Source organism: Harpia harpyja, chromosome 9 (genome assembly GCF_026419915.1).
Source record: "Harpia harpyja isolate bHarHar1 chromosome 9, bHarHar1 primary haplotype, whole genome shotgun sequence".
In the NCBI taxonomy this organism is placed as follows: Eukaryota; Metazoa; Chordata; class Aves; order Accipitriformes; family Accipitridae; genus Harpia; species Harpia harpyja.
Window position 1 is genome coordinate 25,881,348 of NC_068948.1, and position 62,958 is coordinate 25,944,305.

Below are 62,958 nucleotides of genomic sequence, written 5' to 3' on the forward strand. Positions count from 1 at the left end.
GAGTAACTATTATTTAATAATGAAGCAGCTGACAAGAGCAGTAAGCTTTTAATAGAGTAATAACACACTATAAATACATAAAATAGTTATGAGTGGCTGAGAAGTGCTTTGAACTTCTCAGACTATCTAGCATGGAAAAAAGTGAAGACATTATATATTTCTGATTGGGAAAAGGACCACAAAGTAATGAATAAATTCAGTGATATTTTTTCCTTAAAAAGATGTCCCTTACTATGGGACTAACAGCTTGTTTGTATCTTGTGTGCTACAACACAAAGGTTTCCATCACAAGCTGTTGAACCTCTCACAAACCCTGTTTGCTAATCTGTATGCCATCCGATATATAACCCTGTAGCTTGAGCTTCATTATCAACATATCCCTGGCCAATGCGGAAAATCAGAAGAGCAAACTCATACAAACCAACCAAAAGCCAAGTTACTGATGCAATGTTGATTCTTTAATTGGGATGGAAAATGCAATAGGCAGTGACAGCAGGAAACAGAACAACACAAAACCAATGAATTGGAAATAGGAAAATCATAAGCTGCAGCAAGGCACAAGCCAGGGCTCCAGCCCAAAGGCACCCTCCCTTCCTATTGCGGGATGGGAATCTCAGAGCCAGGCAGAGCAGGAGAGACTCTCGTCCAAGGATGAGTACAAATTCTTTGTATCGCAGATAGAGGGGAGCTTTAGGAGGCAGTGTTGGAAATCCTAAAGGTGCCAGCTGAAGATCTGCAAGGTTACTCTGTGCAAATAAACAAGAACCATAAAGTTCAAGTAGCTGCTTTGCCACAGCCTAAATAGGGGCTGAAAGGTTTGATGTGCATGTGGTGGTAGAAGACAAGAGGGGCTACTTGTGGAGACGGATAACAGATACACCAATACAATCCATGGATATTTGGGGTTTAGCAGGGCCCACAATTGCCGTTGAGGTACCTGTGGCCTCGGCCCCAGCTGCCATATCCGCAACCCCCATAGCCCCTGTAGCCCCCATAACCTCTGTAGCCTCCATAGCCCCCAAGGCCTCCATAGCCCCAAGAGCCCCAAGAGCCTCCATAGCCCCCAAGGCCTCCAAAACCGCCACGGCCTCCAAAAGTGCCACCAAAGCCCCCTCCAACTCCGGGGGCTCCCGCCGAGCCAACAACGCTGTACTGCGGGAAGGAGCTGAGGATGGGCCCGGGGAAGGTGACCACCGAGGGCGGGGGCTGGATCACCACCGTGGAGTCGGGGCACTGCCGCACGCAGGGCTCGTTGCAGGTGTCAGCCAGCGGGGCCGGGGCGGCCACCCCGCAGGAAGGGGCGCACAGGCTGGAGCAGGACATCTTCCAGGCAGGCAAGGAGTGCTGGAAAAGGCACCAGGGATTAGGCCAGGGTGTGGGGAAGGGGCTGTATGGAGGGAGGCAGGCAGAGATCCCCAAGAGGCTTCCAAGAGCTGGACTTACCCGGTTGATTGGGAGAGTCAAGTGGAGGAAGATGGATAGAGGGCTGCAAAGGCCTCAGCTCTTTTATACGTGTCCCACACTGCCTGGGGCGTCGGCCAAGGGGGTGGTGGTGGAAACCCCACGTAGTCATGAAATCAAGTGAAAAAGCTTCATGACACAGATAATGAAGCGAGACAATTATAGCCCTCTTCACTGGGGACTTTGGTGTGCAAACGTGCCCTGAAGAGGATAGGGGCGATGGGAGGGACAGACCGTGACACGTCATTACATGAAAGACAAGGCGGTGCTGTAGTTGACCTCGTGCCACCAATAAACCCCGATCTGTCCCTGATCCCCCACTTTGCCTATGTAGAAGAGTCCCGGGCATCTTGCAGAAGTGCTTTGCAATCCTGGGCACAGCCATCACGCCTGTCATTAGCTCTCTTTTACAGGCTGGTAAACAGAGGCAGCGGGAGGTTGGGCAAAGGCAGAAGGCATTCCACACGCTCGGGGTGACTTCCAAATGCCCACCATCTCTGAATGCCGGCAACAGCTGCGCATCTCACGGTCTTGGGGTCCACAGGCATCTCTGCTAATTGCCCACCCCGAAGGCTCGGGCGGGCATTGGGATTTTTAGGTCCCGGTTTCACTTGACGGCCATGCAAAGAGTAGAGGAGACGGGTGCCACGTGTGGCAAAACCGCAAACGCACAGCGGCCTGGTAGAGACGCGATGGGCACGGCAGTGGGGTAGAGCACAGGAGACCTCTGAGACGGGGGACGTATATGGAGGAGCAGAAGGGCAGCAACGCGACCAGGTCACTGTCAGCTCCTTCAGCCTCGTGTCTGTGAGCGTGGTCCTCCCCGAGCCCCCTCTGGAGGGACTTGATTACTCACCTGGGCACTGAGGACTGTGCCCGGAGATGCTGGCCGAGCATCCACAGAGAGCCAGGCTGCATGTGGCCACGCTCCCTACGGGCACAGGCATGCTGGGCACCGATGGCTCTGGGTGCGTGGCTGGACTGCTGCTGAGTGCTGAGTGTGGCGTGGTTGGGCACAGCAATCTTCTGCAAGATGCCCAGGATTCTTCTACGTAAGCAAAGTGAGGGATTAGGGACAGGTCAGGGTTTATTGGTGCCGCGAGTTCAGCTACAGCAGCGCCTTGTCTTTCATGTAATGATGCGTCACACTCTGTCCCTCCCATCACCTCTTTCTTCTCCAGGGCACGTTTGCACGCCAATGTCCCCAGTGAGGAGGCACATAGTTGTCTCGCACCGCTATCTGTGTCAGGAAGCTTGTCCGCTTGAATTCATAATTACCTGGGGTTTTTGCAACCGCCCCCTTGGCCGATGGCCCGGGCAGTCTGGGACATGTATAAAAGAGCTGAGGGCTTTGCAGCCCTCTGTCCAGTTTCCTCCGCTTGACTCTCCTGATCACTGTGGTAAGTCCAAGTCTTACCTCCACCTTTCCTTCCTCAGCAGTGGCTTTCTCAAGGTGTCTTTTGCTGAGTGCTCCACCACACTTTCATAGCACATGGTTAGGATGTGATGGTGCTGTTTCAGAACTATGGAAAGGATGGAAATTTAAACTCGTAGGTACGATGCCCCGAGTATGCCAGTGCCCTCAAGTCCTTTGGGAGCTTGGTGATTTTCCATCTGCTTTGGATGAGGGAGTTTTGCCTCCCTCCCGTGGCCGAGTAAGAACCAGGGAGCATGAGGGCAGCAAGGGGTCTAAAGCAGCATTTCAACTCTGGAACGTGTTTTTGCTCTGACTGCCGAGATAATCCCGAGCACGCCCTGGGACACAGGTTCCAAGTGTGAGAGAGGCCGGAGGGACTTAGGATCAGGCCTTGCACTGAGCCAGAGCTCTGCCTTGTCTTGCAGCTTTACCTCCCGAACCCAAGGATGTCCTGCTCCAGCCTGTGCGCCCCTTCCTGCGGGGTGGCCGCCCCGGCCCCGCTGGCTGACACCTGCAACGAGCCCTGCGTGCGGCAGTGCCCCGACTCCACGGTGGTGATCCAGCCCCCGCCCTCGGTGGTCACCTTCCCCGGGCCCATCCTCAGCTCCTTCCCGCAGTACAGCGTTGTTGGCTCGGCGGGAGCCCCCGGAGTTGGAGGGGGCTTTGGTGGCACTTTTGGAGGCCGTGGCGGTTTTGGAGGCCTTGGGGGCTATGGAGGCTCTTGGGGCTCTTGGGGCTATGGAGGCCTTGGGGGCTACGGAGGCTACGGGGGCTACGGAGGCTATGGAGGCTACGGGGGCTACGGAGGCTATGGGGGTTGCGGATATGGCGGCTGGGGCCGAGGCCACAGGTACCTCAACGGCAACTGTGGGCCCTGCTAAGCCCCACACTGGCTCCGGCCACAGATGAAGGAGAGCTCCAGAAAAGCCCCTGGCACATCCCGACACGACGCTCTGTGGAAGGACGTGCCTTCGGCATTGCTGCTCTCCGGAGCTTGGGTGCCTCGTGCCTGCTTGGGGCCCAGCTGTGCCTTCCTCCTGCCCTACTTGAGCATCCCTTCAAGACTTGTTGCCCCCTGATGACAGAGACCTGCACTAGGTGCCTGCTCCTGTGGCACAGCTGATGCTCGCTGTCGCTCTGCCGGCTGCCAGGAGATGTGGGGCTGCCCTTGGCCGGGGCCCTGCTCTTCTCCCAACTGCCTCCTCCCCTCAAAGTGCAATAAAAGCTGTGTCGCATCGCAAGGTCGACCCATGGTTTTTCTTCATCCTTCCTTCTTCTTTCCCACTTCCCCCAAACCTCGGGGCGTGTTGGTGCGGGCTGCTTGAATCTGCCACGGTAGTGCCCTTGGAGCATTTGGGCAGTTTGCTCAGTGTCTTACAACTAGATGATGACAGTCCCAGCTGAGTCTTGTAGAGCACATCCCACTGAGCTTCCTCTGGTCTCCCACCAGCAATAAACACAATACATTCCCAAAGCCCACTTTGAATACGTGAAAGCGCCATAGGTGTCTTGCAGAAGCTCTTCCAAATCCCCTGCAAAACCAGCATGCCAGGCATTACCTCCTTTCATTGCCTTGTTAACGGCCACGTTTGGAGGTCCCGGGAAATGGAGAGACGACCACTGCATGTACAGGGCTGCTGGCCATGCCCCTGTGCCCAGCTAGAGGTGGGGGCCACCGGGAAGGAGTGAGATAGTCACAGCCAAGTCTTCCCAAATTTCCCCTCAGAGTCCTGAAGTGGCCACGGGTATCCAGTCAGGTGAAGCACAAAGCTCTCCGAGCAGGAGGTTGGACTGTCTACCCTCCTGAGGTGCCTCCCTTCTCCAAGTATCTTCTGATCTTGTGATCCCAGGACGGCAAAGTGGTCTTGGACAGAGACAGTTCCGGCCAGAGCCACCAGGAAGGGCAGCGTGGCAGCACGTTGGTCGCTGCTGGGGAGCTCAAGAAAAGATGTCTCATCCGCAGCTGTGAACACAGAGGATGGGATAGAAGGCAGCGAAATGGCAAGAGCAGGCGTTCCTTCCTTCCACTGCCTGAACTGAAGTTTGCACGTCTTCTCTTTCCCTTGAGGGTGTTTCAAGCTCTGCCCGTCCTCGCAGCTGGCCAGGTCCCCCTGCACTGACTCTCGGCCACCCACCAGGTCCTGGCTCACGTGGTGTCCCCTGTGTGTCTGCTGAGGGCACAGTGGTGGAAGGGGGTTCTGGTGACCCCGTCATGGCTGCTGTGGCTGGGTGCTTTGCGGGGGGTGTGGCAGCGTGGGCTACTTTGTGGGCTGGTGTGCAAACAAGGGCCAGCAGATCTGGTCCAGAGCACCGGGCTGTGGAAAGCTCTCCTGTCATTCTTTTCCTGGGCAGAGCCGTATCCCCAGGTGGCAGGTGGGTGACACAGGGAATCCCAGGAAGAGCTTCTGCTCCAGCAGTGGGGGCAAGACGGGGCCAAAAGTGCTGCAAGCAGCAGTGGAAGACGGAGGAAAAACAGGGTGAGGAGGTGGTGCAGGGGTGCAGGGATGTGGAGGGGATGGAGGCATGGCAGTTGGGGAGGTGCTGGGGGTTGCTCACCGTCTCCCCTATCGACCCATGGCCTCCCAAGTGGCTCTGACCTGGGCCTTTGCCGTTGGAGCGGCTCCGTTGGCATCCCAGTCCCCGCGGCCCCGAGGCTGCAGGCAGCCCGTGGGGAATGGCCAGAGCGGGCGGCAAACTCACTGTGGGGCCCAACAGCTCTTCTTGGGCTGTAGAGTGCAGGAGCCCAAAGTGGGGGGAAGACAGGGAAGGGAAAGAGGGAGAAGCTGTTGGTGAAGGAGACGAGCGTGATCCCTGCTGCATAAGACGGGCTGGTGGAGGGACGTGCTGCCAAGGGCAGGCAGGAGGAAGCACAGCAGCTCCTGCAGGTGCCCCTGACGAGGCCCCGGGTGGGAGCTGGCTGGGGCGGCCCAGGGAGCCAAGGCTGCCACTCGGGGTACTGGGTATGGAGGAAGGATGAAGAAAAACCATGGGTCGACCTTGCGATGCAACACAGCTTTTATTGCACTTTGAGGGGAGGAGGCAGTTGGGAGAAGAGCAGGGCCCCGGCCAAGGGCAGCCCCACATCTCCTGGCAGCCGGCAGAGCGACAGCGAGCATCAGCCGTGCCGCAGGAGCAGGCGCTTAGTGCGGGTCCCTGTCATCTGGAGTCAGCGAGCTTTGAAGGGGTGATCAGCAGGGCAGGAGGAAGGCAGAGCTGGGCCCCAAGCAGGCACGAGGCACCCAAGCTCCGGAGAGCAGCAATGCCGAAGGCACGTCCTTCCACAGAGCGTCGTGTCGGGATGTGCCAGGGGCTTTTCTGGAGCTCTCCTTCATCTGTGGCCGGAGCCAGTGTGGGGCTTAGCAGGGCCCACAGTTGCCGTTGAGGTACCTGTGGCCTCGGCCCCAGCCGCCATATCCGCAACCCCCATAGCCTCCGTAGCCCCCGTAGCCTCCATAGCCTCCGTAGCCCCCGTAGCCTCCGTAGCCCCCAAGGCCTCCATAGCCCCAAGAGCCCCAAGAGCCTCCATAGCCCCCAAGGCCTCCAAAACCGCCACGGCCTCCAAAAGTGCCACCAAAGCCCCCTCCAACTCCGGGGGCTCCCGCCGAGCCAACAACGCTGTACTGCGGGAAGGAGCTGAGGATGGGCCCGGGGAAGGTGACCACCGAGGGCGGGGGCTGGATCACCACCGTGGAGTCGGGGCACTGCCGCACGCAGGGCTCGTTGCAGGTGTCAGCCAGCGGGGCCGGGGCGGCCACCCCGCAGGAAGGGGCGCACAGGCTGGAGCAGGACATCTTCCAGGCAGGCAAGGAGTGCTGGAAAAGGCACCAGGGATTAGGCCAGGGTGTGGGGAAGGGGCTGTATGGAGGGAGGCAGGCAGAGATCCCCAAGAGGCTTCCAAGAGCTGGACTTACCCGGTTGATTGGGAGAGTCAAGTGGAGGAAGATGGATAGAGGGCTGCAAAGGCCTCAGCTCTTTTATACGTGTCCTACACTGCCTGGGGCGTCGGCCAAGGGGGTGGTGGTGGAAACCCCACGTAGTCATGAAATCAAGTGAAAAAGCTTCATGACACAGATAATGAAGCGAGACAATTATAGCCCTCTTCACTGGGGACTTTGGTGTGCAAACGTGCCCTGAAGAGGATAGGGGCGATGGGAGGGACAGACCGTGACACGTCATTACATGAAAGACAAGGCGGTGCTGTAGTTGACCTCGTGCCACCAATAAACCCCGATCTGTCCCTGATCCCCCACTTTGCCTATGTAGAAGAGTCCCGGGCATCTTGCAGAAGTGCTTTGCAATCCTGGGCACAGCCATCACGCCTGTCATTAGCTCTCTTTTACAGGCTGGTAAACAGAGGCAGCGGGAGGTTGGGCAAAGGCAGAAGGCATTCCACACGCTCGGGGTGACTTCCAAATGCCCACCATCTCTGAATGCCGGCAACAGCTGCGCATCTCACGGTCTTGGGGTCCACAGGCATCTCTGCTAATTGCCCACCCCGAAGGCTCGGGCGGGCATTGGGATTTTTAGGTCCCGGTTTCACTTGACGGCCATGCAAAGAGTAGAGGAGACGGGTGCCACGTGTGGCAAAACCGCAAACGCACAGCGGCCTGGTAGAGACGCGATGGGCACGGCAGTGGGGTAGAGCACAGGAGACCTCTGAGACGGGGGACGTATATGGAGGAGCAGAAGGGCAGCAACGCGACCAGGTCACTGTCAGCTCCTTCAGCCTCGTGTCTGTGAGCGTGGTCCTCCCCGAGCCCCCTCTGGAGGGACTTGATTACTCACCTGGGCACTGAGGACTGTGCCCGGAGATGCTGGCCGAGCATCCACAGAGAGCCAGGCTGCATGTGGCCACGCTCCCTACGGGCACAGGCATGCTGGGCACCGATGGCTCTGGGTGCGTGGCTGGACTGCTGCTGAGTGCTGAGTGTGGCGTGGTTGGGCACAGCAATCTTCTGCAAGATGCCCAGGATTCTTCTACGTAAGCAAAGTGAGGGATTAGGGACAGGTCAGGGTTTATTGGTGCCGCGAGTTCAGCTACAGCAGCGCCTTGTCTTTCATGTAATGATGCGTCACACTCTGTCCCTCCCATCACCTCTTTCTTCTCCAGGGCACGTTTGCACGCCAATGTCCCCAGTGAGGAGGCACATAGTTGTCTCGCACCGCTATCTGTGTCAGGAAGCTTGTCCGCTTGAATTCATAATTACCTGGGGTTTTTGCAACCGCCCCCTTGGCCGATGGCCCGGGCAGTCTGGGACATGTATAAAAGAGCTGAGGGCTTTGCAGCCCTCTGTCCAGTTTCCTCCGCTTGACTCTCCTGATCACTGTGGTAAGTCCAAGTCTTACCTCCACCTTTCCTTCCTCAGCAGTGGCTTTCTCAAGGTGTCTTTTGCTGAGTGCTCCACCACACTTTCATAGCACATGGTTAGGATGTGATGGTGCTGTTTCAGAACTATGGAAAGGATGGAAATTTAAACTCGTAGGTACGATGCCCCGAGTATGCCAGTGCCCTCAAGTCCTTTGGGAGCTTGGTGATTTTCCATCTGCTTTGGATGAGGGAGTTTTGCCTCCCTCCCGTGGCCGAGTAAGAACCAGGGAGCATGAGGGCAGCAAGGGGTCTAAAGCAGCATTTCAACTCTGGAACGTGTTTTTGCTCTGACTGCCGAGATAATCCCGAGCACGCCCTGGGACACAGGTTCCAAGTGTGAGAGAGGCCGGAGGGACTTAGGATCAGGCCTTGCACTGAGCCAGAGCTCTGCCTTGTCTTGCAGCTTTACCTCCCGAACCCAAGGATGTCCTGCTCCAGCCTGTGCGCCCCTTCCTGCGGGGTGGCCGCCCCGGCCCCGCTGGCTGACACCTGCAACGAGCCCTGCGTGCGGCAGTGCCCCGACTCCACGGTGGTGATCCAGCCCCCGCCCTCGGTGGTCACCTTCCCCGGGCCCATCCTCAGCTCCTTCCCGCAGTACAGCGTTGTTGGCTCGGCGGGAGCCCCCGGAGTTGGAGGGGGCTTTGGTGGCACTTTTGGAGGCCGTGGCGGTTTTGGAGGCCTTGGGGGCTATGGAGGCTCTTGGGGCTCTTGGGGCTATGGAGGCCTTGGGGGCTACGGAGGCTACGGGGGCTACGGAGGCTATGGAGGCTACGGGGGCTACGGAGGCTATGGGGGTTGCGGATATGGCGGCTGGGGCCGAGGCCACAGGTACCTCAACGGCAACTGTGGGCCCTGCTAAGCCCCACACTGGCTCCGGCCACAGATGAAGGAGAGCTCCAGAAAAGCCCCTGGCACATCCCGACACGACGCTCTGTGGGAGGACGTGCCTTCGGCATTGCTGCTCTCCGGAGCTTGGGTGCCTCGTGCCTGCTTGGGGCCCAGCTGTGCCTTCCTCCTGCCCTACTTGAGCATCCCTTCAAGACTTGTTGCCCCCTGATGACAGAGACCTGCACTAGGTGCCTGCTCCTGCGGCACAGCTGATGCTCGCTGTCGCTCTGCCGGCTGCCAGGAGATGTGGGGCTGCCCTTGGCCGGGGCCCTGCTCTTCTCCCAACTGCCTCCTCCCCTCAAAGTGCAATAAAAGCTGTGTCGCATCGCAAGGTCGACCCATGGTTTTTCTTCATCCTTCCTTCTTCTTTCCCACTTCCCCCAAACCTCGGGGCGTGTTGGTGCGGGCCGCTTGAATCTGCCACGGTAGTGCCCTTGGAGCATTTGGGCAGTTTGCTCAGTGTCTTACAACTAGATGATGACAGTCCCAGCTGAGTCTTGTAGAGCACATCCCACTGAGCTTCCTCTGGTCTCCCACCAGCAATAAACACAATACATTCCCAAAGCCCACTTTGAATACGTGAAAGCGCCATAGGTGTCTTGCAGAAGCTCTTCCAAATCCCCTGCAAAACCAGCATGCCAGGCATTACCTCCTTTCATTGCCTTGTTAACGGCCACGTTTGGAGGTCCCGGGAAATGGAGAGACGACCACTGCATGTACAGGGCTGCTGGCCATGCCCCTGTGCCCAGCTAGAGGTGGGGGCCACCGGGAAGGAGTGAGATAGTCACAGCCAAGTCTTCCCAAATTTCCCCTCAGAGGCCTGAAGTGGCCACGGGTATCCAGTCAGGTGAAGCACAAAGCTCTCCGAGCAGGAGGTTGGACTGTCTACCCTCCTGAGGTGCCTCCCTTCTCCAAGTATCTTCTGATCTTGTGATCCCAGGACGGCAAAGTGGTCTTGGACAGAGACAGTTCCGGCCAGAGCCACCAGGAAGGGCAGCGTGGCAGCACGTTGGTCGCTGCTGGGGAGCTCAAGAAAAGATGTCTCATCCGCAGCTGTGAACACAGAGGATGGGATAGAAGGCAGCGAAATGGCAAGAGCAGGCGTTCCTTCCTTCCACTGCCTGAACTGAAGTTTGCACGTCTTCTCTTTCCCTTGAGGGTGTTTCAAGCTCTGCCCGTCCTCGCAGCTGGCCAGGTCCCCCTGCACTGACTCTCGGCCACCCACCAGGTCCTGGCTCACGTGGTGTCCCCTGTGTGTCTGCTGAGGGCACAGTGGTGGAAGGGGGTTCTGGTGACCCCGTCATGGCTGCTGTGGCTGGGTGCTTTGCGGGGGGTGTGGCAGCGTGGGCTACTTTGTGGGCTGGTGTGCAAACAAGGGCCAGCAGATCTGGTCCAGAGCACCGGGCTGTGGAAAGCTCTCCTGTCATTCTTTTCCTGGGCAGAGCCGTATCCCCAGGTGGCAGGTGGGTGACACAGGGAATCCCAGGAAGAGCTTCTGCTCCAGCAGTGGGGGCAAGACGGGGCCAAAAGTGCTGCAAGCAGCAGTGGAAGACGGAGGAAAAACAGGGTGAGGAGGTGGTGCAGGGGTGCAGGGATGTGGAGGGGATGGAGGCATGGCAGTTGGGGAGGTGCTGGGGGTTGCTCACCGTCTCCCCTATCGACCCATGGCCTCCCAAGTGGCTCTGACCTGGGCCTTTGCCGTTGGAGCGGCTCCGTTGGCATCCCAGTCCCCGCGGCCCCGAGGCTGCAGGCAGCCCGTGGGGAATGGCCAGAGCGGGCGGCAAACTCACTGTGGGGCCCAACAGCTCTTCTTGGGCTGTAGAGTGCAGGAGCCCAAAGTGGGGGGAAGACAGGGAAGGGAAAGAGGGAGAAGCTGTTGGTGAAGGAGACGAGCGTGATCCCTGCTGCATAAGACTGGCTGGTGGAGGGACGTGCTGCCAAGGGCAGGCAGGAGGAAGCACAGCAGCTCCTGCAGGTGCCCCTGACGAGGCCCCGGGTGGGAGCTGGCTGGGGCGGCCCAGGGAGCCAAGGCTGCCACTCGGGGTACTGGGTATGGAGGAAGGATGAAGAAAAACCATGGGTCGACCTTGCGATGCGACACAGCTTTTATTGCACTTTGAGGGGAGGAGGCAGTTGGGAGAAGAGCAGGGCCCCGGCCAAGGGCAGCCCCACATCTCCTGGCAGCCGGCAGAGCGACAGCGAGCATCAGCCGTGCCGCAGGAGCAGGCGTTTAGTGCGGGTCCCTGTCATCTGGAGTCAGCGAGCTTTGAAGGGGTGATCAGCAGGGCAGGAGGAAGGCAGAGCTGGGCCCCAAGCAGGCACGAGGCACCCAAGCTCCGGAGAGCAGCAATGCCGAAGGCACGTCCTTCCACAGAGCGTCGTGTCGGGATGTGCCAGGGGCTTTTCTGGAGCTCTCCTTCATCTGTGGCCGGAGCCAGTGTGGGGCTTAGCAGGGCCCACAGTTGCCGTTGAGGTACCTGTGGCCTCGGCCCCAGCCGCCATATCCGCAACCCCCATAGCCTCCGTAGCCCCCGTAGCCTCCATAGCCTCCGTAGCCCCCGTAGCCTCCGTAGCCCCCAAGGCCTCCATAGCCCCAAGAGCCCCAAGAGCCTCCATAGCCCCCAAGGCCTCCAAAACCGCCACGGCCTCCAAAAGTGCCACCAAAGCCCCCTCCAACTCCGGGGGCTCCCGCCGAGCCAACAACGCTGTACTGCGGGAAGGAGCTGAGGATGGGCCCGGGGAAGGTGACCACCGAGGGCGGGGGCTGGATCACCACCGTGGAGTCGGGGCACTGCCGCACGCAGGGCTCGTTGCAGGTGTCAGCCAGTGGGGCCGGGGCGGCCACCCCGCAGGAAGGGGCGCACAGGCTGGAGCAGGACATCTTCCAGGCAGGCAAGGAGTGCTGGAAAAGGCACCAGGGATTAGGCCAGGGTGTGGGGAAGGGGCTGTATGGAGGGAGGCAGGCAGAGATCCCCAAGAGGCTTCCAAGAGCTGGACTTACCCGGTTGATTGGGAGAGCCAAGTGGAGGAAGATGGATAGAGGGCTGCAAAGGCCTCAGCTCTTTTATACGTGTCCCACACTGCCTGGGGCGTCGGCCAAGGGGGTGGTGGTGGAAACCCCACGTAGTCATGAAATCAAGTGAAAAAGCTTCATGACACAGATAATGAAGCGAGACAATTATAGCCCTCTTCACTGGGGACTTTGGTGTGCAAACGTGCCCTGAAGAGGATAGGGGCGATGGGAGGGACAGACCGTGACACGTCATTACATGAAAGACAAGGCGGTGCTGTAGTTGACCTCGTGCCACCAATAAACCCCGATCTGTCCCTGATCCCCCACTTTGCCTATGTAGAAGAGTCCCGGGCATCTTGCAGAAGTGCTTTGCAATCCTGGGCACAGCCATCACGCCTGTCATTAGCTCTCTTTTACAGGCTGGTAAACAGAGGCAGCGGGAGGTTGGGCAAAGGCAGAAGGCATTCCACACGCTCGGGGTGACTTCCAAATGCCCACCATCTCTGAATGCCGGCAACAGCTGCGCATCTCACGGTCTTGGGGTCCACAGGCATCTCTGCTAATTGCCCACCCCGAAGGCTCGGGCGGGCATTGGGATTTTTAGGTCCCGGTTTCACTTGACGGCCATGCAAAGAGTAGAGGAGACGGGTGCCACGTGTGGCAAAACCGCAAACGCACAGCGGCCTGGTAGAGACGCGATGGGCACGGCAGTGGGGTAGAGCACAGGAGACCTCTGAGACGGGGGACGTATATGGAGGAGCAGAAGGGCAGCAACGCGACCAGGTCACTGTCAGCTCCTTCAGCCTCGTGTCTGTGAGCGTGGTCCTCCCCGAGCCCCCTCTGGAGGGACTTGATTACTCACCTGGGCACTGAGGACTGTGCCCGGAGATGCTGGCCGAGCATCCACAGAGAGCCAGGCTGCATGTGGCCACGCTCCCTACGGGCACAGGCATGCTGGGCACCGATGGCTCTGGGTGCGTGGCTGGACTGCTGCTGAGTGCTGAGTGTGGCGTGGTTGGGCACAGCAATCTTCTGCAAGATGCCCAGGATTCTTCTACGTAAGCAAAGTGAGGGATTAGGGACAGGTCAGGGTTTATTGGTGCCGCGAGTTCAGCTACAGCAGCGCCTTGTCTTTCATGTAATGATGCGTCACACTCTGTCCCTCCCATCACCTCTTTCTTCTCCAGGGCACGTTTGCACGCCAATGTCCCCAGTGAGGAGGCACATAGTTGTCTCGCACCGCTATCTGTGTCAGGAAGCTTGTCCGCTTGAATTCATAATTACCTGGGGTTTTTGCAACCGCCCCCTTGGCCGATGGCCCGGGCAGTCTGGGACATGTATAAAAGAGCTGAGGGCTTTGCAGCCCTCTGTCCAGTTTCCTCCGCTTGACTCTCCTGATCACTGTGGTAAGTCCAAGTCTTACCTCCACCTTTCCTTCCTCAGCAGTGGCTTTCTCAAGGTGTCTTTTGCTGAGTGCTCCACCACACTTTCATAGCACATGGTTAGGATGTGATGGTGCTGTTTCAGAACTATGGAAAGGATGGAAATTTAAACTCGTAGGTACGATGCCCCGAGTATGCCAGTGCCCTCAAGTCCTTTGGGAGCTTGGTGATTTTCCATCTGCTTTGGATGAGGGAGTTTTGCCTCCCTCCCGTGGCCGAGTAAGAACCAGGGAGCATGAGGGCAGCAAGGGGTCTAAAGCAGCATTTCAACTCTGGAACGTGTTTTTGCTCTGACTGCCGAGATAATCCCGAGCACGCCCTGGGACACAGGTTCCAAGTGTGAGAGAGGCCGGAGGGACTTAGGATCAGGCCTTGCACTGAGCCAGAGCTCTGCCTTGTCTTGCAGCTTTACCTCCCGAACCCAAGGATGTCCTGCTCCAGCCTGTGCGCCCCTTCCTGCGGGGTGGCCGCCCCGGCCCCGCTGGCTGACACCTGCAACGAGCCCTGCGTGCGGCAGTGCCCCGACTCCACGGTGGTGATCCAGCCCCCGCCCTCGGTGGTCACCTTCCCCGGGCCCATCCTCAGCTCCTTCCCGCAGTACAGCGTTGTTGGCTCGGCGGGAGCCCCCGGAGTTGGAGGGGGCTTTGGTGGCACTTTTGGAGGCCGTGGCGGTTTTGGAGGCCTTGGGGGCTATGGAGGCTCTTGGGGCTCTTGGGGCTATGGAGGCCTTGGGGGCTACGGAGGCTACGGGGGCTACGGAGGCTATGGAGGCTACGGGGGCTACGGAGGCTATGGGGGTTGCGGATATGGCGGCTGGGGCCGAGGCCACAGGTACCTCAACGGCAACTGTGGGCCCTGCTAAGCCCCACACTGGCTCCGGCCACAGATGAAGGAGAGCTCCAGAAAAGCCCCTGGCACATCCCGACACGACGCTCTGTGGGAGGACGTGCCTTCGGCATTGCTGCTCTCCGGAGCTTGGGTGCCTCGTGCCTGCTTGGGGCCCAGCTGTGCCTTCCTCCTGCCCTACTTGAGCATCCCTTCAAGACTTGTTGCCCCCTGATGACAGAGACCTGCACTAGGTGCCTGCTCCTGCGGCACAGCTGATGCTCGCTGTCGCTCTGCCGGCTGCCAGGAGATGTGGGGCTGCCCTTGGCCGGGGCCCTGCTCTTCTCCCAACTGCCTCCTCCCCTCAAAGTGCAATAAAAGCTGTGTCGCATCGCAAGGTCGACCCATGGTTTTTCTTCATCCTTCCTTCTTCTTTCCCACTTCCCCCAAACCTCGGGGCGTGTTGGTGCGGGCCGCTTGAATCTGCCACGGTAGTGCCCTTGGAGCATTTGGGCAGTTTGCTCAGTGTCTTACAACTAGATGATGACAGTCCCAGCTGAGTCTTGTAGAGCACATCCCACTGAGCTTCCTCTGGTCTCCCACCAGCAATAAACACAATACATTCCCAAAGCCCACTTTGAATACGTGAAAGCGCCATAGGTGTCTTGCAGAAGCTCTTCCAAATCCCCTGCAAAACCAGCATGCCAGGCATTACCTCCTTTCATTGCCTTGTTAACGGCCACGTTTGGAGGTCCCGGGAAATGGAGAGACGACCACTGCATGTACAGGGCTGCTGGCCATGCCCCTGTGCCCAGCTAGAGGTGGGGGCCACCGGGAAGGAGTGAGATAGTCACAGCCAAGTCTTCCCAAATTTCCCCTCAGAGGCCTGAAGTGGCCACGGGTATCCAGTCAGGTGAAGCACAAAGCTCTCCGAGCAGGAGGTTGGACTGTCTACCCTCCTGAGGTGCCTCCCTTCTCCAAGTATCTTCTGATCTTGTGATCCCAGGACGGCAAAGTGGTCTTGGACAGAGACAGTTCCGGCCAGAGCCACCAGGAAGGGCAGCGTGGCAGCACGTTGGTCGCTGCTGGGGAGCTCAAGAAAAGATGTCTCATCCGCAGCTGTGAACACAGAGGATGGGATAGAAGGCAGCGAAATGGCAAGAGCAGGCGTTCCTTCCTTCCACTGCCTGAACTGAAGTTTGCACGTCTTCTCTTTCCCTTGAGGGTGTTTCAAGCTCTGCCCGTCCTCGCAGCTGGCCAGGTCCCCCTGCACTGACTCTCGGCCACCCACCAGGTCCTGGCTCACGTGGTGTCCCCTGTGTGTCTGCTGAGGGCACAGTGGTGGAAGGGGGTTCTGGTGACCCCGTCATGGCTGCTGTGGCTGGGTGCTTTGCGGGGGGTGTGGCAGCGTGGGCTACTTTGTGGGCTGGTGTGCAAACAAGGGCCAGCAGATCTGGTCCAGAGCACCGGGCTGTGGAAAGCTCTCCTGTCATTCTTTTCCTGGGCAGAGCCGTATCCCCAGGTGGCAGGTGGGTGACACAGGGAATCCCAGGAAGAGCTTCTGCTCCAGCAGTGGGGGCAAGACGGGGCCAAAAGTGCTGCAAGCAGCAGTGGAAGACGGAGGAAAAACAGGGTGAGGAGGTGGTGCAGGGGTGCAGGGATGTGGAGGGGATGGAGGCATGGCAGTTGGGGAGGTGCTGGGGGTTGCTCACCGTCTCCCCTATCGACCCATGGCCTCCCAAGTGGCTCTGACCTGGGCCTTTGCCGTTGGAGCGGCTCCGTTGGCATCCCAGTCCCCGCGGCCCCGAGGCTGCAGGCAGCCCGTGGGGAATGGCCAGAGCGGGCGGCAAACTCACTGTGGGGCCCAACAGCTCTTCTTGGGCTGTAGAGTGCAGGAGCCCAAAGTGGGGGGAAGACAGGGAAGGGAAAGAGGGAGAAGCTGTTGGTGAAGGAGACGAGCGTGATCCCTGCTGCATAAGACTGGCTGGTGGAGGGACGTGCTGCCAAGGGCAGGCAGGAGGAAGCACAGCAGCTCCTGCAGGTGCCCCTGACGAGGCCCCGGGTGGGAGCTGGCTGGGGCGGCCCAGGGAGCCAAGGCTGCCACTCGGGGTACTGGGTATGGAGGAAGGATGAAGAAAAACCATGGGTCGACCTTGCGATGCGACACAGCTTTTATTGCACTTTGAGGGGAGGAGGCAGTTGGGAGAAGAGCAGGGCCCCGGCCAAGGGCAGCCCCACATCTCCTGGCAGCCGGCAGAGCGACAGCGAGCATCAGCCGTGCCGCAGGAGCAGGCGTTTAGTGCGGGTCCCTGTCATCTGGAGTCAGCGAGCTTTGAAGGGGTGATCAGCAGGGCAGGAGGAAGGCAGAGCTGGGCCCCAAGCAGGCACGAGGCACCCAAGCTCCGGAGAGCAGCAATGCCGAAGGCACGTCCTTCCACAGAGCGTCGTGTCGGGATGTGCCAGGGGCTTTTCTGGAGCTCTCCTTCATCTGTGGCCGGAGCCAGTGTGGGGCTTAGCAGGGCCCACAGTTGCCGTTGAGGTACCTGTGGCCTCGGCCCCAGCTGCCATATCCGCAACCCCCATAGCCTCCGTAGCCCCCGTAGCCTCCATAGCCTCCGTAGCCCCCGTAGCCTCCGTAGCCCCCAAGGCCTCCATAGCCCCAAGAGCCCCAAGAGCCTCCATAGCCCCCAAGGCCTCCAAAACCGCCACGGCCTCCAAAAGTGCCACCAAAGCCCCCTCCAACTCCGGGGGCTCCCGCCGAGCCAACAACGCTGTACTGCGGGAAGGAGCTGAGGATGGGCCCGGGGAAGGTGACCACCGAGGGCGGGGGCTGGATCACCACCGTGGAGTCGGGGCACTGCCGCACGCAGGGCTCGTTGCAGGTGTCAGCCAGTGGGGCCGGGGCGGCCACCCCGCAGGAAGGGGCGCACAGGCTGGAGCAGGACATCTTCCAGGCAGGCAAGGAGTGCTGGAAAAGGCACCAGGGATTAGGCCAGGGTGTGGGGAAGGGGCTGTATGGAGGGAGGCAGGCAGAGATCCCCAAGAGGCTTCCAAGAGCTGGACTTACCCGGTTGATTGGGAGAGCCAAGTGGAGGAAGATGGATAGAGGGCTGCAAAGGCCTCAGCTCTTTTATACGTGTCCCACACTGCCTGGGGCGTCGGCCAAGGGGGTGGTGGTGGAAACCCCACGTAGTCATGAAATCAAGTGAAAAAGCTTCATGACACAGATAATGAAGCGAGACAATTATAGCCCTCTTCACTGGGGACTTTGGTGTGCAAACGTGCCCTGAAGAGGATAGGGGCGATGGGAGGGACAGACCGTGACACGTCATTACATGAAAGACAAGGCGGTGCTGTAGTTGACCTCGTGCCACCAATAAACCCCGATCTGTCCCTGATCCCCCACTTTGCCTATGTAGAAGAGTCCCGGGCATCTTGCAGAAGTGCTTTGCAATCCTGGGCACAGCCATCACGCCTGTCATTAGCTCTCTTTTACAGGCTGGTAAACAGAGGCAGCGGGAGGTTGGGCAAAGGCAGAAGGCATTCCACACGCTCGGGGTGACTTCCAAATGCCCACCATCTCTGAATGCCGGCAACAGCTGCGCATCTCACGGTCTTGGGGTCCACAGGCATCTCTGCTAATTGCCCACCCCGAAGGCTCGGGCGGGCATTGGGATTTTTAGGTCCCGGTTTCACTTGACGGCCATGCAAAGAGTAGAGGAGACGGGTGCCACGTGTGGCAAAACCGCAAACGCACAGCGGCCTGGTAGAGACGCGATGGGCACGGCAGTGGGGTAGAGCACAGGAGACCTCTGAGACGGGGGACGTATATGGAGGAGCAGAAGGGCAGCAACGCGACCAGGTCACTGTCAGCTCCTTCAGCCTCGTGTCTGTGAGCGTGGTCCTCCCCGAGCCCCCTCTGGAGGGACTTGATTACTCACCTGGGCACTGAGGACTGTGCCCGGAGATGCTGGCCGAGCATCCACAGAGAGCCAGGCTGCATGTGGCCACGCTCCCTACGGGCACAGGCATGCTGGGCACTGATGGCTCTGGGTGCGTGGCTGGACTGCTGCTGAGTGCTGAGTGTGGCGTGGTTGGGCACAGCAATCTTCTGCAAGATGCCCAGGATTCTTCTACGTAAGCAAAGTGAGGGATTAGGGACAGGTCAGGGTTTATTGGTGCCGCGAGTTCAGCTACAGCAGCGCCTTGTCTTTCATGTAATGATGCGTCACACTCTGTCCCTCCCATCACCTCTTTCTTCTCCAGGGCACGTTTGCACGCCAATGTCCCCAGTGAGGAGGCACATAGTTGTCTCGCACCGCTATCTGTGTCAGGAAGCTTGTCCGCTTGAATTCATAATTACCTGGGGTTTTTGCAACCGCCCCCTTGGCCGATGGCCCGGGCAGTCTGGGACATGTATAAAAGAGCTGAGGGCTTTGCAGCCCTCTGTCCAGTTTCCTCCGCTTGACTCTCCTGATCACTGTGGTAAGTCCAAGTCTTACCTCCACCTTTCCTTCCTCAGCAGTGGCTTTCTCAAGGTGTCTTTTGCTGAGTGCTCCACCACACTTTCATAGCACATGGTTAGGATGTGATGGTGCTGTTTCAGAACTATGGAAAGGATGGAAATTTAAACTCGTAGGTACGATGCCCCGAGTATGCCAGTGCCCTCAAGTCCTTTGGGAGCTTGGTGATTTTCCATCTGCTTTGGATGAGGGAGTTTTGCCTCCCTCCCGTGGCCGAGTAAGAACCAGGGAGCATGAGGGCAGCAAGGGGTCTAAAGCAGCATTTCAACTCTGGAACGTGTTTTTGCTCTGACTGCCGAGATAATCCCGAGCACGCCCTGGGACACAGGTTCCAAGTGTGAGAGAGGCCGGAGGGACTTAGGATCAGGCCTTGCACTGAGCCAGAGCTCTGCCTTGTCTTGCAGCTTTACCTCCCGAACCCAAGGATGTCCTGCTCCAGCCTGTGCGCCCCTTCCTGCGGGGTGGCCGCCCCGGCCCCGCTGGCTGACACCTGCAACGAGCCCTGCGTGCGGCAGTGCCCCGACTCCACGGTGGTGATCCAGCCCCCGCCCTCGGTGGTCACCTTCCCCGGGCCCATCCTCAGCTCCTTCCCGCAGTACAGCGTTGTTGGCTCGGCGGGAGCCCCCGGAGTTGGAGGGGGCTTTGGTGGCACTTTTGGAGGCCGTGGCGGTTTTGGAGGCCTTGGGGGCTATGGAGGCTCTTGGGGCTCTTGGGGCTATGGAGGCCTTGGGGGCTACGGAGGCTACGGGGGCTACGGAGGCTATGGAGGCTACGGGGGCTACGGAGGCTATGGGGGTTGCGGATATGGCGGCTGGGGCCGAGGCCACAGGTACCTCAACGGCAACTGTGGGCCCTGCTAAGCCCCACACTGGCTCCGGCCACAGATGAAGGAGAGCTCCAGAAAAGCCCCTGGCACATCCCGACACGACGCTCTGTGGGAGGACGTGCCTTCGGCATTGCTGCTCTCCGGAGCTTGGGTGCCTCGTGCCTGCTTGGGGCCCAGCTGTGCCTTCCTCCTGCCCTACTTGAGCATCCCTTCAAGACTTGTTGCCCCCTGATGACAGAGACCTGCACTAGGTGCCTGCTCCTGTGGCACAGCTGATGCTCGCTGTCGCTCTGCCGGCTGCCAGGAGATGTGGGGCTGCCCTTGGCCGGGGCCCTGCTCTTCTCCCAACTGCCTCCTCCCCTCAAAGTGCAATAAAAGCTGTGTCGCATCGCAAGGTCGACCCATGGTTTTTCTTCATCCTTCCTTCTTCTTTCCCACTTCCCCCAAACCTCGGGGCGTGTTGGTGCGGGCCGCTTGAATCTGCCACGGTAGTGCCCTTGGAGCATTTGGGCAGTTTGCTCAGTGTCTTACAACTAGATGATGACAGTCCCAGCTGAGTCTTGTAGAGCACATCCCACTGAGCTTCCTCTGGTCTCCCACCAGCAATAAACACAATACATTCCCAAAGCCCACTTTGAATACGTGAAAGCGCCATAGGTGTCTTGCAGAAGCTCTTCCAAATCCCCTGCAAAACCAGCATGCCAGGCATTACCTCCTTTCATTGCCTTGTTAACGGCCACGTTTGGAGGTCCCGGGAAATGGAGAGACGACCACTGCATGTACAGGGCTGCTGGCCATGCCCCTGTGCCCAGCTAGAGGTGGGGGCCACCGGGAAGGAGTGAGATAGTCACAGCCAAGTCTTCCCAAATTTCCCCTCAGAGGCCTGAAGTGGCCACGGGTATCCAGTCAGGTGAAGCACAAAGCTCTCCGAGCAGGAGGTTGGACTGTCTACCCTCCTGAGGTGCCTCCCTTCTCCAAGTATCTTCTGATCTTGTGATCCCAGGACGGCAAAGTGGTCTTGGACAGAGACAGTTCCGGCCAGAGCCACCAGGAAGGGCAGCGTGGCAGCACGTTGGTCGCTGCTGGGGAGCTCAAGAAAAGATGTCTCATCCGCAGCTGTGAACACAGAGGATGGGATAGAAGGCAGCGAAATGGCAAGAGCAGGCGTTCCTTCCTTCCACTGCCTGAACTGAAGTTTGCACGTCTTCTCTTTCCCTTGAGGGTGTTTCAAGCTCTGCCCGTCCTCGCAGCTGGCCAGGTCCCCCTGCACTGACTCTCGGCCACCCACCAGGTCCTGGCTCACGTGGTGTCCCCTGTGTGTCTGCTGAGGGCACAGTGGTGGAAGGGGGTTCTGGTGACCCCGTCATGGCTGCTGTGGCTGGGTGCTTTGCGGGGGGTGTGGCAGCGTGGGCTACTTTGTGGGCTGGTGTGCAAACAAGGGCCAGCAGATCTGGTCCAGAGCACCGGGCTGTGGAAAGCTCTCCTGTCATTCTTTTCCTGGGCAGAGCCGTATCCCCAGGTGGCAGGTGGGTGACACAGGGAATCCCAGGAAGAGCTTCTGCTCCAGCAGTGGGGGCAAGACGGGGCCAAAAGTGCTGCAAGCAGCAGTGGAAGACGGAGGAAAAACAGGGTGAGGAGGTGGTGCAGGGGTGCAGGGATGTGGAGGGGATGGAGGCATGGCAGTTGGGGAGGTGCTGGGGGTTGCTCACCGTCTCCCCTATCGACCCATGGCCTCCCAAGTGGCTCTGACCTGGGCCTTTGCCGTTGGAGCGGCTCCGTTGGCATCCCAGTCCCCGCGGCCCCGAGGCTGCAGGCAGCCCGTGGGGAATGGCCAGAGCGGGCGGCAAACTCACTGTGGGGCCCAACAGCTCTTCTTGGGCTGTAGAGTGCAGGAGCCCAAAGTGGGGGGAAGACAGGGAAGGGAAAGAGGGAGAAGCTGTTGGTGAAGGAGACGAGCGTGATCCCTGCTGCATAAGACTGGCTGGTGGAGGGACGTGCTGCCAAGGGCAGGCAGGAGGAAGCACAGCAGCTCCTGCAGGTGCCCCTGACGAGGCCCCGGGTGGGAGCTGGCTGGGGCGGCCCAGGGAGCCAAGGCTGCCACTCGGGGTACTGGGTATGGAGGAAGGATGAAGAAAAACCATGGGTCGACCTTGCGATGCGACACAGCTTTTATTGCACTTTGAGGGGAGGAGGCAGTTGGGAGAAGAGCAGGGCCCCGGCCAAGGGCAGCCCCACATCTCCTGGCAGCCGGCAGAGCGACAGCGAGCATCAGCCGTGCCGCAGGAGCAGGCGTTTAGTGCGGGTCCCTGTCATCTGGAGTCAGCGAGCTTTGAAGGGGTGATCAGCAGGGCAGGAGGAAGGCAGAGCTGGGCCCCAAGCAGGCACGAGGCACCCAAGCTCCGGAGAGCAGCAATGCCGAAGGCACGTCCTTCCACAGAGCGTCGTGTCGGGATGTGCCAGGGGCTTTTCTGGAGCTCTCCTTCATCTGTGGCCGGAGCCAGTGTGGGGCTTAGCAGGGCCCACAGTTGCCGTTGAGGTACCTGTGGCCTCGGCCCCAGCCGCCATATCCGCAACCCCCATAGCCTCCGTAGCCCCCGTAGCCTCCATAGCCTCCGTAGCCCCCGTAGCCTCCGTAGCCCCCAAGGCCTCCATAGCCCCAAGAGCCCCAAGAGCCTCCATAGCCCCCAAGGCCTCCAAAACCGCCACGGCCTCCAAAAGTGCCACCAAAGCCCCCTCCAACTCCGGGGGCTCCCGCCGAGCCAACAACGCTGTACTGCGGGAAGGAGCTGAGGATGGGCCCGGGGAAGGTGACCACCGAGGGCGGGGGCTGGATCACCACCGTGGAGTCGGGGCACTGCCGCACGCAGGGCTCGTTGCAGGTGTCAGCCAGCGGGGCCGGGGCGGCCACCCCGCAGGAAGGGGCGCACAGGCTGGAGCAGGACATCTTCCAGGCAGGCAAGGAGTGCTGGAAAAGGCACCAGGGATTAGGCCAGGGTGTGGGGAAGGGGCTGTATGGAGGGAGGCAGGCAGAGATCCCCAAGAGGCTTCCAAGAGCTGGACTTACCCGGTTGATTGGGAGAGCCAAGTGGAGGAAGATGGATAGAGGGCTGCAAAGGCCTCAGCTCTTTTATACGTGTCCCACACTGCCTGGGGCGTCGGCCAAGGGGGTGGTGGTGGAAACCCCACGTAGTCATGAAATCAAGTGAAAAAGCTTCATGACACAGATAATGAAGCGAGACAATTATAGCCCTCTTCACTGGGGACTTTGGTGTGCAAACGTGCCCTGAAGAGGATAGGGGCGATGGGAGGGACAGACCGTGACACGTCATTACATGAAAGACAAGGCGGTGCTGTAGTTGACCTCGTGCCACCAATAAACCCCGATCTGTCCCTGATCCCCCACTTTGCCTATGTAGAAGAGTCCCGGGCATCTTGCAGAAGTGCTTTGCAATCCTGGGCACAGCCATCACGCCTGTCATTAGCTCTCTTTTACAGGCTGGTAAACAGAGGCAGCGGGAGGTTGGGCAAAGGCAGAAGGCATTCCACACGCTCGGGGTGACTTCCAAATGCCCACCATCTCTGAATGCCGGCAACAGCTGCGCATCTCACGGTCTTGGGGTCCACAGGCATCTCTGCTAATTGCCCACCCCGAAGGCTCGGGCGGGCATTGGGATTTTTAGGTCCCGGTTTCACTTGACGGCCATGCAAAGAGTAGAGGAGACGGGTGCCACGTGTGGCAAAACCGCAAACGCACAGCGGCCTGGTAGAGACGCGATGGGCACGGCAGTGGGGTAGAGCACAGGAGACCTCTGAGACGGGGGACGTATATGGAGGAGCAGAAGGGCAGCAACGCGACCAGGTCACTGTCAGCTCCTTCAGCCTCGTGTCTGTGAGCGTGGTCCTCCCCGAGCCCCCTCTGGAGGGACTTGATTACTCACCTGGGCACTGAGGACTGTGCCCGGAGATGCTGGCCGAGCATCCACAGAGAGCCAGGCTGCATGTGGCCACGCTCCCTACGGGCACAGGCATGCTGGGCACCGATGGCTCTGGGTGCGTGGCTGGACTGCTGCTGAGTGCTGAGTGTGGCGTGGTTGGGCACAGCAATCTTCTGCAAGATGCCCAGGATTCTTCTACGTAAGCAAAGTGAGGGATTAGGGACAGGTCAGGGTTTATTGGTGCCGCGAGTTCAGCTACAGCAGCGCCTTGTCTTTCATGTAATGATGCGTCACACTCTGTCCCTCCCATCACCTCTTTCTTCTCCAGGGCACGTTTGCACGCCAATGTCCCCAGTGAGGAGGCACATAGTTGTCTCGCACCGCTATCTGTGTCAGGAAGCTTGTCCGCTTGAATTCATAATTACCTGGGGTTTTTGCAACCGCCCCCTTGGCCGATGGCCCGGGCAGTCTGGGACATGTATAAAAGAGCTGAGGGCTTTGCAGCCCTCTGTCCAGTTTCCTCCGCTTGACTCTCCTGATCACTGTGGTAAGTCCAAGTCTTACCTCCACCTTTCCTTCCTCAGCAGTGGCTTTCTCAAGGTGTCTTTTGCTGAGTGCTCCACCACACTTTCATAGCACATGGTTAGGATGTGATGGTGCTGTTTCAGAACTATGGAAAGGATGGAAATTTAAACTCGTAGGTACGATGCCCCGAGTATGCCAGTGCCCTCAAGTCCTTTGGGAGCTTGGTGATTTTCCATCTGCTTTGGATGAGGGAGTTTTGCCTCCCTCCCGTGGCCGAGTAAGAACCAGGGAGCATGAGGGCAGCAAGGGGTCTAAAGCAGCATTTCAACTCTGGAACGTGTTTTTGCTCTGACTGCCGAGATAATCCCGAGCACGCCCTGGGACACAGGTTCCAAGTGTGAGAGAGGCCGGAGGGACTTAGGATCAGGCCTTGCACTGAGCCAGAGCTCTGCCTTGTCTTGCAGCTTTACCTCCCGAACCCAAGGATGTCCTGCTCCAGCCTGTGCGCCCCTTCCTGCGGGGTGGCCGCCCCGGCCCCGCTGGCTGACACCTGCAACGAGCCCTGCGTGCGGCAGTGCCCCGACTCCACGGTGGTGATCCAGCCCCCGCCCTCGGTGGTCACCTTCCCCGGGCCCATCCTCAGCTCCTTCCCGCAGTACAGCGTTGTTGGCTCGGCGGGAGCCCCCGGAGTTGGAGGGGGCTTTGGTGGCACTTTTGGAGGCCGTGGCGGTTTTGGAGGCCTTGGGGGCTATGGAGGCTCTTGGGGCTCTTGGGGCTATGGAGGCCTTGGGGGCTACGGAGGCTACGGGGGCTACGGAGGCTATGGAGGCTACGGGGGCTACGGAGGCTATGGGGGTTGCGGATATGGCGGCTGGGGCCGAGGCCACAGGTACCTCAACGGCAACTGTGGGCCCTGCTAAGCCCCACACTGGCTCCGGCCACAGATGAAGGAGAGCTCCAGAAAAGCCCCTGGCACATCCCGACACGACGCTCTGTGGGAGGACGTGCCTTCGGCATTGCTGCTCTCCGGAGCTTGGGTGCCTCGTGCCTGCTTGGGGCCCAGCTGTGCCTTCCTCCTGCCCTACTTGAGCATCCCTTCAAGACTTGTTGCCCCCTGATGACAGAGACCTGCACTAGGTGCCTGCTCCTGTGGCACAGCTGATGCTCGCTGTCGCTCTGCCGGCTGCCAGGAGATGTGGGGCTGCCCTTGGCCGGGGCCCTGCTCTTCTCCCAACTGCCTCCTCCCCTCAAAGTGCAATAAAAGCTGTGTCGCATCGCAAGGTCGACCCATGGTTTTTCTTCATCCTTCCTTCTTCTTTCCCACTTCCCCCAAACCTCGGGGCGTGTTGGTGCGGGCCGCTTGAATCTGCCACGGTAGTGCCCTTGGAGCATTTGGGCAGTTTGCTCAGTGTCTTACAACTAGATGATGACAGTCCCAGCTGAGTCTTGTAGAGCACATCCCACTGAGCTTCCTCTGGTCTCCCACCAGCAATAAACACAATACATTCCCAAAGCCCACTTTGAATACGTGAAAGCGCCATAGGTGTCTTGCAGAAGCTCTTCCAAATCCCCTGCAAAACCAGCATGCCAGGCATTACCTCCTTTCATTGCCTTGTTAACGGCCACGTTTGGAGGTCCCGGGAAATGGAGAGACGACCACTGCATGTACAGGGCTGCTGGCCATGCCCCTGTGCCCAGCTAGAGGTGGGGGCCACCGGGAAGGAGTGAGATAGTCACAGCCAAGTCTTCCCAAATTTCCCCTCAGAGGCCTGAAGTGGCCACGGGTATCCAGTCAGGTGAAGCACAAAGCTCTCCGAGCAGGAGGTTGGACTGTCTACCCTCCTGAGGTGCCTCCCTTCTCCAAGTATCTTCTGATCTTGTGATCCCAGGACGGCAAAGTGGTCTTGGACAGAGACAGTTCCGGCCAGAGCCACCAGGAAGGGCAGCGTGGCAGCACGTTGGTCGCTGCTGGGGAGCTCAAGAAAAGATGTCTCATCCGCAGCTGTGAACACAGAGGATGGGATAGAAGGCAGCGAAATGGCAAGAGCAGGCGTTCCTTCCTTCCACTGCCTGAACTGAAGTTTGCACGTCTTCTCTTTCCCTTGAGGGTGTTTCAAGCTCTGCCCGTCCTCGCAGCTGGCCAGGTCCCCCTGCACTGACTCTCGGCCACCCACCAGGTCCTGGCTCACGTGGTGTCCCCTGTGTGTCTGCTGAGGGCACAGTGGTGGAAGGGGGTTCTGGTGACCCCGTCATGGCTGCTGTGGCTGGGTGCTTTGCGGGGGGTGTGGCAGCGTGGGCTACTTTGTGGGCTGGTGTGCAAACAAGGGCCAGCAGATCTGGTCCAGAGCACCGGGCTGTGGAAAGCTCTCCTGTCATTCTTTTCCTGGGCAGAGCCGTATCCCCAGGTGGCAGGTGGGTGACACAGGGAATCCCAGGAAGAGCTTCTGCTCCAGCAGTGGGGGCAAGACGGGGCCAAAAGTGCTGCAAGCAGCAGTGGAAGACGGAGGAAAAACAGGGTGAGGAGGTGGTGCAGGGGTGCAGGGATGTGGAGGGGATGGAGGCATGGCAGTTGGGGAGGTGCTGGGGGTTGCTCACCGTCTCCCCTATCGACCCATGGCCTCCCAAGTGGCTCTGACCTGGGCCTTTGCCGTTGGAGCGGCTCCGTTGGCATCCCAGTCCCCGCGGCCCCGAGGCTGCAGGCAGCCCGTGGGGAATGGCGAGAGCGGGCGGCAAACTCACTGTGGGGCCCAACAGCTCTTCTTGGGCTGTAGAGTGCAGGAGCCCAAAGTGGGGGGAAGACAGGGAAGGGAAAGAGGGAGAAGCTGTTGGTGAAGGAGACGAGCGTGATCCCTGCTGCATAAGACGGGCTGGTGGAGGGACGTGCTGCCAAGGGCAGGCAGGAGGAAGCACAGCAGCTCCTGCAGGTGCCCCTGACGAGGCCCCGGGTGGGAGCTGGCTGGGGCGGCCCAGGGAGCCGAGGCTGCCACTCGGGGTACTGGGTATGGAGGAAGGATGAAGAAAAACCATGGGTCGACCTTGCAATGCGACACAGCTTTTATTGCTCTTTGAGGGGAGGAGGCAGTTGGGAGAAGAGCAGGGCCCCGGCCAAGGGCAGCCCCACATCTCCTGGCAGCCGGCAGAGCGACAGCGAGCATCAGCCGTGCCGCAGGAGCAGGCGCTTAGTGCGGGTCCCTGTCATCTGGAGTCAGCGAGCTTTGAAGGGGTGATCAGCAGGGCAGGAGGAAGGCAGAGCTGGGCCCCAAGCAGGCACGAGGCACCCAAGCTCCGGAGAGCAGCAATGCCGAAGGCACGTCCTTCCACAGAGCGTCGTGTCGGGATGTGCCAGGGGCTTTTCTGGAGCTCTCCTTCATCTGTGGCCGGAGCCAGTGTGGGGCTTAGCAGGGCCCACAGTTGCCGTTGAGGTACCTGTGGCCTCGGCCCCAGCCGCCATATCCGCAACCCCCATAGCCTCCGTAGCCCCCGTAGCCTCCATAGCCTCCGTAGCCCCCGTAGCCTCCGTAGCCCCCAAGGCCTCCATAGCCCCAAGAGCCCCAAGAGCCTCCATAGCCCCCAAGGCCTCCAAAACCGCCACGGCCTCCAAAAGTGCCACCAAAGCCCCCTCCAACTCCGGGGGCTCCCGCCGAGCCAACAACGCTGTACTGCGGGAAGGAGCTGAGGATGGGCCCGGGGAAGGTGACCACCGAGGGCGGGGGCTGGATCACCACCGTGGAGTCGGGGCACTGCCGCACGCAGGGCTCGTTGCAGGTGTCAGCCAGCGGGGCCGGGGCGGCCACCCCGCAGGAAGGGGCGCACAGGCTGGAGCAGGACATCTTCCAGGCAGGCAAGGAGTGCTGGAAAAGGCACCAGGGATTAGGCCAGGGTGTGGGGAAGGGGCTGTATGGAGGGAGGCAGGCAGAGATCCCCAAGAGGCTTCCAAGAGCTGGACTTACCCGGTTGATTGGGAGAGTCAAGTGGAGGAAGATGGATAGAGGGCTGCAAAGGCCTCAGCTCTTTTATACGTGTCCCACACTGCCTGGGGCGTCGGCCAAGGGGGTGGTGGTGGAAACCCCACGTAGTCATGAAATCAAGTGAAAAAGCTTCATGACACAGATAATGAAGCGAGACAATTATAGCCCTCTTCACTGGGGACTTTGGTGTGCAAACGTGCCCTGAAGAGGATAGGGGCGATGGGAGGGACAGACCGTGACACGTCATTACATGAAAGACAAGGCGGTGCTGTAGTTGACCTCGTGCCACCAATAAACCCCGATCTGTCCCTGATCCCCCACTTTGCCTATGTAGAAGAGTCCCGGGCATCTTGCAGAAGTGCTTTGCAATCCTGGGCACAGCCATCACGCCTGTCATTAGCTCTCTTTTACAGGCTGGTAAACAGAGGCAGCGGGAGGTTGGGCAAAGGCAGAAGGCATTCCACACGCTCGGGGTGACTTCCAAATGCCCACCATCTCTGAATGCCGGCAACAGCTGCGCATCTCACGGTCTTGGGGTCCACAGGCATCTCTGCTAATTGCCCACCCCGAAGGCTCGGGCGGGCATTGGGATTTTTAGGTCCCGGTTTCACTTGACGGCCATGCAAAGAGTAGAGGAGACGGGTGCCACGTGTGGCAAAACCGCAAACGCACAGCGGCCTGGTAGAGACGCGATGGGCACGGCAGTGGGGTAGAGCACAGGAGACCTCTGAGACGGGGGACGTATATGGAGGAGCAGAAGGGCAGCAACGCGACCAGGTCACTGTCAGCTCCTTCAGCCTCGTGTCTGTGAGCGTGGTCCTCCCCAAGCCCCCTCTGGAGGGACTTGATTACTCACCTGGGCACTGAGGACTGTGCCCGGAGATGCTGGCCGAGCATCCACAGAGAGCCAGGCTGCATGTGGCCACGCTCCCTACGGGCACAGGCATGCTGGGCACCGATGGCTCTGGGTGCGTGGCTGGACTGCTGCTGAGTGCTGAGTGTGGCGTGGTTGGGCACAGCAATCTTCTGCAAGATGCCCAGGATTCTTCTACGTAAGCAAAGTGAGGGATTAGGGACAGGTCAGGGTTTATTGGTGCCGCGAGTTCAGCTACAGCAGCGCCTTGTCTTTCATGTAATGATGCGTCACACTCTGTCCCTCCCATCACCTCTTTCTTCTCCAGGGCACGTTTGCACGCCAATGTCCCCAGTGAGGAGGCACATAGTTGTCTCGCACCGCTATCTGTGTCAGGAAGCTTGTCCGCTTGAATTCATAATTACCTGGGGTTTTTGCAACCGCCCCCTTGGCCGATGGCCCGGGCAGTCTGGGACATGTATAAAAGAGCTGAGGGCTTTGCAGCCCTCTGTCCAGTTTCCTCCGCTTGACTCTCCTGATCACTGTGGTAAGTCCAAGTCTTACCTCCACCTTTCCTTCCTCAGCAGTGGCTTTCTCAAGGTGTCTTTTGCTGAGTGCTCCACCACACTTTCATAGCACATGGTTAGGATGTGATGGTGCTGTTTCAGAACTATGGAAAGGATGGAAATTTAAACTCGTAGGTACGATGCCCCGAGTATGCCAGTGCCCTCAAGTCCTTTGGGAGCTTGGTGATTTTCCATCTGCTTTGGATGAGGGAGTTTTGCCTCCCTCCCGTGGCCGAGTAAGAACCAGGGAGCATGAGGGCAGCAAGGGGTCTAAAGCAGCATTTCAACTCTGGAACGTGTTTTTGCTCTGACTGCCGAGATAATCCCGAGCACGCCCTGGGACACAGGTTCCAAGTGTGAGAGAGGCCGGAGGGACTTAGGATCAGGCCTTGCACTGAGCCAGAGCTCTGCCTTGTCTTGCAGCTTTACCTCCCGAACCCAAGGATGTCCTGCTCCAGCCTGTGCGCCCCTTCCTGCGGGGTGGCCGCCCCGGCCCCGCTGGCTGACACCTGCAACGAGCCCTGCGTGCGGCAGTGCCCCGACTCCACGGTGGTGATCCAGCCCCCGCCCTCGGTGGTCACCTTCCCCGGGCCCATCCTCAGCTCCTTCCCGCAGTACAGCGTTGTTGGCTCGGCGGGAGCCCCCGGAGTTGGAGGGGGCTTTGGTGGCACTTTTGGAGGCCGTGGCGGTTTTGGAGGCCTTGGGGGCTATGGAGGCTCTTGGGGCTCTTGGGGCTATGGAGGCCTTGGGGGCTACGGAGGCTACGGGGGCTACGGAGGCTATGGAGGCTACGGGGGCTACGGAGGCTATGGGGGTTGCGGATATGGCGGCTGGGGCCGAGGCCACAGGTACCTCAACGGCAACTGTGGGCCCTGCTAAGCCCCACACTGGCTCCGGCCACAGATGAAGGAGAGCTCCAGAAAAGCCCCTGGCACATCCCGACACGACGCTCTGTGGAAGGACGTGCCTTCGGCATTGCTGCTCTCCGGAGCTTGGGTGCCTCGTGCCTGCTTGGGGCCCAGCTGTGCCTTCCTCCTGCCCTACTTGAGCATCCCTTCAAGACTTGTTGCCCCCTGATGACAGAGACCTGCACTAGGTGCCTGCTCCTGTGGCACAGCTGATGCTCGCTGTCGCTCTGCCGGCTGCCAGGAGATGTGGGGCTGCCCTTGGCCGGGGCCCTGCTCTTCTCCCAACTGCCTCCTCCCCTCAAAGTGCAATAAAAGCTGTGTCGCATCGCAAGGTCGACCCATGGTTTTTCTTCATCCTTCCTTCTTCTTTCCCACTTCCCCCAAACCTCGGGGCGTGTTGGTGCGGGCCGCTTGAATCTGCCACGGTAGTGCCCTTGGAGCATTTGGGCAGTTTGCTCAGTGTCTTACAACTAGATGATGACAGTCCCAGCTGAGTCTTGTAGAGCACATCCCACTGAGCTTCCTCTGGTCTCCCACCAGCAATAAACACAATACATTCCCAAAGCCCACTTTGAATTCGTGAAAGCGCCATAGGTGTCTTGCAGAAGCTCTTCCAAATCCCCTGCAAAACCAGCATGCCAGGCATTACCTCCTTTCATTGCCTTGTTAACGGCCACGTTTGGAGGTCCCGGGAAATGGAGAGACGACCACTGCATGTACAGGGCTGCTGGCCATGCCCCTGTGCCCAGCTAGAGGTGGGGGCCACCGGGAAGGAGTGAGATAGTCACAGCCAAGTCTTCCCAAATTTCCCCTCAGAGTCCTGAAGTGGCCACGGGTATCCAGTCAGGTGAAGCACAAAGCTCTCCGAGCAGGAGGTTGGACTGTCTACCCTCCTGAGGTGCCTCCCTTCTCCAAGTATCTTCTGATCTTGTGATCCCAGGACGGCAAAGTGGTCTTGGACAGAGACAGTTCCGGCCAGAGCCACCAGGAAGGGCAGCGTGGCAGCACGTTGGTCGCTGCTGGGGAGCTCAAGAAAAGATGTCTCATCCGCAGCTGTGAACACAGAGGATGGGATAGAAGGCAGCGAAATGGCAAGAGCAGGCGTTCCTTCCTTCCACTGCCTGAACTGAAGTTTGCACGTCTTCTCTTTCCCTTGAGGGTGTTTCAAGCTCTGCCCGTCCTCGCAGCTGGCCAGGTCCCCCTGCACTGACTCTCGGCCACCCACCAGGTCCTGGCTCACGTGGTGTCCCCTGTGTGTCTGCTGAGGGCACAGTGGTGGAAGGGGGTTCTGGTGACCCCGTCATGGCTGCTGTGGCTGGGTGCTTTGCGGGGGGTGTGGCAGCGTGGGCTACTTTGTGGGCTGGTGTGCAAACAAGGGCCAGCAGATCTGGTCCAGAGCACCGGGCTGTGGAAAGCTCTCCTGTCATTCTTTTCCTGGGCAGAGCCGTATCCCCAGGTGGCAGGTGGGTGACACAGGGAATCCCAGGAAGAGCTTCTGCTCCAGCAGTGGGGGCAAGACGGGGCCAAAAGTGCTGCAAGCAGCAGTGGAAGACGGAGGAAAAACAGGGTGAGGAGGTGGTGCAGGGGTGCAGGGATGTGGAGGGGATGGAGGCATGGCAGTTGGGGAGGTGCTGGGGGTTGCTCACCGTCTCCCCTATCGACCCATGGCCTCCCAAGTGGCTCTGACCTGGGCCTTTGCCGTTGGAGCGGCTCCGTTGGCATCCCAGTCCCCGCGGCCCCGAGGCTGCAGGCAGCCCGTGGGGAATGGCCAGAGCGGGCGGCAAACTCACTGTGGGGCCCAACAGCTCTTCTTGGGCTGTAGAGTGCAGGAGCCCAAAGTGGGGGGAAGACAGGGAAGGGAAAGAGGGAGAAGCTGTTGGTGAAGGAGACGAGCGTGATCCCTGCTGCATAAGACGGGCTGGTGGAGGGACGTGCTGCCAAGGGCAGGCAGGAGGAAGCACAGCAGCTCCTGCAGGTGCCCCTGACGAGGCCCCGGGTGGGAGCTGGCTGGGGCGGCCCAGGGAGCCAAGGCTGCCACTCGGGGTACTGGGTATGGAGGAAGGATGAAGAAAAACCATGGGTCGACCTTGCGATGCGACACAGCTTTTATTGCTCTTTGAGGGGAGGAGGCAGTTGGGAGAAGAGCAGGGCCCCGGCCAAGGGCAGCCCCACATCTCCTGGCAGCCGGCAGAGCGACAGCGAGCATCAGCCGTGCCGCAGGAGCAGGCGCTTAGTGCGGGTCCCTGTCATCTGGAGTCAGCGAGCTTTGAAGGGGTGATCAGCAGGGCAGGAGGAAGGCAGAGCTGGGCCCCAAGCAGGCACGAGGCACCCAAGCTCCGGAGAGCAGCAATGCCGAAGGCACGTCCTTCCACAGAGCGTCGTGTCGGGATGTGCCAGGGGCTTTTCTGGAGCTCTCCTTCATCTGTGGCCGGAGCCAGTGTGGGGCTTAGCAGGGCCCACAGTTGCCGTTGAGGTACCTGTGGCCTCGGCCCCAGCCGCCATATCCGCAACCCCCATAGCCTCCGTAGCCCCCGTAGCCTCCATAGCCTCCGTAGCCCCCGTAGCCTCCGTAGCCCCCAAGGCCTCCATAGCCCCAAGAGCCCCAAGAGCCTCCATAGCCCCCAAGGCCTCCAAAACCGCCACGGCCTCCAAAAGTGCCACCAAAGCCCCCTCCAACTCCGGGGGCTCCCGCCGAGCCAACAACGCTGTACTGCGGGAAGGAGCTGAGGATGGGCCCGGGGAAGGTGACCACCGAGGGCGGGGGCTGGATCACCACCGTGGAGTCGGGGCACTGCCGCACGCAGGGCTCGTTGCAGGTGTCAGCCAGCGGGGCCGGGGCGGCCACCCCGCAGGAAGGGGCGCACAGGCTGGAGCAGGACATCTTCCAGGCAGGCAAGGAGTGCTGGAAAAGGCACCAGGGATTAGGCCAGGGTGTGGGGAAGGGGCTGTATGGAGGGAGGCAGGCAGAGATCCCCAAGAGGCTTCCAAGAGCTGGACTTACCCGGTTGATTGGGAGAGTCAAGTGGAGGAAGATGGATAGAGGGCTGCAAAGGCCTCAGCTCTTTTATACGTGTCCCACACTGCCTGGGGCGTCGGCCAAGGGGGTGGTGGTGGAAACCCCACGTAGTCATGAAATCAAGTGAAAAAGCTTCATGACACAGATAATGAAGCGAGACAATTATAGCCCTCTTCACTGGGGACTTTGGTGTGCAAACGTGCCCTGAAGAGGATAGGGGCGATGGGAGGGACAGACTGTGACACGTCATTACATGAAAGACAAGGCGGTGCTGTAGTTGACCTCGTGCCACCAATAAACCCCGATCTGTCCCTGATCCCCCACTTTGCCTATGTAGAAGAGTCCCGGGCATCTTGCAGAAGTGCTTTGCAATCCTGGGCACAGCCATCACGCCTGTCATTAGCTCTCTTTTACAGGCTGGTAAACAGAGGCAGCGGGAGGTTGGGCAAAGGCAGAAGGCATTCCACACGCTCGGGGTGACTTCCAAATGCCCACCATCTCTGAATGCCGGCAACAGCTGCGCATCTCACGGTCTTGGGGTCCACAGGCATCTCTGCTAATTGCCCACCCCGAAGGCTCGGGCGGGCATTGGGATTTTTAGGTCCCGGTTTCACTTGACGGCCATGCAAAGAGTAGAGGAGACGGGTGCCACGTGTGGCAAAACCGCAAACGCACAGCGGCCTGGTAGAGACGCGATGGGCACGGCAGTGGGGTAGAGCACAGGAGACCTCTGAGGGGGGACGTATATGGAGGAGCAGAAGGGCAGCAACGCGACCAGGTCACTGTCAGCTCCTTCAGCCTCGTGTCTGTGAGCGTGGTCCTCCCCGAGCCCCCTCTGGAGGGACTTGATTACTCACCTGGGCACTGAGGACTGTGCCCGGAGATGCTGGCCGAGCATCCACAGAGAGCCAGGCTGCATGTGGCCACGCTCCCTACGGGCACAGGCAATGCTGGGCACCGATGGCTCTGGGTGCGTGGCTGGACTGCTGCTGAGTGCTGAGTGTGGCGTGGTTGGGCACAGCAATCTTCTGCAAGATGCCCAGGATTCTTCTACGTAAGCAAAGTGAGGGATTAGGGACAGGTCAGGGTTTATTGGTGCCGCGAGTTCAGCTACAGCAGCGCCTTGTCTTTCATGTAATGATGCGTCACACTCTGTCCCTCCCATCACCTCTTTCTTCTCCAGGGCACGTTTGCACGCCAATGTCCCCAGTGAGGAGGCACATAGTTGTCTCGCACCGCTATCTGTGTCAGGAAGCTTGTCCGCTTGAATTCATAATTACCTGGGGTTTTTGCAACCGCCCCCTTGGCCGATGGCCCGGGCAGTCTGGGACATGTATAAAAGAGCTGAGGGCTTTGCAGCCCTCTGTCCAGTTTCCTCCGCATGACTCTCCTGATCACTGTGGTAAGTCCAAGTCTTACCTCCACCTTTCCTTCCTCAGCAGTGGCTTTCTCAAGGTGTCTTTTGCTGAGTGCTCCACCACACTTTCATAGCACATGGTTAGGATGTGATGGTGCTGTTTCAGAACTATGGAAAGGATGGAAATTTAAACTCGTAGGTACGATGCCCCGAGTATGCCAGTGCCCTCAAGTCCTTTGGGAGCTTGGTGATTTTCCATCTGCTTTGGATGAGGGAGTTTTGCCTCCCTCCCGTGGCCGAGTAAGAACCAGGGAGCATGAGGGCAGCAAGGGGTCTAAAGCAGCATTTCAACTCTGGAACGTGTTTTTGCTCTGACTGCCGAGATAATCCCGAGCACGCCCTGGGACACAGGTTCCAAGTGTGAGAGAGGCCGGAGGGACTTAGGATCAGGCCTTGCACTGAGCCAGAGCTCTGCCTTGTCTTGCAGCTTTACCTCCCGAACCCAAGGATGTCCTGCTCCAGCCTGTGCGCCCCTTCCTGCGGGGTGGCCGCCCCGGCCCCGCTGGCTGACACCTGCAACGAGCCCTGCGTGCGGCAGTGCCCCGACTCCTCGGTGGTGATCCAGCCCCCGCCCTCGGTGGTCACCTTCCCCGGGCCCATCCTCAGCTCCTTCCCGCAGTACAGCGTTGTTGGGCTCGGCGGGAGCCCCCGGAGTTGGAGGGGGCTTTGGTGGCACTTTTGGAGGCCGTGGCGGTTTTGGAGGCCTTGGGGGCTATGGAGGCTCTTGGGGCTCTTGGGGCTATGGAGGCCTTGGGGGCTACGGAGGCTACGGGGGCTACGGAGGCTATGGAGGCTACGGGGGCTACGGAGGCTATGGGGGTTGCGGATATGGCGGCTGGGGCCGAGGCCACAGGTACCTCAACGGCAACTGTGGGCCCTGCTAAGCCCCACACTGGCTCCGGCCACAGATGAAGGAGAGCTCCAGAAAAGCCCCTGGCACATCCCGACACGACGCTCTGTGGGAGGACGTGCCTTCGGCATTGCTGCTCTCCGGAGCTTGGGTGCCTCGTGCCTGCTTGGGGCCCAGCTGTGCCTTCCTCCTGCCCTACTTGAGCATCCCTTCAAGACTTGTTGCCCCCTGATGACAGAGACCTGCACTAGGTGCCTGCTCCTGTGGCACAGCTGATGCTCGCTGTCGCTCTGCCGGCTGCCAGGAGATGTGGGGCTGCCCTTGGCCGGGGCCCTGCTCTTCTCCCAACTGCCTCCTCCCCTCAAAGTGCAATAAAAGCTGTGTCGCATCGCAAGGTCGACCCATGGTTTTTCTTCATCCTTCCTTCTTCTTTCCCACTTCCCCCAAACCTCGGGGCGTGTTGGTGCGGGCCGCTTGAATCTGCCACGGTAGTGCCCTTGGAGCATTTGGGCAGTTTGCTCAGTGTCTTACAACTAGATGATGACAGTCCCAGCTGAGTCTTGTAGAGCACATCCCACTGAGCTTCCTCTGGTCTCCCACCAGCAATAAACACAATACATTCCCAAAGCCCACTTTGAATACGTGAAAGCGCCATAGGTGTCTTGCAGAAGCTCTTCCAAATCCCCTGCAAAACCAGCATGCCAGGCATTACCTCCTTTCATTGCCTTGTTAACGGCCACGTTTGGAGGTCCCGGGAAATGGAGAGACGACCACTGCATGTACAGGGCTGCTGGCCATGCCCCTGTGCCCAGCTAGAGGTGGGGGCCACCGGGAAGGAGTGAGATAGTCACAGCCAAGTCTTCCCAAATTTCCCCTCAGAGTCCTGAAGTGGCCACGGGTATCCAGTCAGGTGAAGCACAAAGCTCTCCGAGCAGGAGGTTGGACTGTCTACCCTCCTGAGGTGCCTCCCTTCTCCAAGTATCTTCTGATCTTGTGATCCCAGGACGGCAAAGTGGTCTTGGACAGAGGACAGTTCCGGCCAGAGCCACCAGGAAGGGCAGCGTGGCAGCACGTTGGTCGCTGCTGGGGAGCTCAAGAAAGATGTCTCATCCGCAGCTGTGAACACAGAGGATGGGATAGAAGGCAGCGAAATGGCAAGAGCAGGCGTTCCTTCCTTCCACTGCCTGAACTGAAGTTTGCACGTCTTCTCTTTCCCTTGAGGGTGTTTCAAGCTCTGCCCGTCCTCGCAGCTGGCCAGGTCCCCCTGCACTGACTCTCGGCCACCCACCAGGTCCTGGCTCACGTGGTGTCCCCTGTGTGTCTGCTGAGGGCACAGTGGTGGAAGGGGGTTCTGGTGACCCCGTCATGGCTGCTGTGGCTGGGTGCTTTGCGGGGGGGTGTGGCAGCGTGGGCTACTTTGTGGGCTGGTGTGCAAACAAGGGCCAGCAGATCTGGTCCAGAGCACCGGGCTGTGGAAAGCTCTCCTGTCATTCTTTTCCTGGGCAGAGCCGTATCCCCAGGTGGCAGGTGGGTGACACAGGGAATCCCAGGAAGAGCTTCTGCTCCAGCAGTGGGGGCAAGACGGGGCCAAAAGTGCTGCAAGCAGCAGTGGAAGACGGAGGAAAAACAGGGTGAGGAGGTGGTGCAGGGGTGCAGGGATGTGGAGGGGATGGAGGCATGGCAGTTGGGGAGGTGCTGGGGGTTGCTCACCGTCTCCCCTATCGACCCATGGCCTCCCAAGTGGCTCTGACCTGGGCCTTTGCCGTTGGAGCGGCTCCGTTGGCATCCCAGTCCCCGCGGCCCGAGGCTGCAGGCAGCCCGTGGGGAATGGCCAGAGCGGGCGGCAAACTCACTGTGGGGCCCAACAGCTCTTCTTGGGCTGTAGAGTGCAGGAGCCCAAAGTGGGGGGAAGACAGGGAAGGGAAAGAGGGAGAAGCTGTTGGTGAAGGAGACGAGCGTGATCCCTGCTGCATAAGACGGGCTGGTGGAGGGACGTGCTGCCAAGGGCAGGCAGGAGGAAGCACAGCAGCTCCTGCAGGTGCCCCTGACGAGGCCCCAGGTGGGAGCTGGCTGGGGCGGCCCAGGGAGCCAAGGCTGCCACTCGGGGTACTGGGTATGGAGGAAGGATGAAGAAAAAACCATGGGTCGACCTTGCGATGCGACACAGCTTTTATTGCTCTTTGAGGGGAGGAGGCAGTTGGGAGAAGAGCAGGGCCCCGGCCAAGGGCAGCCCCACATCTCCTGGCAGCCGGCAGAGCGACAGCGAGCATCAGCCGTGCCGCAGGAGCAGGCGCTTAGTGCGGGTCCCTGTCATCTGGAGTCAGCGAGCTTTGAAGGGGTGATCAGCAGGGCAGGAGGAAGGCAGAGCTGGGCCCCAAGCAGGCACGAGGCACCCAAGCTCCGGAGAGCAGCAATGCCGAAGGCACGTCCTTCCACAGAGCGTCGTGTCGGGATGTGCCAGGGGCTTTTCTGGAGCTCTCCTTCATCTGTGGCCGGGAGCCAGTGTGGGGCTTAGCAGGGCCCACAGTTGCCGTTGAGGTACCTGTGGCCTCGGCCCCAGCCGCCATATCCGCAACCCCCATAGCCTCCGTAGCCCCCGTAGCCTCCATAGCCTCCGTAGCCCCCGTAGCCTCCGTAGCCCCCAAGGCCTCCATAGCCCCAAGAGCCCCAAGAGCCTCCATAGCCCCCAAGGCCTCCAAAACCGCCACGGCCTCCAAAAGTGCCACCAAAGCCCCCTCCAACTCCGGGGGCTCCCGCCGAGCCAACAACGCTGTACTGCGGGAAGGAGCTGAGGATGGGCCCGGGGAAGGTGACCACCGAGGCGGGGGCTGGATCACCACCGTGGAGTCGGGGCACTGCCGCACGCAGGGCTCGTTGCAGGTGTCAGCCAGCGGGGCCGGGGCGGCCACCCCGCAGGAAGGGGCGCACAGGCTGGAGCAGGACATCTTCCAGGCAGGCAAGGAGTGCTGGAAAAGGCACCAGGGATTAGGCCAGGGTGTGGGGAAGGGGCTGTATGGAGGGAGGCAGGCAGAGATCCCCAAGAGGCTTCCAAGAGCTGGACTTACCCGGTTGATTGGGAGAGTCAAGTGGAGGAAGATGGATAGAGGGCTGCAAAGGCCTCAGCTCTTTTATACGTGTCCCACACTGCCTGGGGCGTCGGCCAAGGGGGTGGTGGTGGAAACCCCACGTAGTCATGAAATCAAGTGAAAAAGCTTCATGACACAGATAATGAAGCGAGACAATTATAGCCCTCTTCACTGGGGACTTTGGTGTGCAAACGTGCCCTGAAGAGGATAGGGGCGATGGGAGGGACAGACCGTGACACGTCATTACATGAAAGACAAGGCGGTGCTGTAGTTGACCTCGTGCCACCAATAAACCCCGATCTGTCCCTGATCCCCCACTTTGCCTATGTAGAAGAGTCCCGGGCATCTTGCAGAAGTGCTTTGCAATCCTGGGCACAGCCATCACGCCTGTCATTAGCTCTCTTTTACAGGCTGGTAAACAGAGGCAGCGGGAGGTTGGGCAAAGGCAGAAGGCATTCCACACGCTCGGGGTGACTTCCAAATGCCCACCATCTCTGAATGCCGGCAACAGCTGCGCATCTCACGGTCTTGGGGTCCACAGGCATCTCTGCTAATTGCCCACCCCGAAGGCTCGGGCGGGCATTGGGATTTTTAGGTCCCGGTTTCACTTGACGGCCATGCAAAGAGTAGAGGAGACGGGTGCCACGTGTGGCAAAACCGCAAACGCACAGCGGCCTGGTAGAGACGCGATGGGCACGGCAGTGGGGTAGAGCACAGGAGACCTCTGAGACGGGGGACGTATATGGAGGAGCAGAAGGGCAGCAACGCGACCAGGTCACTGTCAGCTCCTTCAGCCTCGTGTCTGTGAGCGTGGTCCTCCCCGAGCCCCCTCTGGAGGGACTTGATTACTCACCTGGGCACTGAGGACTGTGCCCGGAGATGCTGGCCGAGCATCCACAGAGAGCCAGGCTGCATGTGGCCACGCTCCCTACGGGCACAGGCATGCTGGGCACCGATGGCTCTGGGTGCGTGGCTGGACTGCTGCTGAGTGCTGAGTGTGGCGTGGTTGGGCACAGCAATCTTCTGCAAGATGCCCAGGATTCTTCTACGTAAGCAAAGTGAGGGATTAGGGACAGGTCAGGGTTTATTGGTGCCGCGAGTTCAGCTACAGCAGCGCCTTGTCTTTCATGTAATGATGCGTCACACTCTGTCCCTCCCATCACCTCTTTCTTCTCCAGGGCACGTTTGCACGCCAATGTCCCCAGTGAGGAGGCACATAGTTGTCTCGCACTGCTATCTGTGTCAGGAAGCTTGTCCGCTTGAATTCATAATTACCTGGGGTTTTTGCAACCGCCCCCTTGGCCGATGGCCCGGGCAGTCTGGGACATGTATAAAAGAGCTGAGGGCTTTGCAGCCCTCTGTCCAGTTTCCTCCGCTTGACTCTCCTGATCACTGTGGTAAGTCCAAGTCTTACCTCCACCTTTCCTTCCTCAGCAGTGGCTTTCTCAAGGTGTCTTTTGCTGAGTGCTCCACCACACTTTCATAGCACATGGTTAGGATGTGATGGTGCTGTTTCAGAACTATGGAAAGGATGGAAATTTAAACTCGTAGGTACGATGCCCCGAGTATGCCAGTGCCCTCAAGTCCTTTGGGAGCTTGGTGATTTTCCATCTGCTTTGGATGAGGGAGTTTTGCCTCCCTCCCGTGGCCGAGTAAGAACCAGGGAGCATGAGGGCAGCAAGGGGTCTAAAGCAGCATTTCAACTCTGGAACGTGTTTTTGCTCTGACTGCCGAGATAATCCCGAGCACGCCCTGGGACACAGGTTCCAAGTGTGAGAGAGGCCGGAGGGACTTAGGATCAGGCCTTGCACTGAGCCAGAGCTCTGCCTTGTCTTGCAGCTTTACCTCCCGAACCCAAGGATGTCCTGCTCCAGCCTGTGCGCCCCTTCCTGCGGGGTGGCTGCCCCGGCCCCGCTGGCTGACACCTGCAACGAGCCCTGCGTGCGGCAGTGCCCCGACTCCACGGTGGTGATCCAGCCCCCGCCCTCGGTGGTCACCTTCCCCGGGCCCATCCTCAGCTCCTTCCCGCAGTACAGCGTTGTTGGCTCGGCGGGAGCCCCCGGAGTTGGAGGGGGCTTTGGTGGCACTTTTGGAGGCCGTGGTGGTTTTGGAGGCCTTGGGGGCTATGGAGGCTCTTGGGGCTCTTGGGGCTATGGAGGCCTTGGGGGCTACGGAGGCTACGGGGGCTACGGAGGCTATGGAGGCTACGGGGGCTACGGAGGCTATGGGGGTTGCGGATATGGCGGCTGGGGCCGAGGCCACAGGTACCTCAACGGCAACTGTGGGCCCTGCTAAGCCCCACACTGGCTCCGGCCACAGATGAAGGAGAGCTCCAGAAAAGCCCCTGGCACATCCCGACACGACGCTCTGTGGGAGGACGTGCCTTCGGCATTGCTGCTCTCCGGAGCTTGGGTGCCTCGTGCCTGCTTGGGGCCCAGCTGTGCCTTCCTCCTGCCCTACTTGAGCATCCCTTCAAGACTTGTTGCCCCCTGATGACAGAGACCTGCACTAGGTGCCTGCTCCTGTGGCACAGCTGATGCTCGCTGTCGCTCTGCCGGCTGCCAGGAGATGTGGGGCTGCCCTTGGCCGGGGCCCTGCTCTTCTCCCAACTGCCTCCTCCCCTCAAAGTGCAATAAAAGCTGTGTCGCATCGCAAGGTCGACCCATGGTTTTTCTTCATCCTTCCTTCTTCTTTCCCACTTCCCCCAAACCTCGGGGCGTGTTGGTGCGGGCCGCTTGAATCTGCCACGGTAGTGCCCTTGGAGCATTTGGGCAGTTTGCTCAGTGTCTTACAACTAGATGATGACAGTCCCAGCTGAGTCTTGTAGAGCACATCCCACTGAGCTTCCTCTGGTCTCCCACCAGCAATAAACACAATACATTCCCAAAGCCCACTTTGAATACGTGAAAGCGCCATAGGTGTCTTGCAGAAGCTCTTCCAAATCCCCTGCAAAACCAGCATGCCAGGCATTACCTCCTTTCATTGCCTTGTTAACGGCCACGTTTGGAGGTCCCGGGAAATGGAGAGACGACCACTGCATGTACAGGGCTGCTGGCCATGCCCCTGTGCCCAGCTAGAGGTGGGGGCCACCGGGAAGGAGTGAGATAGTCACAGCCAAGTCTTCCCAAATTTCCCCTCAGAGTCCTGAAGTGGCCACGGGTATCCAGTCAGGTGAAGCACAAAGCTCTCCGAGCAGGAGGTTGGACTGTCTACCCTCCTGAGGTGCCTCCCTTCTCCAAGTATCTTCTGATCTTGTGATCCCAGGACGGCAAAGTGGTCTTGGACAGAGACAGTTCCGGCCAGAGCCACCAGGAAGGGCAGCGTGGCAGCACGTTGGTCGCTGCTGGGGAGCTCAAGAAAAGATGTCTCATCCGCAGCTGTGAACACAGAGGATGGGATAGAAGGCAGCGAAATGGCAAGAGCAGGCGTTCCTTCCTTCCACTGCCTGAACTGAAGTTTGCACGTCTTCTCTTTCCCTTGAGGGTGTTTCAAGCTCTGCCCGTCCTCGCAGCTGGCCAGGTCCCCCTGCACTGACTCTCGGCCACCCACCAGGTCCTGGCTCACGTGGTGTCCCCTGTGTGTCTGCTGAGGGCACAGTGGTGGAAGGGGGTTCTGGTGACCCCGTCATGGCTGCTGTGGCTGGGTGCTTTGCGGGGGGTGTGGCAGCGTGGGCTACTTTGTGGGCTGGTGTGCAAACAAGGGCCAGCAGATCTGGTCCAGAGCACCGGGCTGTGGAAAGCTCTCCTGTCATTCTTTTCCTGGGCAGAGCCGTATCCCCAGGTGGCAGGTGGGTGACACAGGGAATCCCAGGAAGAGCTTCTGCTCCAGCAGTGGGGGCAAGACGGGGCCAAAAGTGCTGCAAGCAGCAGTGGAAGACGGAGGAAAAACAGGGTGAGGAGGTGGTGCAGGGGTGCAGGGATGTGGAGGGGATGGAGGCATGGCAGTTGGGGAGGTGCTGGGGGTTGCTCACCGTCTCCCCTATCGACCCATGGCCTCCCAAGTGGCTCTGACCTGGGCCTTTGCCGTTGGAGCGGCTCCGTTGGCATCCCAGTCCCCGCGGCCCCGAGGCTGCAGGCAGCCCGTGGGGAATGGCCAGAGCGGGCGGCAAACTCACTGTGGGGCCCAACAGCTCTTCTTGGGCTGTAGAGTGCAGGAGCCCAAAGTGGGGGGAAGACAGGGAAGGGAAAGAGGGAGAAGCTGTTGGTGAAGGAGACGAGCGTGATCCCTGCTGCATAAGACGGGCTGGTGGAGGGACGTGCTGCCAAGGGCAGGCAGGAGGAAGCACAGCAGCTCCTGCAGGTGCCCCTGACGAGGCCCCAGGTGGGAGCTGGCTGGGGCGGCCCAGGGAGCCAAGGCTGCCACTCGGGGTACTGGGTATGGAGGAAGGATGAAGAAAAACCATGGGTCGACCTTGCGATGCGACACAGCTTTTATTGCTCTTTGAGGGGAGGAGGCAGTTGGGAGAAGAGCAGGGCCCCGGCCAAGGGCAGCCCCACATCTCCTGGCAGCCGGCAGAGCGACAGCGAGCATCAGCCGTGCCGCAGGAGCAGGCGCTTAGTGCGGGTCCCTGTCATCTGGAGTCAGCGAGCTTTGAAGGGGTGATCAGCAGGGCAGGAGGAAGGCAGAGCTGGGCCCCAAGCAGGCACGAGGCACCCAAGCTCCGGAGAGCAGCAATGCCGAAGGCACGTCCTTCCACAGAGCGTCGTGTCGGGATGTGCCAGGGGCTTTTCTGGAGCTCTCCTTCATCTGTGGCCGGAGCCAGTGTGGGGCTTAGCAGGGCCCACAGTTGCCGTTGAGGTACCTGTGGCCTCGGCCCCAGCCGCCATATCCGCAACCCCATAGCCTCCGTAGCCCCCGTAGCCTCCATAGCCTCCGTAGCCCCCGTAGCCTCCGTAGCCCCCAAGGCCTCCATAGCCCCAAGAGCCCCAAGAGCCTCCATAGCCCCCAAGGCCTCCAAAACCGCCACGGCCTCCAAAAGTGCCACCAAAGCCCCCTCCAACTCCGGGGGCTCCCGCCGAGCCAACAACGCTGTACTGCGGGAAGGAGCTGAGGATGGGCCCGGGGAAGGTGACCACCGAGGGCGGGGGCTGGATCACCACCGTGGAGTCGGGGCACTGCCGCACGCAGGGCTCGTTGCAGGTGTCAGCCAGCGGGGCCGGGGCGGCCACCCCGCAGGAAGGGGCGCACAGGCTGGAGCAGGACATCTTCCAGGCAGGCAAGGAGTGCTGGAAAAGGCACCAGGGATTAGGCCAGGGTGTGGGGAAGGGGCTGTATGGAGGGAGGCAGGCAGAGATCCCCAAGAGGCTTCCAAGAGCTGGACTTACCCGGTTGATTGGGAGAGTCAAGTGGAGGAAGATGGATAGAGGGCTGCAAAGGCCTCAGCTCTTTTATACGTGTCCCACACTGCCTGGGGCGTCGGCCAAGGGGGTGGTGGTGGAAACCCCACGTAGTCATGAAATCAAGTGAAAAAGCTTCATGACACAGATAATGAAGCGAGACAATTATAGCCCTCTTCACTGGGGACTTTGGTGTGCAAACGTGCCCTGAAGAGGATAGGGGCGATGGGAGGGACAGACCGTGACACGTCATTACATGAAAGACAAGGCGGTGCTGTAGTTGACCTCGTGCCACCAATAAACCCCGATCTGTCCCTGATCCCCCACTTTGCCTATGTAGAAGAGTCCCGGGCATCTTGCAGAAGTGCTTTGCAATCCTGGGCACAGCCATCACGCCTGTCATTAGCTCTCTTTTACAGGCTGGTAAACAGAGGCAGCGGGAGGTTGGGCAAAGGCAGAAGGCATTCCACACGCTCGGGGTGACTTCCAAATGCCCACCATCTCTGAATGCCGGCAACAGCTGCGCATCTCACGGTCTTGGGGTCCACAGGCATCTCTGCTAATTGCCCACCCCGAAGGCTCGGGCGGGCATTGGGATTTTTAGGTCCCGGTTTCACTTGACGGCCATGCAAAGAGTAGAGGAGACGGGTGCCACGTGTGGCAAAACCGCAAACGCACAGCGGCCTGGTAGAGACGCGATGGGCACGGCAGTGGGGTAGAGCACAGGAGACCTCTGAGACGGGGGACGTATATGGAGGAGCAGAAGGGCAGCAACGCGACCAGGTCACTGTCAGCTCCTTCAGCCTCGTGTCTGTGAGCGTGGTCCTCCCCGAGCCCCCTCTGGAGGGACTTGATTACTCACCTGGGCACTGAGGACTGTGCCCGGAGATGCTGGCCGAGCATCCACAGAGAGCCAGGCTGCATGTGGCCACGCTCCCTACGGGCACAGGCATGCTGGGCACCGATGGCTCTGGGTGCGTGGCTGGACTGCTGCTGAGTGCTGAGTGTGGCGTGGTTGGGCACAGCAATCTTCTGCAAGATGCCCAGGATTCTTCTACGTAAGCAAAGTGAGGGATTAGGGACAGGTCAGGGTTTATTGGTGCCGCGAGTTCAGCTACAGCAGCGCCTTGTCTTTCATGTAATGATGCGTCACACTCTGTCCCTCCCATCACCTCTTTCTTCTCCAGGGCACGTTTGCACGCCAATGTCCCCAGTGAGGAGGCACATAGTTGTCTCGCACTGCTATCTGTGTCAGGAAGCTTGTCCGCTTGAATTCATAATTACCTGGGGTTTTTGCAACCGCCCCCTTGGCCGATGGCCCGGGCAGTCTGGGACATGTATAAAAGAGCTGAGGGCTTTGCAGCCCTCTGTCCAGTTTCCTCCGCTTGACTCTCCTGATCACTGTGGTAAGTCCAAGTCTTACCTCCACCTTTCCTTCCTCAGCAGTGGCTTTCTCAAGGTGTCTTTTGCTGAGTGCTCCACCACACTTTCATAGCACATGGTTAGGATGTGATGGTGCTGTTTCAGAACTATGGAAAGGATGGAAATTTAAACTCGTAGGTACGATGCCCCGAGTATGCCAGTGCCCTCAAGTCCTTTGGGAGCTTGGTGATTTTCCATCTGCTTTGGATGAGGGAGTTTTGCCTCCCTCCCGTGGCCGAGTAAGAACCAGGGAGCATGAGGGCAGCAAGGGGTCTAAAGCAGCATTTCAACTCTGGAACGTGTTTTTGCTCTGACTGCCGAGATAATCCCGAGCACGCCCTGGGACACAGGTTCCAAGTGTGAGAGAGGCCGGAGGGACTTAGGATCAGGCCTTGCACTGAGCCAGAGCTCTGCCTTGTCTTGCAGCTTTACCTCCCGAACCCAAGGATGTCCTGCTCCAGCCTGTGCGCCCCTTCCTGCGGGGTGGCTGCCCCGGCCCCGCTGGCTGACACCTGCAACGAGCCCTGCGTGCGGCAGTGCCCCGACTCCACGGTGGTGATCCAGCCCCCGCCCTCGGTGGTCACCTTCCCCGGGCCCATCCTCAGCTCCTTCCCGCAGTACAGCGTTGTTGGCTCGGCGGGAGCCCCCGGAGTTGGAGGGGGCTTTGGTGGCACTTTTGGAGGCCGTGGTGGTTTTGGAGGCCTTGGGGGCTATGGAGGCTCTTGGGGCTCTTGGGGCTATGGAGGCCTTGGGGGCTACGGAGGCTACGGGGGCTACGGAGGCTATGGAGGCTACGGGGGCTACGGAGGCTATGGGGGTTGCGGATATGGCGGCTGGGGCCGAGGCCACAGGTACCTCAACGGCAACTGTGGGCCCTGCTAAGCCCCACACTGGCTCCGGCCACAGATGAAGGAGAGCTCCAGAAAAGCCCCTGGCACATCCCGACACGACGCTCTGTGGGAGGACGTGCCTTCGGCATTGCTGCTCTCCGGAGCTTGGGTGCCTCGTGCCTGCTTGGGGCCCAGCTGTGCCTTCCTCCTGCCCTACTTGAGCATCCCTTCAAGACTTGTTGCCCCCTGATGACAGAGACCTGCACTAGGTGCCTGCTCCTGTGGCACAGCTGATGCTCGCTGTCGCTCTGCCGGCTGCCAGGAGATGTGGGGCTGCCCTTGGCCGGGGCCCTGCTCTTCTCCCAACTGCCTCCTCCCCTCAAAGTGCAATAAAAGCTGTGTCGCATCGCAAGGTCGACCCATGGTTTTTCTTCATCCTTCCTTCTTCTTTCCCACTTCCCCCAAACCTCGGGGCGTGTTGGTGCGGGCCGCTTGAATCTGCCACGGTAGTGCCCTTGGAGCATTTGGGCAGTTTGCTCAGTGTCTTACAACTAGATGATGACAGTCCCAGCTGAGTCTTGTAGAGCACATCCCACTGAGCTTCCTCTGGTCTCCCACCAGCAATAAACACAATACATTCCCAAAGCCCACTTTGAATACGTGAAAGCGCCATAGGTGTCTTGCAGAAGCTCTTCCAAATCCCCTGCAAAACCAGCATGCCAGGCATTACCTCCTTTCATTGCCTTGTTAACGGCCACGTTTGGAGGTCCCGGGAAATGGAGAGACGACCACTGCATGTACAGGGCTGCTGGCCATGCCCCTGTGCCCAGCTAGAGGTGGGGGCCACCGGGAAGGAGTGAGATAGTCACAGCCAAGTCTTCCCAAATTTCCCCTCAGAGTCCTGAAGTGGCCACGGGTATCCAGTCAGGTGAAGCACAAAGCTCTCCGAGCAGGAGGTTGGACTGTCTACCCTCCTGAGGTGCCTCCCTTCTCCAAGTATCTTCTGATCTTGTGATCCCAGGACGGCAAAGTGGTCTTGGACAGAGACAGTTCCGGCCAGAGCCACCAGGAAGGGCAGCGTGGCAGCACGTTGGTCGCTGCTGGGGAGCTCAAGAAAAGATGTCTCATCCGCAGCTGTGAACACAGAGGATGGGATAGAAGGCAGCGAAATGGCAAGAGCAGGCGTTCCTTCCTTCCACTGCCTGAACTGAAGTTTGCACGTCTTCTCTTTCCCTTGAGGGTGTTTCAAGCTCTGCCCGTCCTCGCAGCTGGCCAGGTCCCCCTGCACTGACTCTCGGCCACCCACCAGGTCCTGGCTCACGTGGTGTCCCCTGTGTGTCTGCTGAGGGCACAGTGGTGGAAGGGGGTTCTGGTGACCCCGTCATGGCTGCTGTGGCTGGGTGCTTTGCGGGGGGTGTGGCAGCGTGGGCTACTTTGTGGGCTGGTGTGCAAACAAGGGCCAGCAGATCTGGTCCAGAGCACCGGGCTGTGGAAAGCTCTCCTGTCATTCTTTTCCTGGGCAGAGCCGTATCCCCAGGTGGCAGGTGGGTGACACAGGGAATCCCAGGAAGAGCTTCTGCTCCAGCAGTGGGGGCAAGACGGGGCCAAAAGTGCTGCAAGCAGCAGTGGAAGACGGAGGAAAAACAGGGTGAGGAGGTGGTGCAGGGGTGCAGGGATGTGGAGGGGATGGAGGCATGGCAGTTGGGGAGGTGCTGGGGGTTGCTCACCGTCTCCCCTATCGACCCATGGCCTCCCAAGTGGCTCTGACCTGGGCCTTTGCCGTTGGAGCGGCTCCGTTGGCATCCCAGTCCCCGCGGCCCCGAGGCTGCAGGCAGCCCGTGGGGAATGGCCAGAGCGGGCGGCAAACTCACTGTGGGGCCCAACAGCTCTTCTTGGGCTGTAGAGTGCAGGAGCCCAAAGTGGGGGGAAGACAGGGAAGGGAAAGAGGGAGAAGCTGTTGGTGAAGGAGACGAGCGTGATCCCTGCTGCATAAGACGGGCTGGTGGAGGGACGTGCTGCCAAGGGCAGGCAGGAGGAAGCACAGCAGCTCCTGCAGGTGCCCCTGACGAGGCCCCAGGTGGGAGCTGGCTGGGGCGGCCCAGGGAGCCAAGGCTGCCACTCGGGGTACTGGGTATGGAGGAAGGATGAAGAAAAACCATGGGTCGACCTTGCGATGCGACACAGCTTTTATTGCTCTTTGAGGGGAGGAGGCAGTTGGGAGAAGAGCAGGGCCCCGGCCAAGGGCAGCCCCACATCTCCTGGCAGCCGGCAGAGCGACAGCGAGCATCAGCCGTGCCGCAGGAGCAGGCGCTTAGTGCGGGTCCCTGTCATCTGGAGTCAGCGAGCTTTGAAGGGGTGATCAGCAGGGCAGGAGGAAGGCAGAGCTGGGCCCCAAGCAGGCACGAGGCACCCAAGCTCCGGAGAGCAGCAATGCCGAAGGCACGTCCTTCCACAGAGCGTCGTGTCGGGATGTGCCAGGGGCTTTTCTGGAGCTCTCCTTCATCTGTGGCCGGAGCCAGTGTGGGGCTTAGCAGGGCCCACAGTTGCCGTTGAGGTACCTGTGGCCTCGGCCCCAGCCGCCATATCCGCAACCCCCATAGCCTCCGTAGCCCCCGTAGCCTCCATAGCCTCCGTAGCCCCCGTAGCCTCCGTAGCCCCCAAGGCCTCCATAGCCCCAAGAGCCCCAAGAGCCTCCATAGCCCCCAAGGCCTCCAAAACCGCCACGGCCTCCAAAAGTGCCACCAAAGCCCCCTCCAACTCCGGGGGCTCCCGCCGAGCCAACAACGCTGTACTGCGGGAAGGAGCTGAGGATGGGCCCGGGGAAGGTGACCACCGAGGGCGGGGGCTGGATCACCACCGTGGAGTCGGGGCACTGCCGCACGCAGGGCTCGTTGCAGGTGTCAGCCAGCGGGGCCGGGGCGGCCACCCCGCAGGAAGGGGCGCACAGGCTGGAGCAGGACATCTTCCAGGCAGGCAAGGAGTGCTGGAAAAGGCACCAGGGATTAGGCCAGGGTGTGGGGAAGGGGCTGTATGGAGGGAGGCAGGCAGAGATCCCCAAGAGGCTTCCAAGAGCTGGACTTACCCGGTTGATTGGGAGAGTCAAGTGGAGGAAGATGGATAGAGGGCTGCAAAGGCCTCAGCTCTTTTATACGTGTCCCACACTGCCTGGGGCGTCGGCCAAGGGGGTGGTGGTGGAAACCCCACGTAGTCATGAAATCAAGTGAAAAAGCTTCATGACACAGATAATGAAGCGAGACAATTATAGCCCTCTTCACTGGGGACTTTGGTGTGCAAACGTGCCCTGAAGAGGATAGGGGCGATGGGAGGGACAGACCGTGACACGTCATTACATGAAAGACAAGGCGGTGCTGTAGTTGACCTCGTGCCACCAATAAACCCCGATCTGTCCCTGATCCCCCACTTTGCCTATGTAGAAGAGTCCCGGGCATCTTGCAGAAGTGCTTTGCAATCCTGGGCACAGCCATCACGCCTGTCATTAGCTCTCTTTTACAGGCTGGTAAACAGAGGCAGCGGGAGGTTGGGCAAAGGCAGAAGGCATTCCACACGCTCGGGGTGACTTCCAAATGCCCACCATCTCTGAATGCCGGCAACAGCTGCGCATCTCACGGTCTTGGGGTCCACAGGCATCTCTGCTAATTGCCCACCCCGAAGGCTCGGGCGGGCATTGGGATTTTTAGGTCCCGGTTTCACTTGACGGCCATGCAAAGAGTAGAGGAGACGGGTGCCACGTGTGGCAAAACCGCAAACGCACAGCGGCCTGGTAGAGACGCGATGGGCACGGCAGTGGGGTAGAGCACAGGAGACCTCTGAGACGGGGGACGTATATGGAGGAGCAGAAGGGCAGCAACGCGACCAGGTCACTGTCAGCTCCTTCAGCCTCGTGTCTGTGAGCGTGGTCCTCCCCGAGCCCCCTCTGGAGGGACTTGATTACTCACCTGGGCACTGAGGACTGTGCCCGGAGATGCTGGCCGAGCATCCACAGAGAGCCAGGCTGCATGTGGCCACGCTCCCTACGGGCACAGGCATGCTGGGCACCGATGGCTCTGGGTGCGTGGCTGGACTGCTGCTGAGTGCTGAGTGTGGCGTGGTTGGGCACAGCAATCTTCTGCAAGATGCCCAGGATTCTTCTACGTAAGCAAAGTGAGGGATTAGGGACAGGTCAGGGTTTATTGGTGCCGCGAGTTCAGCTACAGCAGCGCCTTGTCTTTCATGTAATGATGCGTCACACTCTGTCCCTCCCATCACCTCTTTCTTCTCCAGGGCACGTTTGCACGCCAATGTCCCCAGTGAGGAGGCACATAGTTGTCTCGCACCGCTATCTGTGTCAGGAAGCTTGTCCGCTTGAATTCATAATTACCTGGGGTTTTTGCAACCGCCCCCTTGGCCGATGGCCTGGGCAGTCTGGGACATGTATAAAAGAGCTGAGGGCTTTGCAGCCCTCTGTCCAGTTTCCTCCGCTTGACTCTCCTGATCACTGTGGTAAGTCCAAGTCTTACCTCCACCTTTCCTTCCTCAGCAGTGGCTTTCTCAAGGTGTCTTTTGCTGAGTGCTCCACCACACTTTCATAGCACATGGTTAGGATGTGATGGTGCTGTTTCAGAACTATGGAAAGGATGGAAATTTAAACTCGTAGGTACGATGCCCCGAGTATGCCAGTGCCCTCAAGTCCTTTGGGAGCTTGGTGATTTTCCATCTGCTTTGGATGAGGGAGTTTTGCCTCCCTCCCGTGGCCGAGTAAGAACCAGGGAGCATGAGGGCAGCAAGGGGTCTAAAGCAGCATTTCAACTCTGGAACGTGTTTTTGCTCTGACTGCCGAGATAATCCCGAGCACGCCCTGGGACACAGGTTCCAAGTGTGAGAGAGGCCGGAGGGACTTAGGATCAGGCCTTGCACTGAGCCAGAGCTCTGCCTTGTCTTGCAGCTTTACCTCCCGAACCCAAGGATGTCCTGCTCCAGCCTGTGCGCCCCTTCCTGCGGGGTGGCCGCCCCGGCCCCGCTGGCTGACACCTGCAACGAGCCCTGCGTGCGGCAGTGCCCCGACTCCACGGTGGTGATCCAGCCCCCGCCCTCGGTGGTCACCTTCCCCGGGCCCATCCTCAGCTCCTTCCCGCAGTACAGCGTTGTTGGCTCGGCGGGAGCCCCCGGAGTTGGAGGGGGCTTTGGTGGCACTTTTGGAGGCCGTGGCGGTTTTGGAGGCCTTGGGGGCTATGGAGGCTCTTGGGGCTCTTGGGGCTATGGAGGCCTTGGGGGCTACGGAGGCTACGGGGGCTACGGAGGCTATGGAGGCTACGGGGGCTACGGAGGCTATGGGGGTTGCGGATATGGCGGCTGGGGCCGAGGCCACAGGTACCTCAACGGCAACTGTGGGCCCTGCTAAGCCCCACACTGGCTCCGGCCACAGATGAAGGAGAGCTCCAGAAAAGCCCCTGGCACATCCCGACACGACGCTCTGTGGGAGGACGTGCCTTCGGCATTGCTGCTCTCCGGAGCTTGGGTGCCTCGTGCCTGCTTGGGGCCCAGCTGTGCCTTCCTCCTGCCCTACTTGAGCATCCCTTCAAGACTTGTTGCCCCCTGATGACAGAGACCTGCACTAGGTGCCTGCTCCTGTGGCACAGCTGATGCTCGCTGTCGCTCTGCCGGCTGCCAGGAGATGTGGGGCTGCCCTTGGCCGGGGCCCTGCTCTTCTCCCAACTGCCTCCTCCCCTCAAAGTGCAATAAAAGCTGTGTCGCATCGCAAGGTCGACCCATGGTTTTTCTTCATCCTTCCTTCTTCTTTCCCACTTCCCCCAAACCTCGGGGCGTGTTGGTGCGGGCCGCTTGAATCTGCCACGGTAGTGCCCTTGGAGCATTTGGGCAGTTTGCTCAGTGTCTTACAACTAGATGATGACAGTCCCAGCTGAGTCTTGTAGAGCACATCCCACTGAGCTTCCTCTGGTCTCCCACCAGCAATAAACACAATACATTCCCAAAGCCCACTTTGAATACGTGAAAGCGCCATAGGTGTCTTGCAGAAGCTCTTCCAAATCCCCTGCAAAACCAGCATGCCAGGCATTACCTCCTTTCATTGCCTTGTTAACGGCCACGTTTGGAGGTCCCGGGAAATGGAGAGACGACCACTGCATGTACAGGGCTGCTGGCCATGCCCCTGTGCCCAGCTAGAGGTGGGGGCCACCGGGAAGGAGTGAGATAGTCACAGCCAAGTCTTCCCAAATTTCCCCTCAGAGTCCTGAAGTGGCCACGGGTATCCAGTCAGGTGAAGCACAAAGCTCTCCGAGCAGGAGGTTGGACTGTCTACCCTCCTGAGGTGCCTCCCTTCTCCAAGTATCTTCTGATCTTGTGATCCCAGGACGGCAAAGTGGTCTTGGACAGAGACAGTTCCGGCCAGAGCCACCAGGAAGGGCAGCGTGGCAGCACGTTGGTCGCTGCTGGGGAGCTCAAGAAAAGATGTCTCATCCGCAGCTGTGAACACAGAGGATGGGATAGAAGGCAGCGAAATGGCAAGAGCAGGCGTTCCTTCCTTCCACTGCCTGAACTGAAGTTTGCACGTCTTCTCTTTCCCTTGAGGGTGTTTCAAGCTCTGCCCGTCCTCGCAGCTGGCCAGGTCCCCCTGCACTGACTCTCGGCCACCCACCAGGTCCTGGCTCACGTGGTGTCCCCTGTGTGTCTGCTGAGGGCACAGTGGTGGAAGGGGGTTCTGGTGACCCCGTCATGGCTGCTGTGGCTGGGTGCTTTGCGGGGGGTGTGGCAGCGTGGGCTACTTTGTGGGCTGGTGTGCAAACAAGGGCCAGCAGATCTGGTCCAGAGCACCGGGCTGTGGAAAGCTCTCCTGTCATTCTTTTCCTGGGCAGAGCCGTATCCCCAGGTGGCAGGTGGGTGACACAGGGAATCCCAGGAAGAGCTTCTGCTCCAGCAGTGGGGGCAAGACGGGGCCAAAAGTGCTGCAAGCAGCAGTGGAAGACGGAGGAAAAACAGGGTGAGGAGGTGGTGCAGGGGTGCAGGGATGTGGAGGGGATGGAGGCATGGCAGTTGGGGAGGTGCTGGGGGTTGCTCACCGTCTCCCCTATCGACCCATGGCCTCCCAAGTGGCTCTGACCTGGGCCTTTGCCGTTGGAGCGGCTCCGTTGGCATCCCAGTCCCCGCGGCCCCGAGGCTGCAGGCAGCCCGTGGGGAATGGCGAGAGCGGGCGGCAAACTCACTGTGGGGCCCAACAGCTCTTCTTGGGCTGTAGAGTGCAGGAGCCCAAAGTGGGGGGAAGACAGGGAAGGGAAAGAGGGAGAAGCTGTTGGTGAAGGAGACGAGCGTGATCCCTGCTGCATAAGACGGGCTGGTGGAGGGACGTGCTGCCAAGGGCAGGCAGGAGGAAGCACAGCAGCTCCTGCAGGTGCCCCTGACGAGGCCCCGGGTGGGAGCTGGCTGGGGCGGCCCAGGGAGCCAAGGCTGCCACTCGGGGTACTGGGTATGGAGGAAGGATGAAGAAAAACCATGGGTCGACCTTGCGATGCGACACAGCTTTTATTGCTCTTTGAGGGGAGGAGGCAGTTGGGAGAAGAGCAGGGCCCCGGCCAAGGGCAGCCCCACATCTCCTGGCAGCCGGCAGAGCGACAGCGAGCATCAGCCGTGCCGCAGGAGCAGGCGCTTAGTGCGGGTCCCTGTCATCGGGAGTCAGCGAGCTTTGAAGGGGTGATCAGCAGGGCAGGAGGAAGGCAGAGCTGGGCCCCAAGCAGGCACGAGGCACCCAAGCTCCGGAGAGCAGCAATGCCGAAGGCACGTCCTTCCACAGAGCGTCGTGTCGGGATGTGCCAGGGGCTTTTCTGGAGCTCTCCTTCATCTGTGGCCGGAGCCAGTGTGGGGCTTAGCAGGGCCCACAGTTGCCGTTGAGGTACCTGTGGCCTCGGCCCCAGCCGCCATATCCGCAACCCCCATAGCCTCCGTAGCCCCCGTAGCCTCCATAGCCTCCGTAGCCCCCGTAGCCTCCGTAGCCCCCAAGGCCTCCATAGCCCCAAGAGCCCCAAGAGCCTCCATAGCCCCCAAGGCCTCCAAAACCGCCACGGCCTCCAAAAGTGCCACCAAAGCCCCCTCCAACTCCGGGGGCTCCCGCCGAGCCAACAACGCTGTACTGCGGGAAGGAGCTGAGGATGGGCCCGGGGAAGGTGACCACCGAGGGCGGGGGCTGGATCACCACCGTGGAGTCGGGGCACTGCCGCACGCAGGGCTCGTTGCAGGTGTCAGCCAGCGGGGCCGGGGCGGCCACCCCGCAGGAAGGGGCGCACAGGCTGGAGCAGGACATCTTCCAGGCAGGCAAGGAGTGCTGGAAAAGGCACCAGGGATTAGGCCAGGGTGTGGGGAAGGGGCTGTATGGAGGGAGGCAGGCAGAGATCCCCAAGAGGCTTCCAAGAGCTGGACTTACCCGGTTGATTGGGAGAGCCAAGTGGAGGAAGATGGATAGAGGGCTGCAAAGGCCTCAGCTCTTTTATACGTGTCCCACACTGCCTGGGGCGTCGGCCAAGGGGGTGGTGGTGGAAACCCCACGTAGTCATGAAATCAAGTGAAAAAGCTTCATGACACAGATAATGAAGCGAGACAATTATAGCCCTCTTCACTGGGGACTTTGGTGTGCAAACGTGCCCTGAAGAGGATAGGGGCGATGGGAGGGACAGACCGTGACACGTCATTACATGAAAGACAAGGCGGTGCTGTAGTTGACCTCGTGCCACCAATAAACCCCGATCTGTCCCTGATCCCCCACTTTGCCTATGTAGAAGAGTCCCGGGCATCTTGCAGAAGTGCTTTGCAATCCTGGGCACAGCCATCACGCCTGTCATTAGCTCTCTTTTACAGGCTGGTAAACAGAGGCAGCGGGAGGTTGGGCAAAGGCAGAAGGCATTCCACACGCTCGGGGTGACTTCCAAATGCCCACCATCTCTGAATGCCGGCAACAGCTGCGCATCTCACGGTCTTGGGGTCCACAGGCATCTCTGCTAATTGCCCACCCCGAAGGCTCGGGCGGGCATTGGGATTTTTAGGTCCCGGTTTCACTTGACGGCCATGCAAAGAGTAGAGGAGACGGGTGCCACGTGTGGCAAAACCGCAAACGCACAGCGGCCTGGTAGAGACGCGATGGGCACGGCAGTGGGGTAGAGCACAGGAGACCTCTGAGACGGGGGACGTATATGGAGGAGCAGAAGGGCAGCAACGCGACCAGGTCACTGTCAGCTCCTTCAGCCTCGTGTCTGTGAGCGTGGTCCTCCCCGAGCCCCCTCTGGAGGGACTTGATTACTCACCTGGGCACTGAGGACTGTGCCCGGAGATGCTGGCCGAGCATCCACAGAGAGCCAGGCTGCATGTGGCCACGCTCCCTACGGGCACAGGCATGCTGGGCACCGATGGCTCTGGGTGCGTGGCTGGACTGCTGCTGAGTGCTGAGTGTGGCGTGGTTGGGCACAGCAATCTTCTGCAAGATGCCCAGGATTCTTCTACGTAAGCAAAGTGAGGGATTAGGGACAGGTCAGGGTTTATTGGTGCCGCGAGTTCAGCTACAGCAGCGCCTTGTCTTTCATGTAATGATGCGTCACACTCTGTCCCTCCCATCACCTCTTTCTTCTCCAGGGCACGTTTGCACGCCAATGTCCCCAGTGAGGAGGCACATAGTTGTCTCGCACCGCTATCTGTGTCAGGAAGCTTGTCCGCTTGAATTCATAATTACCTGGGGTTTTTGCAACCGCCCCCTTGGCCGATGGCCCGGGCAGTCTGGGACATGTATAAAAGAGCTGAGGGCTTTGCAGCCCTCTGTCCAGTTTCCTCCGCTTGACTCTCCTGATCACTGTGGTAAGTCCAAGTCTTACCTCCACCTTTCCTTCCTCAGCAGTGGCTTTCTCAAGGTGTCTTTTGCTGAGTGCTCCACCACACTTTCATAGCACATGGTTAGGATGTGATGGTGCTGTTTCAGAACTATGGAAAGGATGGAAATTTAAACTCGTAGGTACGATGCCCCGAGTATGCCAGTGCCCTCAAGTCCTTTGGGAGCTTGGTGATTTTCCATCTGCTTTGGATGAGGGAGTTTTGCCTCCCTCCCGTGGCCGAGTAAGAACCAGGGAGCATGAGGGCAGCAAGGGGTCTAAAGCAGCATTTCAACTCTGGAACGTGTTTTTGCTCTGACTGCCGAGATAATCCCGAGCACGCCCTGGGACACAGGTTCCAAGTGTGAGAGAGGCCGGAGGGACTTAGGATCAGGCCTTGCACTGAGCCAGAGCTCTGCCTTGTCTTGCAGCTTTACCTCCCGAACCCAAGGATGTCCTGCTCCAGCCTGTGCGCCCCTTCCTGCGGGGTGGCCGCCCCGGCCCCGCTGGCTGACACCTGCAACGAGCCCTGCGTGCGGCAGTGCCCCGACTCCACGGTGGTGATCCAGCCCCCGCCCTCGGTGGTCACCTTCCCCGGGCCCATCCTCAGCTCCTTCCCGCAGTACAGCGTTGTTGGCTCGGCGGGAGCCCCCGGAGTTGGAGGGGGCTTTGGTGGCACTTTTGGAGGCCGTGGCGGTTTTGGAGGCCTTGGGGGCTATGGAGGCTCTTGGGGCTCTTGGGGCTATGGAGGCCTTGGGGGCTACGGAGGCTACGGGGGCTACGGAGGCTATGGAGGCTACGGGGGCTACGGAGGCTATGGGGGTTGCGGATATGGCGGCTGGGGCCGAGGCCACAGGTACCTCAACGGCAACTGTGGGCCCTGCTAAGCCCCACACTGGCTCCGGCCACAGATGAAGGAGAGCTCCAGAAAAGCCCCTGGCACATCCCGACACGACGCTCTGTGGAAGGACGTGCCTTCGGCATTGCTGCTCTCCGGAGCTTGGGTGCCTCGTGCCTGCTTGGGGCCCAGCTCTGCCTTCCTCCTGCCCTACTTGAGCATCCCTTCAAGACTTGTTGCCCCCTGATGACAGAGACCTGCACTAGGTGCTTGCTCCTGTGGCACAGCTGATGCTCGCTGTCGCTCTGCCGGCTGCCAGGAGATGTGGGGCTGCCCTTGGCCGGGGCCCTGCTCTTCTCCCAACTGCCTCCTCCCCTCAAAGTGCAATAAAAGCTGTGTCGCATCGCAAGGTCGACCCATGGTTTTTCTTCATCCTTCCTTCTTCTTTCCCACTTCCCCCAAACCTCGGGGCGTGTTGGTGCGGGCCGCTTGAATCTGCCACGGTAGTGCCCTTGGAGCATTTGGGCAGTTTGCTCAGTGTCTTACAACTAGATGATGACAGTCCCAGCTGAGTCTTGTAGAGCACATCCCACTGAGCTTCCTCTGGTCTCCCACCAGCAATAAACACAATACATTCCCAAAGCCCACTTTGAATTCGTGAAAGCGCCATAGGTGTCTTGCAGAAGCTCTTCCAAATCCCCTGCAAAACCAGCATGCCAGGCATTACCTCCTTTCATTGCCTTGTTAACGGCCACGTTTGGAGGTCCCGGGAAATGGAGAGACGACCACTGCATGTACAGGGCTGCTGGCCATGCCCCTGTGCCCAGCTAGAGGTGGGGGCCACCGGGAAGGAGTGAGATAGTCACAGCCAAGTCTTCCCAAATTTCCCCTCAGAGTCCTGACTCAGAGTCCTGAAGTGGCCACGGGTATCCAGTCAGGTGAAGCACAAAGCTCTCCGAGCAGGAGGTTGGACTGTCTACCCTCCTGAGGTGCCTCCCTTCTCCAAGTATCTTCTGATCTTGTGATCCCAGGACGGCAAAGTGGTCTTGGACAGAGACAGTTCCGGCCAGAGCCACCAGGAAGGGCAGCGTGGCAGCACGTTGGTCGCTGCTGGGGAGCTCAAGAAAAGATGTCTCATCCGCAGCTGTGAACACAGAGGATGGGATAGAAGGCAGCGAAATGGCAAGAGCAGGCGTTCCTTCCTTCCACTGCCTGAACTGAAGTTTGCACGTCTTCTCTTTCCCTTGAGGGTGTTTCAAGCTCTGCCCGTCCTCGCAGCTGGCCAGGTCCCCCTGCACTGACTCTCGGCCACCCACCAGGTCCTGGCTCACGTGGTGTCCCCTGTGTGTCTGCTGAGGGCACAGTGGTGGAAGGGGGTTCTGGTGACCCCGTCATGGCTGCTGTGGCTGGGTGCTTTGCGGGGGGTGTGGCAGCGTGGGCTACTTTGTGGGCTGGTGTGCAAACAAGGGCCAGCAGATCTGGTCCAGAGCACCGGGCTGTGGAAAGCTCTCCTGTCATTCTTTTCCTGGGCAGAGCCGTATCCCCAGGTGGCAGGTGGGTGACACAGGGAATCCCAGGAAGAGCTTCTGCTCCAGCAGTGGGGGCAAGACGGGGCCAAAAGTGCTGCAAGCAGCAGTGGAAGACGGAGGAAAAACAGGGTGAGGAGGTGGTGCAGGGGTGCAGGGATGTGGAGGGGATGGAGGCATGGCAGTTGGGGAGGTGCTGGGGGTTGCTCACCGTCTCCCCTATCGACCCATGGCCTCCCAAGTGGCTCTGACCTGGGCCTTTGCCGTTGGAGCGGCTCCGTTGGCATCCCAGTCCCCGCGGCCCCGAGGCTGCAGGCAGCCCGTGGGGAATGGCCAGAGCGGGCGGCAAACTCACTGTGGGGCCCAACAGCTCTTCTTGGGCTGTAGAGTGCAGGAGCCCAAAGTGGGGGGAAGACAGGGAAGGGAAAGAGGGAGAAGCTGTTGGTGAAGGAGACGAGCGTGATCCCTGCTGCATAAGACGGGCTGGTGGAGGGACGTGCTGCCAAGGGCAGGCAGGAGGAAGCACAGCAGCTCCTGCAGGTGCCCCTGACGAGGCCCCGGGTGGGAGCTGGCTGGGGCGGCCCAGGGAGCCAAGGCTGCCACTCGGGGTACTGGGTATGGAGGAAGGATGAAGAAAAACCATGGGTCGACCTTGCATGCGACACAGCTTTTATTGCTCTTTGAGGGGAGGAGGCAGTTGGGAGAAGAGCAGGGCCCCGGCCAAGGGCAGCCCCACATCTCCTGGCAGCCGGCAGAGCGACAGCGAGCATCAGCCGTGCCGCAGGAGCAGGCGCTTAGTGCGGGTCCCTGTCATCGGGAGTCAGCGAGCTTTGAAGGGGTGATCAGCAGGGCAGGAGGAAGGCAGAGCTGGGCCCCAAGCAGGCACGAGGCACCCAAGCTCCGGAGAGCAGCAATGCCGAAGGCACGTCCTTCCACAGAGCGTCGTGTCGGGATGTGCCAGGGGCTTTTCTGGAGCTCTCCTTCATCTGTGGCCGGAGCCAGTGTGGGGCTTAGCAGGGCCCACAGTTGCCGTTGAGGTACCTGTGGCCTCGGCCCCAGCCGCCATATCCGCAACCCCCATAGCCTCCGTAGCCCCCGTAGCCTCCATAGCCTCCGTAGCCCCCGTAGCCTCCGTAGCCCCCAAGGCCTCCATAGCCCCAAGAGCCCCAAGAGCCTCCATAGCCCCCAAGGCCTCCAAAACCGCCACGGCCTCCAAAAGTGCCACCAAAGCCCCCTCCAACTCCGGGGGCTCCCGCCGAGCCAACAACGCTGTACTGCGGGAAGGAGCTGAGGATGGGCCCGGGGAAGGTGACCACCGAGGGCGGGGGCTGGATCACCACCGTGGAGTCGGGGGCACTGCCGCACGCAGGGCTCGTTGCAGGTGTCAGCCAGCGGGGCCGGGGCGGCCACCCCGCAGGAAGGGGCGCACAGGCTGGAGCAGGACATCTTCCAGGCAGGCAAGGAGTGCTGGAAAAGGCACCAGGGATTAGGCCAGGGTGTGGGGAAGGGGCTGTATGGAGGGAGGCAGGCAGAGATCCCCAAGAGGCTTCCAAGAGCTGGACTTACCCGGTTGATTGGGAGAGCCAAGTGGAGGAAGATGGATAGAGGGCTGCAAAGGCCTCAGCTCTTTTATACGTGTCCCACACTGCCTGGGGCGTCGGCCAAGGGGGTGGTGGTGGAAACCCCACGTAGTCATGAAATCAAGTGAAAAAGCTTCATGACACAGATAATGAAGCGAGACAATTATAGCCCTCTTCACTGGGGACTTTGGTGTGCAAACGTGCCCTGAAGAGGATAGGGGCGATGGGAGGGACAGACCGTGACACGTCATTACATGAAAGACAAGGCGGTGCTGTAGTTGACCTCGTGCCACCAATAAACCCCGATCTGTCCCTGATCCCCCACTTTGCCTATGTAGAAGAGTCCCGGGCATCTTGCAGAAGTGCTTTGCAATCCTGGGCACAGCCATCACGCCTGTCATTAGCTCTCTTTTACAGGCTGGTAAACAGAGGCAGCGGGAGGTTGGGCAAAGGCAGAAGGCATTCCACACGCTCGGGGTGACTTCCAAATGCCCACCATCTCTGAATGCCGGCAACAGCTGCGCATCTCACGGTCTTGGGGTCCACAGGCATCTCTGCTAATTGCCCACCCCGAAGGCTCGGGCGGGCATTGGGATTTTTAGGTCCGGTTTCACTTGACGGCCATGCAAAGAGTAGAGGAGACGGGTGCCACGTGTGGCAAAACCGCAAACGCACAGCGGCCTGGTAGAGACGCGATGGGCACTGGGCAGTGGGGTAGAGCACAGGAGACCTCTGAGACGGGGGACGTATATGGAGGAGCAGAAGGGCAGCAACGCGACCAGGTCACTGTCAGCTCCTTCAGCCTCGTGTCTGTGAGCGTGGTCCTCCCCGAGCCCCCTCTGGAGGGACTTGATTACTCACCTGGGCACTGAGGACTGTGCCCGGAGATGCTGGCCGAGCATCCACAGAGAGCCAGGCTGCATGTGGCCACGCTCCCTACGGGCACAGGCATGCTGGGCACCGATGGCTCTGGGTGCGTGGCTGGACTGCTGCTGAGTGCTGAGTGTGGCGTGGTTGGGCACAGCAATCTTCTGCAAGATGCCCAGGATTCTTCTACGTAAGCAAAGTGAGGGATTAGGGACAGGTCAGGGTTTATTGGTGCCGCGAGTTCAGCTACAGCAGCGCCTTGTCTTTCATGTAATGATGCGTCACACTCTGTCCCTCCCATCACCTCTTTCTTCTCCAGGGCACGTTTGCACGCCAATGTCCCCAGTGAGGAGGCACATAGTTGTCTCGCACCGCTATCTGTGTCAGGAAGCTTGTCCGCTTGAATTCATAATTACCTGGGGTTTTTGCAACCGCCCCCTTGGCCGATGGCCCGGGCAGTCTGGGACATGTATAAAAGAGCTGAGGGCTTTGCAGCCCTCTGTCCAGTTTCCTCCGCTTGACTCTCCTGATCACTGTGGTAAGTCCAAGTCTTACCTCCACCTTTCCTTCCTCAGCAGTGGCTTTCTCAAGGTGTCTTTTGCTGAGTGCTCCACCACACTTTCATAGCACATGGTTAGGATGTGATGGTGCTGTTTCAGAACTATGGAAAGGATGGAAATTTAAACTCGTAGGTACGATGCCCCGAGTATGCCAGTGCCCTCAAGTCCTTTGGGAGCTTGGTGATTTTCCATCTGCTTTGGATGAGGGAGTTTTGCCTCCCTCCCGTGGCCGAGTAAGAACCAGGGAGCATGAGGGCAGCAAGGGGTCTAAAGCAGCATTTCAACTCTGGAACGTGTTTTTGCTCTGACTGCCGAGATAATCCCGAGCACGCCCTGGGACACAGGTTCCAAGTGTGAGAGAGGCCGGAGGGACTTAGGATCAGGCCTTGCACTGAGCCAGAGCTCTGCCTTGTCTTGCAGCTTTACCTCCCGAACCCAAGGATGTCCTGCTCCAGCCTGTGCGCCCCTTCCTGCGGGGTGGCCGCCCCGGCCCCGCTGGCTGACACCTGCAACGAGCCCTGCGTGCGGCAGTGCCCCGACTCCACGGTGGTGATCCAGCCCCCGCCCTCGGTGGTCACCTTCCCCGGGCCCATCCTCAGCTCCTTCCCGCAGTACAGCGTTGTTGGCTCGGCGGGAGCCCCCGGAGTTGGAGGGGGCTTTGGTGGCACTTTTGGAGGCCGTGGCGGTTTTGGAGGCCTTGGGGGCTATGGAGGCTCTTGGGGCTCTTGGGGCTATGGAGGCCTTGGGGGCTACGGAGGCTACGGGGGCTACGGAGGCTATGGAGGCTACGGGGGCTACGGAGGCTATGGGGGTTGCGGATATGGCGGCTGGGGCCGAGGCCACAGGTACCTCAACGGCAACTGTGGGCCCTGCTAAGCCCCACACTGGCTCCGGCCACAGATGAAGGAGAGCTCCAGAAAAGCCCCTGGCACATCCCGACACGACGCTCTGTGGAAGGACGTGCCTTCGGCATTGCTGCTCTCCGGAGCTTGGGTGCCTCGTGCCTGCTTGGGGCCCAGCTGTGCCTTCCTCCTGCCCTACTTGAGCATCCCTTCAAGACTTGTTGCCCCCTGATGACAGAGACCTGCACTAGGTGCCTGCTCCTGTGGCACAGCTGATGCTCGCTGTCGCTCTGCCGGCTGCCAGGAGATGTGGGGCTGCCCTTGGCCGGGGCCCTGCTCTTCTCCCAACTGCCTCCTCCCCTCAAAGTGCAATAAAAGCTGTGTCGCATCGCAAGGTCGACCCATGGTTTTTC

General features: G+C 59.8%; 21 protein-coding genes and 2 pseudogenes across 21 annotated transcripts; 11 read left to right on the forward strand and 12 right to left on the reverse strand.

Moving 5' to 3' along the window:
* Positions 1–906: 906 nt before the first annotated feature.
* LOC128146551 (claw keratin-like) lies at positions 907–1,323 on the reverse strand. The gene has a single exon (XM_052797982.1). The coding sequence runs from the start codon at positions 1,321–1,323 to the stop codon at positions 907–909; it is 417 nt and encodes a 138-aa protein (XP_052653942.1).
* A 2,001-nt stretch (positions 1,324–3,324) lies between these two features.
* On the forward strand, positions 3,325–3,759 carry LOC128146379 (claw keratin-like). Its single transcript, XM_052797672.1, has one exon. The coding sequence runs from the start codon at positions 3,325–3,327 to the stop codon at positions 3,757–3,759; it is 435 nt and encodes a 144-aa protein (XP_052653632.1).
* Positions 3,760–6,234: 2,475 nt separating this feature from the next.
* LOC128146141 (claw keratin-like) lies at positions 6,235–6,669 on the reverse strand. Its single transcript, XM_052797282.1, has one exon. The coding sequence runs from the start codon at positions 6,667–6,669 to the stop codon at positions 6,235–6,237; it is 435 nt and encodes a 144-aa protein (XP_052653242.1).
* Positions 6,670–8,670: 2,001 nt separating this feature from the next.
* LOC128146377 (claw keratin-like) lies at positions 8,671–9,105 on the forward strand. The gene has a single exon (XM_052797670.1). It carries the CDS (start codon positions 8,671–8,673, stop codon positions 9,103–9,105), a length of 435 nt encoding a protein of 144 aa, XP_052653630.1.
* Positions 9,106–11,580: 2,475 nt separating this feature from the next.
* Positions 11,581–12,015, reverse strand: LOC128146380 (claw keratin-like). The gene has a single exon (XM_052797673.1). The coding sequence runs from the start codon at positions 12,013–12,015 to the stop codon at positions 11,581–11,583; it is 435 nt and encodes a 144-aa protein (XP_052653633.1).
* A 2,001-nt stretch (positions 12,016–14,016) lies between these two features.
* LOC128146378 (claw keratin-like) lies at positions 14,017–14,451 on the forward strand. Its single transcript, XM_052797671.1, has one exon. The coding sequence runs from the start codon at positions 14,017–14,019 to the stop codon at positions 14,449–14,451; it is 435 nt and encodes a 144-aa protein (XP_052653631.1).
* A 2,475-nt stretch (positions 14,452–16,926) lies between these two features.
* LOC128146384 (claw keratin-like) lies at positions 16,927–17,361 on the reverse strand. Its single transcript, XM_052797682.1, has one exon. It carries the CDS (start codon positions 17,359–17,361, stop codon positions 16,927–16,929), a length of 435 nt encoding a protein of 144 aa, XP_052653642.1.
* Positions 17,362–19,362: 2,001 nt separating this feature from the next.
* Positions 19,363–19,797, forward strand: LOC128146376 (claw keratin-like). Its single transcript, XM_052797669.1, has one exon. The coding sequence runs from the start codon at positions 19,363–19,365 to the stop codon at positions 19,795–19,797; it is 435 nt and encodes a 144-aa protein (XP_052653629.1).
* Positions 19,798–22,272: 2,475 nt separating this feature from the next.
* LOC128146347 (claw keratin-like) lies at positions 22,273–22,707 on the reverse strand. The gene has a single exon (XM_052797630.1). It carries the CDS (start codon positions 22,705–22,707, stop codon positions 22,273–22,275), a length of 435 nt encoding a protein of 144 aa, XP_052653590.1.
* A 2,001-nt stretch (positions 22,708–24,708) lies between these two features.
* On the forward strand, positions 24,709–25,143 carry LOC128146375 (claw keratin-like). The gene has a single exon (XM_052797668.1). The coding sequence runs from the start codon at positions 24,709–24,711 to the stop codon at positions 25,141–25,143; it is 435 nt and encodes a 144-aa protein (XP_052653628.1).
* A 2,475-nt stretch (positions 25,144–27,618) lies between these two features.
* LOC128146427 (claw keratin-like) lies at positions 27,619–28,053 on the reverse strand. The gene has a single exon (XM_052797784.1). It carries the CDS (start codon positions 28,051–28,053, stop codon positions 27,619–27,621), a length of 435 nt encoding a protein of 144 aa, XP_052653744.1.
* A 2,001-nt stretch (positions 28,054–30,054) lies between these two features.
* On the forward strand, positions 30,055–30,489 carry LOC128146108 (claw keratin-like). The gene has a single exon (XM_052797217.1). The coding sequence runs from the start codon at positions 30,055–30,057 to the stop codon at positions 30,487–30,489; it is 435 nt and encodes a 144-aa protein (XP_052653177.1).
* A 2,475-nt stretch (positions 30,490–32,964) lies between these two features.
* LOC128146106 (claw keratin-like) lies at positions 32,965–33,399 on the reverse strand. The gene has a single exon (XM_052797216.1). The coding sequence runs from the start codon at positions 33,397–33,399 to the stop codon at positions 32,965–32,967; it is 435 nt and encodes a 144-aa protein (XP_052653176.1).
* A 4,913-nt stretch (positions 33,400–38,312) lies between these two features.
* On the reverse strand, positions 38,313–38,746 carry LOC128146107 (claw keratin-like; annotated as a pseudogene).
* A 2,001-nt stretch (positions 38,747–40,747) lies between these two features.
* LOC128146492 (claw keratin-like) lies at positions 40,748–41,182 on the forward strand. Its single transcript, XM_052797914.1, has one exon. The coding sequence runs from the start codon at positions 40,748–40,750 to the stop codon at positions 41,180–41,182; it is 435 nt and encodes a 144-aa protein (XP_052653874.1).
* Positions 41,183–43,657: 2,475 nt separating this feature from the next.
* On the reverse strand, positions 43,658–44,091 carry LOC128145422 (claw keratin-like). The gene is given in 2 exon segments (XM_052795444.1): positions 43,658–43,723; positions 43,726–44,091. Coding segments are annotated over 2 exon segments (432 nt in total).
* Positions 44,092–46,092: 2,001 nt separating this feature from the next.
* Positions 46,093–46,527, forward strand: LOC128146493 (claw keratin-like). Its single transcript, XM_052797915.1, has one exon. It carries the CDS (start codon positions 46,093–46,095, stop codon positions 46,525–46,527), a length of 435 nt encoding a protein of 144 aa, XP_052653875.1.
* A 2,475-nt stretch (positions 46,528–49,002) lies between these two features.
* LOC128146496 (claw keratin-like) lies at positions 49,003–49,437 on the reverse strand. Its single transcript, XM_052797918.1, has one exon. It carries the CDS (start codon positions 49,435–49,437, stop codon positions 49,003–49,005), a length of 435 nt encoding a protein of 144 aa, XP_052653878.1.
* A 2,001-nt stretch (positions 49,438–51,438) lies between these two features.
* On the forward strand, positions 51,439–51,873 carry LOC128146490 (claw keratin-like). The gene has a single exon (XM_052797912.1). The coding sequence runs from the start codon at positions 51,439–51,441 to the stop codon at positions 51,871–51,873; it is 435 nt and encodes a 144-aa protein (XP_052653872.1).
* A 2,475-nt stretch (positions 51,874–54,348) lies between these two features.
* On the reverse strand, positions 54,349–54,783 carry LOC128146495 (claw keratin-like). The gene has a single exon (XM_052797917.1). It carries the CDS (start codon positions 54,781–54,783, stop codon positions 54,349–54,351), a length of 435 nt encoding a protein of 144 aa, XP_052653877.1.
* A 2,001-nt stretch (positions 54,784–56,784) lies between these two features.
* LOC128146491 (claw keratin-like) lies at positions 56,785–57,219 on the forward strand. Its single transcript, XM_052797913.1, has one exon. It carries the CDS (start codon positions 56,785–56,787, stop codon positions 57,217–57,219), a length of 435 nt encoding a protein of 144 aa, XP_052653873.1.
* A 2,487-nt stretch (positions 57,220–59,706) lies between these two features.
* On the reverse strand, positions 59,707–60,142 carry LOC128145585 (claw keratin-like; annotated as a pseudogene).
* A 2,002-nt stretch (positions 60,143–62,144) lies between these two features.
* On the forward strand, positions 62,145–62,579 carry LOC128146488 (claw keratin-like). The gene has a single exon (XM_052797911.1). The coding sequence runs from the start codon at positions 62,145–62,147 to the stop codon at positions 62,577–62,579; it is 435 nt and encodes a 144-aa protein (XP_052653871.1).
* Positions 62,580–62,958: the final 379 nt, after the last annotated feature.

Excerpts from the sequence above, each read along its gene's own strand:
- LOC128146378 (XM_052797671.1), top strand. The coding sequence starts at position 14,017 with ATGTCCTGCTCCAGCCTGTGCGCCCCTTCCTGCGGGGTGGCCGCCCCG.
- LOC128146384 (XM_052797682.1), bottom strand. The coding sequence starts at position 17,361 with ATGTCCTGCTCCAGCCTGTGCGCCCCTTCCTGCGGGGTGGCCGCCCCG.
- LOC128146492 (XM_052797914.1), top strand. The coding sequence starts at position 40,748 with ATGTCCTGCTCCAGCCTGTGCGCCCCTTCCTGCGGGGTGGCTGCCCCG.
- LOC128146427 (XM_052797784.1), bottom strand. The coding sequence starts at position 28,053 with ATGTCCTGCTCCAGCCTGTGCGCCCCTTCCTGCGGGGTGGCCGCCCCG.
- LOC128146493 (XM_052797915.1), top strand. The coding sequence starts at position 46,093 with ATGTCCTGCTCCAGCCTGTGCGCCCCTTCCTGCGGGGTGGCTGCCCCG.
- LOC128146106 (XM_052797216.1), bottom strand. The coding sequence starts at position 33,399 with ATGTCCTGCTCCAGCCTGTGCGCCCCTTCCTGCGGGGTGGCCGCCCCG.
- LOC128146488 (XM_052797911.1), top strand. The coding sequence starts at position 62,145 with ATGTCCTGCTCCAGCCTGTGCGCCCCTTCCTGCGGGGTGGCCGCCCCG.
- LOC128146380 (XM_052797673.1), bottom strand. The coding sequence starts at position 12,015 with ATGTCCTGCTCCAGCCTGTGCGCCCCTTCCTGCGGGGTGGCCGCCCCG.
- LOC128146141 (XM_052797282.1), bottom strand. The coding sequence starts at position 6,669 with ATGTCCTGCTCCAGCCTGTGCGCCCCTTCCTGCGGGGTGGCCGCCCCG.
- LOC128146496 (XM_052797918.1), bottom strand. The coding sequence starts at position 49,437 with ATGTCCTGCTCCAGCCTGTGCGCCCCTTCCTGCGGGGTGGCCGCCCCG.
- LOC128146495 (XM_052797917.1), bottom strand. The coding sequence starts at position 54,783 with ATGTCCTGCTCCAGCCTGTGCGCCCCTTCCTGCGGGGTGGCCGCCCCG.
- LOC128146490 (XM_052797912.1), top strand. The coding sequence starts at position 51,439 with ATGTCCTGCTCCAGCCTGTGCGCCCCTTCCTGCGGGGTGGCCGCCCCG.
- LOC128146376 (XM_052797669.1), top strand. The coding sequence starts at position 19,363 with ATGTCCTGCTCCAGCCTGTGCGCCCCTTCCTGCGGGGTGGCCGCCCCG.
- LOC128146347 (XM_052797630.1), bottom strand. The coding sequence starts at position 22,707 with ATGTCCTGCTCCAGCCTGTGCGCCCCTTCCTGCGGGGTGGCCGCCCCG.
- LOC128146379 (XM_052797672.1), top strand. The coding sequence starts at position 3,325 with ATGTCCTGCTCCAGCCTGTGCGCCCCTTCCTGCGGGGTGGCCGCCCCG.
- LOC128146491 (XM_052797913.1), top strand. The coding sequence starts at position 56,785 with ATGTCCTGCTCCAGCCTGTGCGCCCCTTCCTGCGGGGTGGCCGCCCCG.
- LOC128146377 (XM_052797670.1), top strand. The coding sequence starts at position 8,671 with ATGTCCTGCTCCAGCCTGTGCGCCCCTTCCTGCGGGGTGGCCGCCCCG.
- LOC128146108 (XM_052797217.1), top strand. The coding sequence starts at position 30,055 with ATGTCCTGCTCCAGCCTGTGCGCCCCTTCCTGCGGGGTGGCCGCCCCG.
- LOC128146551 (XM_052797982.1), bottom strand. The coding sequence starts at position 1,323 with ATGTCCTGCTCCAGCCTGTGCGCCCCTTCCTGCGGGGTGGCCGCCCCG.
- LOC128146375 (XM_052797668.1), top strand. The coding sequence starts at position 24,709 with ATGTCCTGCTCCAGCCTGTGCGCCCCTTCCTGCGGGGTGGCCGCCCCG.